The sequence below is a fragment of the Amborella trichopoda genome, chromosome 7 (assembly GCF_054954075.1).
Source record: "Amborella trichopoda isolate Santa Cruz 75 chromosome 7, AtrichopodaSantaCruz75HAP2 v2.0, whole genome shotgun sequence".
Lineage (NCBI taxonomy): Eukaryota > Viridiplantae > Streptophyta > Magnoliopsida > Amborellales > Amborellaceae > Amborella > Amborella trichopoda.
Window position 1 is genome coordinate 36,385,153 of NC_142342.1, and position 72,089 is coordinate 36,457,241.

Genomic DNA, 72,089 nt, shown 5'->3' on the forward strand with positions numbered 1-72,089 from the left:
TTATTTTTTATTTTATTTTCTACAAAACAAAATGATCTGAAATTTGGAATATGTGTACGTCTTAGTGAGTAGCACCTAATAAAAATATATAAAAAATAATTCTCAAATTATTTTGACCAAAATACCCCCAAAACTTTTTAAAGGTATTTTAGTCATCTTTTTTATGTAAAATATTTTTTTGATATTTTTCATAGATTTGGCTATTTTTTATAAACATAAATTCCAAATTTCAGGTCATTTCGATTTGTAAAAAAAATGAAAAATAAAAAACTACCTGACAATCATGACCATGCGATGAACTTTGGACAGTGATCAGAATAGGCGAAATCACTGTTCATTTGCGCCTATAGGCATTTTGTAGTATCCTCTTTTATTTATTTATATATATATATATATATATATATATATATATATATATATATATATATATATATATATATATATATATATATATATATATATATATATATATATATGTATGCTAAAATAAAAGCTAAACAAGAGTTCACTTTTTTTTTGTGGAGAGTATTTTTCGCAAATATTTATCTAAAAAAGAGTGTTCATTACAAAAACAATTCCGTTAAGCCCTTCCTATGAAGCCCAGAGGTCCAACGTGGCATCCAGTCGGATTCTCCACGTGTCAGATATTTGACAGATGATTACAAAGTCCTCTCCGGCCCTTTCATTTTCCGTCAATGTTTCAGAGTTCAGGCAAGGGTATGTGTCTCTGATTCCGTTTTTTTTTCTTTTTTGAAGAAGAAGAATTAGGGATTCTTTCTCTGGTTCCTTGTTTTTTTTTTTGAATAATTGTTTTTTTTGGAAGAACTAGGGTTTCAAGCCATGGCTTTGGGGTGTTGTTTTCCTCCTCTGTTATCTAGGCGCCCAATATGTCTCAGGGCCTCTTCAGATGATCGAGTACCTGATTTTCTCTCCGCTCAATGGTATTCAGTAACATTTTTTTCTTGATTGTTTATTCATTTTTGTTGTGGTCATGAATTATTGATTTTTACACTCCATTAAGCTGTAAATAGTAATTATTACATTCTATTTCGTGAAATTTTGCTCTTCCTTCGTTTTGCCATTCCCGGCTTGAATGTAATGAGATTCTCCTAAATGCCTTGATGCTTATATTTATTTTTCTGATTCAACGGAGGTTTTTGGGAACTTTTGTTTAGTTTGTTGGTGAACACCCACCAGGAAGCAGTGCAGTCCCAAAACCTTTGCTTTTCATGGCATTAATTATTTGGCCTTCTTTCTAATTCTTGGGGATGGTAAGCAAAAATGTATGTTTCAAGGTCCTTTTGATGTGGTTGTCTCTTAAGCTTCAGTTGAGTTGTAGACATATTGGTCTTGGTGAGGGAGATCGAAGGTTGAATCTTTGAACTTTGTCATCGAAGGCACATTAAAGTTTGCCCAAAAAGCTCAAACAAGCTGAAATAGCATTTCTTTAGTATTTTAGGCCTTTTGATGAGGTTCATGTTGAGGATCATCGCAGACATTCAGTGCATGCTGGTGGGGAGAGCCGATGGACCAGTTGTTCAAGCAACATTGCAATTAGCATTAGGTTTTGTTTTTTTAATTTTGTTTTTATGTTTTCACAGTGATGACATAGTTTTGATTAATGAGACGCGAACAGGTGTCAACACAAAGTTAGAACTTTGGAGGGATGCTCTAGAATATAAATGTTTTAAAATTAACTGGACTAAGTCAGAATATCTGGAATGCAATTTTAGTAACAATATGATTAGAGATGAGGAAGTAGTTAATATTGACGGCCATGAAATACCAAAAAGAGCAAATTTTCGATATCTTGGTAGGAAAATGGAGAGATTGAGGAAGATGTCGCACATAGAATTACAGCTGGGTGGGCAAAGTGGAGATGTGCAACTAGAATTCTATGTGATTGTCTCATGTCAATGAAGCTGAAAGGAAAGTTCTATAGGACAATTGTGAGATTAGCTTTTTATGGGGTGGAATTTTAGGCGGTCAAAAAATAATATACCCATAGAATGAGTGTAGCAGAGATGAGGATGTTGAAATGGTTGAGTGGCAAGATAAGAAGGGATAGAATTCGAAATGAGTATATTTGGAAAAATTTAGGTGTGGCACCAATAGGCGATAAGACCCAATACAATATCTGCTAGGAGGTATGACTTAGTTCAAGTGGAAAACTCTAAAAGGGCAGGTGTCATTGTTATAAATAGGGATTGGAAGAGAGTTGTAAGGAGATTGGCGTGATTTTAAAACAAAGAAAGCAGAGAGCTTTGCTCTGGAATCTGTAGTTTGGGTTTTGTGTAGGATAACCTTCAGGTTTCTTCAAGAGATCGCTTGTGTTGGTTCGAGACATTGCTGATTTTCTATTCGGCAAATTTTCTTCATCAGAAGACCAAGGCAACGAGACAAGGAACATTTCCACTTGTAACTTCCAAACACCATAACCTCATATGAGTTAGAGGTTGACCCGATATAGAATTTATTAGTGTTTTGAGATATTGCCGAGGCCAGTTGGCCGAGCCCTTAGGGCAAGGCGAGTTTCTACCGAGTGAAGTGTATGCCAAATTTTATACGATATATAAATTACTGTGTCAATTTCAACCAGAAGAAGCACGGATGGCTTTCTGAATGTTGCTTACACAAATTTACCTCACAGCTAGGGTTCGAATCCCCTAGATTTAATGTTGCCTTCATTATGTCTTTTTTTTTTTGAAGTGTTAAAAAAACAGTAAACAGGAGCTAAAAAAGAGTTTCATGGGAATCAAACCCAAAAGCCCTTGTAAGGGAAGCGCCCAAAGGCAGCTGACCTAGCCACTACGCCATTCGACAATAAACATCTAAAGTGGCAGGTTATACTATGTCTCTTGTCTTTTTTCTTCTTTTTTTTAAAAAAATAGGACTGAACTCCAGCGAGTTACTCAGACTTGCTGCTCGGCCAAGGTCTAAGTACCTTGGCCGAGTTGTGTTTTAGAACACTGGAATTTATGTGTGAAGGAATTACCTTCATGTGATCATGGTTTCATTCATTTTCTTATTGCGTGACCATGCTTTCCAATTGCTGATTGTGAAGGATGAGATCCTCTTAGAAAATGTTTCAAATAATTGTTGCCAGTTCCTTGATATATTAGGAGGGTGATGGTAAGTTGAAGCATTTTTTTATTCACAATAGATACTTATTGTGTATGTGGTAAACATGAGTTCGAAGTTGAAGCTCTAAGGATTAGTGCATATAGGTTGTATGATGTTGTTTTTGTTGTAAAAAAATCTCTCACCTCACCTAGGACAGAGCTCCTGTACCCAATGGTTTCCTCTTCACCATATTCAAAAGCCTTCCGGGATCTATTATCTCCTGATGTTGTAGACTTTTTCAATAAGTTCTTTTCCAAAGGTCGAATCCACAGAGGCCTGAATTCGACTTTCCTCACCTGATCCCCAAAATTGAAGGAGCAATAAAATTCAAAGACTTTAGGCCCATTAGCCTCCTTAACTCCACTTATAAGATCTTCACTAAGATCCTTGCCACTAGATTGAAGGCTCTCCTTGGCAAGATCATCTCTCTCTCTCTCTCTCTCTCTCTCTCTCTCTCTCTTTCTCTACACACACATAGACACCCCATCTCTAGCTCATAATCAGCCTTTGTGGATGAGACAAACCTTGGATGGTACCCTAATTGCCCACAAAGCTGTAAACAAGGTTTAGTGATTAAATTGTATTGGGAAAAAGGCTACGACCATGTCGATGGGACAATTCTAGACGAGGTTCAGGCTAAAATGGGCTTTGGTCTCAAATGGAGAAATTGGATTAGAGGGTGCATATCTAATATTATAAATGGGACATCTGAACAGTATTTCTAGTCTTCTAAAGGCTTTAAACAAGGTGACCCCTCTCACCTTTTTTGTCTGCGATTGTAGGAGAAGTTTTCTCCAAATCCATTTCCAAACTTTACGACTAGGGATCCTCCATGGTTTGGCACGTCTGGCCCAAACATTTCCCACCTGCTGTATGATGACATCACCATCATTTTCTGTGACTCCTGCCTAACACAGCTGGATAATCTCTAGCCATTCCTTAGATTCTTCGAGGTGTTCTCAGGGATGAAGGTCAACATGTCCAAAACCAGTATGTTGGGCATTAGAATGGAGGAGGAAGAGGTGTGGTCCTTGGGCCACCACTTGGTATGCGCCCTTGAATCCCTTCCATTAAAAAACCTAGGCCTACCCCTGTGTCTAGGTAAACCTAGGAAGCACTTGTGGGGCACACTATTATTGAAAATTTTACCAGAAATTGGCTAACTAGAAGGGAAGGTTTACTTCCCTGTGGGGCAGAATCAGCCTCATAAAACCTACCATAGCAAATGTCCCAACCTACTTCATGTCCCTATTCAAATCCATGTTCCTATGGCATCCAAACTTGAGATATCATGCGAAACTTCCTTTGGTCAGGTTTGAGGGACACAAATTCCACCTCATTGCTTAGGATGAAGTATGTGGACCCAAGAAAGCGGGGACCCTAGGCATCAATTCAACGAGATTTCAATTTAGCCCTCTTAGTAGAGTGGTGGGGGAAATGTGTAGCAAATGATGCACATCTTTGGAGGGAGTCTTTTTTGGTAAATGTGGCACAGAAGATGGTGGCTGGCTCCCCAAATTTCCATGCCACTGTGCTTCTGGGGGCTGGGCCAGTAGAGCAAAGAGTAGACCCCACTTCATCTCAGGGGTTAGGTTCAAAGGGGGTCATGGGGATAGGGTCAAATTCTGGAAAGATCTGTGGTTGGGAAATCAGAATTTAGTCGACAGATTTCCCACCATGTTCTCCATAGCTGCTAACAGGGATACCCTGGTATCAGGCTCTGCTGATTTCAAGGGCAATCATCTTGTTTGGGCCCCTGTCTTTACGAGAGCATTCAAAGAAGTTGAAGGTGCACACCTTGCTGTCCTTTTAGAGCTGCTACATGGTTTCTATCTTACCTAGAAGGTGACGGCCGCCTGATTTAGGCCCCAGCACCCAGTGGAATCTTCACGGTAGCTTCCTTCGACTCAGCCCTGTTGCCTAGCCCAACTTGAAACCCTATCTTGAAAAGGATATGATTTGCTCCCACTCCCTTTAGGGTTTAGGCCTTCGCTTGGATGTTGGCTCACAGTAGGGTTCTAACTGGTGACCAGCTTCAAAAGAGGGGCTTTCATTGGCCGAACCATTGTGTCATGTGCATGCAAGACGAAGAAACTCTTAACCATCTCTTCTTCCACTCCGGGGCCACCTCCTCTATGGTCCCTATTCCATGTCTTCATTCTGTTTTGGATAACTCCACAGACCATTCAGCAGCTTTTTTGAGGCTTTCATTTCTCTTTCCCTACCAAAAACTGGTCATATTCTTTGGTGGCTTCAGCCGTTGCTTTGTTATGCGTCGTCTGGAATGAAAGAAACTGTCGCATCTTCTGAGCGCTCAGACAGCCCTTGCACTCCATTTTGGATTACCATTAAAATCGTCATTTGTTTTTGGTCTAAGAAACTGCCGCTGTGTAGCAGTCTAGGCTCCTCTATCTCCCTCTCATATTGGGAAACATTTTGCACCTCTCACGAGGCCTTCACCCGCTTGAGCCGTTTGGGTACCTCCTTCCCAAGGAACTGTAAAGCTAAATGTCAAGAGGTGCTCCCTCGGATCCCAGGTCCTTTGGATTTTGGGGCAGCTTTGCAAACCACTACTCTGAAATCCTCTCTTTCTCAGGTTTCATCAGCCAGACTGATTCCACCATGGCAGAGACCATAGCTATCATATAAGGGACCTTCAACAACTTAGAAAGCCTAATTGCGGAAGGGAACTTGAGGAATATGATCTCTTGGGACGCAAATCAAGCCCAAGCTTTGACCATATATCTATACTTTGCAGGGGAATCCAGGTCACCTTCAACTACATTCCGAGGGAAGCAAACACCGTCGATGACAGGCTGGCCAAGGAAGGAGCAGCAGCAGGACCACTGCCCATGCTTCACAGCCTCGAAGTCTTATCTCTGCTCTCTTGTCCTCTCCTCTCCCTCGGTCTCTTATCTTGCTCTTCAGCCCACTGTCTCCTCCTCCCTGGATCTCTCCCATATGCATAGTTTTCGACAGAGCTCACTGCTTGTAGGCTGGTTTCCTTGTAGTTTCCATCTTTGCTTTCTTTTGCTCAACTTCTAGAACCCTTTTTTTTATAGGGAACCTGTATCTTATGGGTTGCCATATTGGGGATTTTGTATATAATCTTTGATTATACAAATACAATCATCCTTGTCTCAGGAGGAAAAAAAAAGGAAAGAAACTTATCTCGTTGTACAGAATCTATCATTAGGTAGAAATTGCTATTTCCTATTAGCAATTAGTCTTTGCTCTGTCTTTAGCTTCAACTTTTTACAAATTTGTATTTAAGCCACTGGTGTGTAGCTCTTATCCTCATACTTAGGTTGTGCATTTAAATCTCATGCTTGCAAAATCATATAAGGATATAGTATATACTATGCACAGGACGGTGCTTTGCAATGCTTAGGCTACCTTATCTTCTCTCTTTCCTTTTAGGCCTCCTCTCTTATCCTTCTTATTTCTCCCTTCTCTTCATTTTGTCATCTCCCTTTTCTCTATCACTACCCATTCACAGTTCAAAACCACTGCAGATGTATGGAGCTAGCCCAAGTTGGTTACTTCACAGGTCGGGTTTGAGAAAAGCATGGTCTTCCTTTGTTTGGTTAAAATGATTAACTTGCCTCGTCAAAGCAGGATGTGGTTGATTCATCTAGGTCAAATTGAGTCAAACAAATTCTATCCCCTTTTTGTGAGTCATTCTAGAAATGAATTTGCAATTTCATGATTGTATACACTAATGGTACCCTTGCCCATTGTCACAATGACACCACATTGTTAGCTTTGTAGGAAATTGCCATGAGGGACAAAAGTTTCTTTTGTCATTTGGTTTGTAGCTCGTTCGTCAACTTTGCAACTATTATCCAAAAGTATGATTGCTCGAGTAGTTTCGTGCTCATTGTAACCGGCGATGAAAACTATGATAGTGATGAGGAGTCATGTGATGATGAGTGTTACATAAACACATAATTGATTTTGTGAGAGCTATGTTGGGTGAGAAAAGTGTTGATTTTCCGCTGCTTGACAGCAATATTTTCAAATGGTTACTAGTTACAATGTCTCTCCATTAGTTATGTTGAGAAGAAGACACAACAATTGACCTTTGTTACTCGCCACCAGCTTGATTCTTGAAATTACCACATCTAGAAATCAGACTACTTCGAATGTTTAAAAGCCAGATCTTGGTTACTTAAAAGTTTTGTATTGGCATTGCTTCTAGGTATGGACGGTAAACTCAATCTAATTATGAAACATGGTTTTGTGTCGACTGGTTAGTTGTTTTGTGGTTTTATCATCTATTTCTTTGAACATTCTTGGGCTAGTTGGAGTCCCCATTGGTGGTGCAACTTGGAAGGCCTCATAAGTTTTTGTGCAAAGTCCAAGGCATGGAGGTTTCCAAGGTTTTAAAAAAATGCTTGGTCTTGCCACCTAAGAACCACGCGGGCACCTCATTTTCTAGGTGCCCCAAACATTCATAAGTCATTGTAGTATATTCTTATAATAATAGATACAATCAATTAGCTTGACTATAAGTCAAACATTTATATGGATTTATGGTTATTTGATTACATTTGCATGCAGAGATGTTTTACTAACCTTTGTTGTCTGATCTTCAACCTTAGATGTTTTGGATGAATATCAAGCTCTAAATCACCCAAACAGGCATAAATGCCCCTTGCCCAAGGGCCAACTGCGGCGGGGGCCTTGGCTTGGGTGTGAGGTGCCTGCCCACTGGCTTGGTGCCCTGGGAGGCCTGTCCAGGCCTAGGCAGAGCACCCTAGCCCTGTAGGCGGACTGGGCGTTTAAGTACTAGGCTGGCCGTTTGTTTGAGTGTTGAAGGTATGAAGGGAGGAACTACAGGGACAGGTGTGGAAGTGGCGGGCTATAATTGACAAGGGAGCAGAAGGGTCTGTGACTGGGTCTCCAAGCCAAGAGTGTTGTAGTGCATGAGTGTTGGGGGAAGAGGGGCATTATGAAATTTATTAGGGCAGAGGAAAGAAGTAGCAATTTGGCAATCAGTGTGAGAACATTACTAAATCTTCTGACAAGGTGATAATATTGCTAAATACAGTCTCAATGATTTAGGTTGGCTACCAAAGGGATCCCCTAACTTCTGAATGTTAGGAGGCATGGAAAGGTATCTTGTCTGCTTGCACCCCTTTCTCAAATAGGAAGCGGCTTGTATCTAAATCTGGTACCAGGGTGCGCTTTTGGAAGACATTTTTGTAGGGGAATGCACCCTGGAAAACCAGGTCCCTTCTTTACTTCAGGTGGCTTGGGATCAAAATTGTAGCATCTCAGCCTGCTTTGAATCATTGGATGATGATTTGATTTGGATCCCCTACTTTTAAGATGGATCTATCTAATAATGAAGCCTCTGTTCTTGTGCCAATGTATGCTCTCTCCATACCTTCTTTCTCCCTGGCCATTGACGTGATAGATTTCTTTGGGTCCCCCCATAACAGGATTATTCTCAGTCTCTTCTTTCTACTGAGAGCTTAGGAACGACAAAACGCAACTCTCTTTCTTGCAAAGCAAGGCTCCCCCATTGCTCCCCAAAGATCCAACTCTTTGATTGTCTGGCTATTCACAAAAGTATACACACAGTCGACCAACCCCAAACATGTGTCTTGCCATGCCAGATAGGTGCATCATGTACATGGCCAACGAAGAATCAGTTGATTATATTTTCCTCTGCCTCAACACAGATTTGGAATGGTTTTCTAAAGCTTTTTTGGCCTTCGAGGGGTAGTGCCAAAGTCCATCCACCAATAGTCCACTGCTTTTCTCTAAATTCCTTTCCCTTCTCGAGCCTAAGACTTTGGAGGATTTCAGTCCTGGATACCTTCTGGAATATCTGAATCAAATGCGATAAGAAAGCGTTCGAAGGAAACTTTGGACCCCAATTTTACATTAGCCCTAATCTCGCGTTATTCCCTTCAAGACCATTACTTACAATTTCTGGAGCTCCAATTTTTCAGCAAATTCAATCCTCACAGTACCCTTTAAAACCAACTCCAATTGTTTTCTTTATTATATGAAAAACTTTTCCATCACTTTGCCTCAATCATACCTTATTTAGATCTCCCACTCCCAAGTTCTATTCATATTAGAAGACTTTGATGTCCTCGAAATTCTAATGTCCTAAATTTTGTATTACTTATAAACCTTCTAGAACTCATTGTTTTTGCTAGAAATTCTAACTGAAGTAGGACTCTTAAATTTGTAGGATTTAATTCCAATTATAACCCAACCAGGACTCCTAACCATACCATGATTCACTTGTTTCATCTCCATACAAGCCCGCCGGAGGTTAATGCACTCGTGTAGGGTCCAATTACGTTGGTCTATATCAGTTTGGGTATCATAGCATGGGAATGGTTGACATTACACCAATGGGCAGTCGTACCAGAAGAGTCTATGGAGCAAGACTCACCCAAAATCTGTGAAGTGATATCCACAGACAAATGAAATTCTTCTTCTTCAGAGGGTTCATCGGCTCTTCACATTGCTCAACTACTTCATACGACTCTTCTAGCAGGTTGAGATTTTTGGAGGGGCACTTGACCTAGCCTACCACATTTGATTGTTTTCCTGGAGTGGTAAAACACCCTTACCATGAGACTTCATTATTTTGCAATGGGTTTGAATAGGGATGCTGCTGGGCAGTTCTTAACAGCAGTACCTGCGACTCGGGAAGAGTGTCGAAAAGCTTCAATCTCAAATTGTTCATTCCTCGAAGCTGTCTGTTAAGTCTCACCAACTGCCCATGAATTCCCAACGGTTATCTCTTGCTGAATCTCCAAAGATTGTCCGGCCCTATACCTCCCAACTTGCTGCTCATCTGTCATAGAAAATCTTTGAGAAGAGTGAGCTCATGAAACACTCACCAGAATACTCATGAACTGTCCTATTCCCTGCTTAATGGTGAGTGATTTCTGAAACATCTGTTCATGTTATGTGGGCACGTTATGAAATTTCATACTAGCTTTCATCTCCTCTCAAGATCGGATAGTGGGCTGAACCAATGCAAGAAGCTTGTCTTTCCACAAAACTCTGGTTGATGCCCTCTGTTTAGCTTTAAGAAATCTGATCTTCCTTAGCTTCCCATATGCTGTACCATTAAAGTAGTCTTTAGACTAGTAAACCAGTCAATTGAATTCGAGGATCTATTCTTCTATAACAATCAGCCACCTCAATGCGAATCTAAGTTGCTCTATTATCATAATCATCAGCATTGCTTCTTGCTCAATGTTGCCAAGCTCAAGCAGGGCCAACTAAGGAAGCTCTCTTGGAGGTGGCTTTTCCCCATTTATATTCTCGAGTTTGTCTCATTATCCTCTAGGTTAGCACCTCCATTTCCATTGTCTACTGCAGTGATTCTATCCTCACACATGGAGACTCCTTGGAGTTGGATACTCTCATAGAGTTCTTTTTCTCTTTTTTCCTTCTTTTGGAAATGTTGATGATGTTTCGTAGAGTCTTTATGAGTTTTTTTTCTATGCTTTCAAGAGTCCATTAATAGGGAAAATAGACTTTGGAGATTCTTAAACTCTTTTTATAGAGAAAGTGATTCTACGACTTCAGTTTGAGCTGGAAGGGTCTCCCTCACATGTTTGAGCATTTTTCTCTCTCCAGGCACTTCACCTTCCAAAATTCCACTAAACCAAATTAGTAAGCCTATTTCTAGCCCACAAAATTGACCCCTCCCAATCCCCTAATAGCAGAGGAAACCTCCTTCCTAGAGCCATTGTTATACCTCGAAGCTCAATTCAAGTTTGCCCTAATCTTGCTTTTTCCCTTCAAATGCATCATATACCCTTGCTGGACCTGCAATTTTACAGCAACCTCAACCCTATCACACACTCTAAAACCATCAGCAATTGTTTCCCTAATCATACAGAAACTTCCTCAATTACTTTAGCTTTAATCCTACCTAGTTAGATCTCCCATTCCCATATCTTTGATGTCCTCAAATGACCCTGCTCTCCTAAAATATATACCACTCCTAAGCCTCCTAGAACTCCTATTTCTACTAGGAACCCTAGACCAAGTAGGACTCCGAAACTAACTTGGAAAGCCCAACTCAACTATGACTCTGATTCCCATCATAATTGCTACTAACCTAACAAGGACTCCTAAGCCCTAATTCACTTCTTTCATCTTCATACATGCCCGTGAAAGGTTGATGCACTTCCTATAGGGTCCAATTGACTTTGTCCCACATCAGAAAGGGAATATAAATAATGTAAGAGTGAGTACAAGTTAGACAAAATTAGCAATGAAGATTGGATGTGGGAATATTAAAGTTCCAGCTGCTTTGGATTGTAGAATTCATTTGGTTGATTGTATCATGATTTACATGATATTACTCTATTAGTTTAGGACTCCGAGAAACTATCATATTCTGAAAATATGACAGTAATTGGCACCAAAGTTCAATGATGAATCATAGTCATGGTTAATGTTGCTTTTTGCGCATTTCAGTTTCGTTAAAATCTTAATGCATGCCTATTAAAAAAATGAAATATAAATTCAGAATGCTTACTTTGCTAAGGGAAACTTGATTTGTTTGGAAAAGAATCCACGTGTCATCCTAGCATCTAGATGAGCACACGGTATTCCTTGGTGTCCCTTTGCTGGTGCTTGACAGAACTTGGCAGAGTTTCCGCATGTTAATCTGCTTATTGTTACTTAATAAAGGTTTGCTTGATTCCAGGGTCAAGTCTCGTACAAAAAGACCAATTGGCCCCAGCCTCAATGTAAGTTTTACTTGTCGTTTCACCAATCTATTGATAATTATCCATTTGCTCACTGAACTGAAACAAATAATATTTCAAGTTGTGATTCTTGTTTGTTACTGTCTAGTCTTTTTATAAACCATGATCTCTTATTTTAGCTAAGTGCAGAAGGAGCAGTGAAATGCCAGCTTGATGCATTGAAACACAATGACCATCCTCAGATAGATCATGGGATTGAGGTTATGTACCGGGTAAGAGTCCATATCCTTGAACTTGTTTCACTCATAGGAGTGTCTCATCCTGCCGGGTAAGAGTCATATCCTTGAACTTGTTTCCCTCATAGTAGTATCTCATCCTGCCCCTCTCTCTATTTTGCATACAGTTCTAAATTTATGATTAATTGTTTAGCTCTAAGTTAAGTAATGCCTTGAGCAGTTTGCTGGTTTTGATCCTTTTGAGAGGTCTACCTACTTCGGGCCGTTTTTTGATTTGGGACAGGTTAGTAAATCTTAGTTACTTCTATGTTTTTTGAGAAAAATTATTAAATAAATGTTGGAAGTTGATAGCTGTGACCTCATATCTGCCTGATGATCCATTTATTTGTAGTTCGAGCGATTCAGGCGGATATTCCACCACTCGACTTACCGGGTCTTGCTCGGTCACAAGGCAAGGAAAATTTTGAGCAGTTTGTGGGTTAAAGAGGTAAGCTTCTTTTGACCGTAGAGCTGCTTGTGATCTAATAATGTAGGAAACTCTTGTAGCTGTAATCATCTACTACTCTTTTTTTTACTACTCTGGATCTAATAATCTAAGAAAAAGGAACACATTGTAAAAATAGTTTGTTTAATTCTCTATTCTTGTATGGTTGTGTCGCATCAGAGCCGCTTCAAGCAGCGGGTTTGGGTGCAAGGTGCCCGGCCTGAAGAGGAGGAAATATTCGAGTTCTCCATGGTCCAGGTTTGTTTGTTGTGCCAGTTGCATCGTATCTGTTTGTTGCTTACCAGAATTTCGTGGAATGTGAATGGTAGAATGGTTTCTGCTGCGGGATCATATCCAAGCTTTTGACTTGAACAACCACACAAATGAAAAGGAAAAAATTCTGAAAGTCTTTGCCTATTTTGAACTTGTTTGTTTCTCTTTTCATCAATTGTTCAATTTTGGTATGATTTCTATTCAACTTTGGCTGATATATATGGTATTGAACCAGCCAACACATGCACTTTGTAGTTGGCAAAAGCGGAAGTTCGTTGAAAATCTAAACCACTTTTGGCATCTACGACTCTTACTATCTTAACAATTTATGGGCATTTTTTGTCAAATCTCTAATAAAGAATGAAAAACAGGAGTTTCATGGAGAGATTATGTTCCATAAGATTGTGATTTCCCTGCACAAATGTAATTTCTTCGTAAAGTTCACTGACCAAAAGAAAATTGGAAAAAAAAAAAAAAAAATCAGTTTTTTTCCTTATTTCAAGTTTTGAATATCTTTTAGATTACCCCTTTTCATTTTATACATTTGCTGCATGGTTTGCCTATAATTCTCGCAAAATTCCAAGAATGAAATTTGTTGCTAATTTTGTCGATGGTTTCAATCACAAGGATGAAATTTGTTGCTTGATGCTTTCTATACAGAGGGTGGGTGGCCGTTGGGATGGTTACTGGTTGACCGAGAGCCTTCACCACGATGGAGACGGGTTTTCAGGTGGTGTGGCATATTGAATCAAAGGTGGAGCTCATCAACTGTAAATTGTGCGGGTTAGATCCCTCAACCTGTAAATTAATCTATACAATTGTATATAATTTTACATACTTTCAGGGGGAATAATAATAGCGAAAAGATATTGTACTCCCTCGAGAGTAGGTTGTCCATTTTACTCCCTCGGATAAAATCCCGCCTAGGATTAGTTTTAGGTACCTAAATTTTGGGTATATAACCTCTTTAAAACAGATTAACCTCAATAGAAATAAAAAATTATAATTGTACTTTCTAAGCACTTGGAAAAAATAATGAGTCGAGATCGTATAGAAACCATCTAAATTTTAGAGGGTGAGATCTAAGTTCAAGAATTTTCAATTTTCAATTTTATTTTTGGAGAATAACCATCTAGTGATTTAACGTAGTTTCCGAAAGTTCAGATTGAAATAATCTTTCCAAGTAGGTCAGCTGACCAAGGGAGTGGAAGTAAACTAAGCTGCTGAGGGGAGCCAATTATGCGTGCTGATACTAATATGATGTTTTTGTGCAGCAAATAGAAGGCGTCACCCGTTGTACTTAGGTGGTCTGATGTAAAAGGCAAAGAAATTGAAGACAAAACGGGGGAGTTCTCATATATTCATGCTTTCAAATCAAAAGCAAGTGTATATGTACGTGTGGATTTTTTTATGCTTAACCAACCTCCAACGAGTTCAAGTTAGAATCACTTGTGAACCATTTTTTTATATTCTTGTTGCCCTCGTATTATTAAAAAACAAAATCATCAATAAAAGCTTCGATTCATCCCTCTCTCTTTGGAGCATCGTTGTGCACTGCTATACCCTCTCTCTCTGCTATGCCCTCTCTCTCTCTCTCTCTCTCGAGAAATCTCTTGACCGCACATATGGTAAGAAATTAGCATCTGAAATGTATGAGGATACGTATCATCTTTGCTCTTCCGTCCAAGTGCCTTAGTGCCTTTCAAGGAAGGGGTGATGGTATTTTACACACTATGCTCCATGGGGTTCATTTTTTCTTTTACTTTCACTCTCTCCCTGCCTTCCCGTAATTTGATAGGCCTCATCAAAGTGAGCTCCTTTTTTTCACTAAATCACTTTTTTCTATCTCCCTATGCTTCTCTCGATGAATGCCCCATCTATTAAATCTACCTTCTTTTAATGCCTCTTGTTCTTCTGAATGATCCTCAACACTTTTTTGAGAGTTCGAATTTTCTTTTCTGTTGGAATAATTTTGAGAAAAGTTGGGTAAGTTGAACCCAACTTTTTCACCCAACAATTTCCAACAGAAATAAGCAAATATAAAAACTAAAGAGGGAAAGAAATAAAATAATCATAAAAAACACAAGATACGTCCGACACGATACGTCCGATTTACATAATTCACTATAAAAGGTCATGTTCATGACAATGATGAGTAGCAGTCCATTTACATAATTCACTATAAAAGGTCATGTTCATGACAATGATGAGTAGCAGTCCATTATCACAATGAAAGTTACAATTTTGCATTACAATATAATACGTCGTTCTAAACATACGTCGTTCTAAACATTGTAGAGCTAGATTTGCGCTTTTCTTGAAGAACTAACGTCTTGTCATTGCTATACTACTACCGATGGACTAACAGATAAAATCTCTCTCTAGAAATGAAATCTATCAATCCAAATTCCATGAGAAATTGCACGTGTCTAAAATATGGTCTTTCTCTTTGAGACGTATTTCCCTTATCCTTTCATGTAGCTCCCAATAGAGATCTCTATAATTTATTTCTTACCCGTAGTAAGTCCTATTTCATTTTCCCAAAAACACATACCTTCAATGGTAATTTTGGTTATCACCATTCCTAACATATATGTGATGCTAAATTTAACATTCACCGTAATAAATTGAAAACCATTGGGTTTTTAAAGCGAGAGAGATTGCACTATTTAGTCAATATTAGCGACAAATATTAATGTAAAAATAAAATTTAACATTCACCGTAAAAAATTGAAAACCAGTGGGTTTTTAAAGCAAGAGAGATTGCACTATTTGGTCAATATTTGCCACAAATATTAATGTAAAAATAATATACCCATGATCGCCTATACTTTTGTTATAATTTGTAGAGTCAGCTAGGCTGCTTACATAACAATCTCAGCCAACAGCTTAGATTGAATCTGGGTAGATCTGACGGTCACGACCATATTTTTTATTTGAATTTTCATTTTTTTTTTCTATAACTTCAAATTACTTGAAATTTTAGGAGTTTATTCTTCTCATTAAGTCTCACCTAATAAAAGTATTAAAAAATAATAATTCATAAAAAAATATAAATTAACCAAAATACCCCTAAAAAGTTTTGAGGGTATTATATATAGCAGCTTTTGATAATTTGTAGTTAATTATCATTCTACTTCCATTTGCGGTATTGAGGACCTTGGTTGTTTTGTCAAAGTATTTCGTGGGTATGAGTCATTCATTAATACAATTTAAATCAGCTCATGAATCAATAAGGGCTATAGTCTAAAAACTATAGTCTTTGCTTACTACCATAGTGATTAGAATATACCATTCTTGGGTTATTATCTTATCAACCATGTTTATGTATTTAAAATTTTTTAATTTTCTTTTGCTAGTGTGTTCACATCATTTTCTTATGGATTTAACGTAGGGATTTGATTCATATTTTTTATAGAGGCCTGAGGCTCATCTAAGGCATGAGGCGTAGGATATTCTTCAAGAAGATTGGTCGTGTATTTTTCCATTATTTCTTCAAACGATTTTTCACTTTCTTGGTATTCTGGTTTTTTCTTATAAAAGTTACTTGTTGATTCAAGATGTTAACCCTGTTTTTAAGAGCTATTCATTGCAAATTTCATTTAGCTCGTGTTTAAGTTCCTGAACATTGGCCTCCTTGTTAATGTTGCTTTTCATTTGAACCATCTCTATGATATTCGTAAAATTATAAGGTTCTTGTTGGGAGTAATTTATTGGTTTAGACTTCGGGTTTTCTTTAGCCATTTTGATATATTGTTGCAATGTTCAATCTTATCTATAAGGTCTATAATGAGGTTTTATTCTTTAGATAATACATTTAGCCCTAAACCATTGAATAGCCCTATAATAATTATATTTACTGTCATTGTCACTATTATTATCTTCTTCAGACAGGCTATCATCAGAACTACACATGATTAAATTCTTCATCTTCAACAGCACCAATAACCATTTCTTCTTCTTCAAAATCTGATAAGATCTCATTTTCAGCTATAATTTGAAAGATTTGTTGTTTAACTTCTTCATCTATTTCTAAAGAATTACTGTTCTTCTTAATTCTGCATTTATTTTTTTAATGTCCCAAATTTTCACAATTACAACAGATATGGATTTTTCTTTTATTTCCTATTTTAGGATATTTAAACATTTTCCTTTTGAAAGGTTTATTATCGGTTTTAAAAGACTTTTCTTTATATATTTTTTTATAAAATTTATCCTTATTCTTACTTTTAGAGGTATACCTTGTTCCTAAAGTCTTGTAGTATCCAAATTTTTCACAAAAATCACCTAATTCTTTTTTTCCTGTTATTCTATGTTTTTCCAGTTTCTTCTGAGTCTAATATAAGTGCATAGGGCTAGTCCTTCGACACAAACTTCATATGAGAGTTGCCCTAATGTATATCCCTCCCAGGGTATTATCTCATCATGCTTGTTTTTCAGTCTGATTTTACCTTTTCAGAAAATAGATTTGGGAGTCTTGAGACGAACTTTTTCTTCTAGTAATTTGCCTTTGTATCTTCTCTAGTTAGCAGTCTCGATCAGAAAACATCTTTATACCATTTTATAATGGGAAAGAGTGGGACATATAAGATTTGACAATAAATCATTGGATTTTTCCATCTGTAATGTATTATTGCCTACAAAATGTAGAGTTATTGTATAAAGCAAAGTGTTTACAACATCATCCTCATCCACTACGTTTCCTTGTTTATCTTCTGGGCTCATATAAATTATCCACTACTTTTTAGCAGTAAGTATCTGGTTTCTAGTTGCTTTGATATGCCTTTTATTATGGTAAAAAATCTGAGTCAACTTGTTATATTAAGAACCCCATTCCTTAACATGTTTTATCCTATAATAAATTTGGATGAAACAGGAATAAAATCAGAAATGCCACAAAATCAAATTCGAATTCATAGAAAAACCAAGACTTCAATAAATCAATCAAATAAAAGACAAGACACAAAACAAGGAAAATTCCCATTATCTCTTAAGGAATATATAAGGTATAAGACAATTAGTGAAAAACAAGAAAACCCTAGAATTCAAAAAGAGATAAAGGATTTCCAGCACAAGATTGAAAAAGAAGTTTGTGCAGAAATATCCAATGCTTTCTAAGACAGGAAGCAGCCTATGGTAGAATTATCTTATGATCATATAAATTGACCAAAATACCTTTGAAAAGTTTTTGGAGTATTTTGGTCAATTTATTTTTTCATATTAATTTTTTTTATATTTTTATTAGATTATCCTATTTTTAAAGAATAGACATTCAAATTTTCAAGTGATTTAGAGTTGTGAGAAAAATGAAAATTCAAATACAAAATGAGGTCTTGAACATTGGATCGGACCCAGATTCAATTTGAGCTATTTGGCTTAGATTATTATGTAAGCAGCTTGGCCAACTCTAACTTTTTCTTATATATATATATATAGAAAAATGCTACAAAAACGCCTATAAGCGAAAATGAACAGTGATTTTGCCTACCCTTATCACCATCCAAACTTCATCGCACGGTAACAGTTATTCTGTAGTATTTCATTTTTCATATTTTTTACCAATTAGAATGATCTAAAATTTAGAGTGTGTGTACTTCTTAGTGAGGCGCACTTAATAAAATATGAAAAAAATAATTCGTAAAATAGGAATTGATCAAAATACCTCCATAAATTTTTTAGAGTATTTTGGTCAATTTGTATTTTACGAATTATTTTTTTCTTATTTTTTTTAGGCGTGCCTCACGAGAATGTATACATGCTCCAAATTTCAAGTAATTTGGATTTGTAATAAAAAATAAAATAATGAAACACTACCGGACAACTGTTGTCGTGCGATGAAGTTTAGATGGTAATGAGGGTTGGCGAAATCACTGTTCATTAGTGTTTGAATTTTAATTGTTTTTATATAAATCCACATCACTTGAAATTTTAGGTGTGTGTTATCTCATCAAAGCGCGCCTAATAAAAATATAAAAAAAAAATATTCACACAAAAAAAATTACCAAAATACCTCCAAAACGTTTTAGAGGTATTTTGGTCAATTTATTTCATGTAAAATAATTTTTTAATATTTTTCGAAGATTCATCTATTTTTTATGAACACACTTTTAAAATTTCAAATGATTTTGATTTGTAGAAAAAAAATTTTAAATTTAAACACTGACATACATCTGTGACCGTCAGATCGACCTAAATCCAATCTGGACCATTAGGCTCATATGAACTCATATGTTCATATGAGTTAGTGGGCTAACCCATCTTTTTCCATATATATATATATATATATATATATATATATATATATATATATATAAATGTTTGGAGAGTCTATGCATCTTCTTATGTCATCAACATTTCGACTTGGTGGTGCAACTCATTTCATATGTCATCAACATTTCGACGTGGTGGTGCAACTCATTTCCACCTTTCTATTGCAAGCCCTCTTCTGTTGATTTTTGTACCCACATTTTGAGATAAATTCTTTGCAGATTATTAATATTTAGGAAAAAAATTTATATAAGGTTGCAAGCCTAAAATTTAGAATTAAAGATGTACTTCAAAAATCCATCATAAAAGATTGTTTGGATGTTAAAAATCCCTCTAATTAATGATCCTGACATTGAGATGTATAAATATGGAAAGAAAATTAGATTTCGAATCCTTGAAATAATGTATCTTTCAAGACATTATCTGAGTTGTCTATTTTCAAGATTTTCATGTGTTTATAGATCTACTTGATTTGAACCATTTTTAGAGTTTAAAATTTTATAATTAGAGATGAAAAAAATTATCAAGCCATCCTAATAATTTTTTATATCAAAATCATATTTATGATAAAATTTAAAGAAGAGCCTTAATTGGATTGTTTTAGGTTGCAACCTTATACAAACTACATATTGATATTTAATTTTCCAATATATATTGGAAAGAATTCACAACAAATGACTGGATTTTTTCTTCTACATGGTTGGATAAATTAAATAATCAGCATAAGGATGACAGAGATTAGTGAAACAAATTGCATTAGATCATTTGCCGGGTTAACTAATAAGCATAAGGATGGAAGAGATTAGCGGTGGCATTATTTCCCAAGTGGTAGAAATCCCATCTCTAATTTATAGGTACTTCGGCATTTTGCTGAAAAGAGAATAAAGCAAAAACAGTGGAACTTTGGGTAGTTGTGTTTTAAAATCTGACGATTTCCAAGTAGGCAATTCGGATGGAAATCGGTGGGGCATGAATAAGTTAGGGGATGGTATGGGTCTTGGGCTGGTTTCCAATGCAAACTTTTTTTTATGTATTTTTTTTTCAATATTATGTATTTTTTTTCTTAGGTTCTCTCCAAATCCCCGCTCCATTAACTATTGTTTTTATTTTTATTTTATTTAATTTGATTTTCAATATTGTTTAAATCACTATTTTGGACTGATCCAAATCACTGATTCAACAATCTAACCTAGATCTATGGGTGAATACCAATTCATGTTTTGAAACACTAAGTAGCGACAAATTCAAGGGTGTGGTTTATGCAAGGTTGCAGCCTGAAACAATCCAAGACGTACCTCCAAATTTTATTATAACATATAATTTTGATGTAAAAATTATTAATGTTATCTAAAAATCTATTTTCATTTCTAATTATAAAATTTTTAAATAAAAAATAGTTAAAATCAAGTAGATCTATAAACCTATAAAACTATTGAAAATACATGGTTTAGATAATGTGTTGCAAGATGCATGCGACTCAAAATCTTTTATTTTTATTTTTTATATTCATATATCTTGATATCGAGATGATCAATTAGAGGGTTTTTCAACATTAAAACAACATGTTCTATTTTTGAGGTACATCTTTAATTCTACATTTAAAAATTGCAATCCTATATAAACGTTTTTCCAAATTAAAACCAAATATCAATAGGTCAATCCAGTGTTTAAAAAAACGCCGAGTCGAACCGGACTCGCCCGGTTCGACTCGGGAATCGCCATGGACAGATCGAATCGGCGAAAAAAACGGGAATCGTCCGGTTCTAGAGAGAATCGGACGATTCTGCACAGCGACTCGCCGATTCACTGTACGGAATAAGCGAGTCCGTACGGTTTTTTTTTTTTTTGTTGTTGTTGTTGTTGTGATCCATGATAGATTTTTTTGTAATACTTGATCGATTTTTTTGTAATCCATGATCGAATTGTTTTTTTTTTTTTTGTAATCCATGATCGAATTTTTTGTTTTTTGTTATTTTTTTGTAACCCATGATAGAATTTTTTGTAATCCATGATCGAATTTTTTGTAATCCATGATTGAAATGTTTGTTTTTTTTTCTTGTAATCCATGATCAAATTTTTTTTTTTTTTTTTGTAACCCATGATAGAATTTTTTGTAATCCATGATCGAATGTTTTGTAATCCATGATCGAAATGTTTGTTTTTTTTTGTAATCCATGATCGAAATGTTTGTTTTTTTTTTTGTAATCCATGATCGAATTTTTTGTTTTTTGTTTTTTTTGTAACCCATGATAGAGTTTTTTGTAATCCATGATTGAATTTTTTGTAATCCATGATCGAATTGTTTTTTTCTTTTTTTGTAATCCACGATTGAATTTTTTGTTTTTTTTTGTTTATTTTTTTTGTAATCCATGATCGAATTTTATGTAATCCATGTATCGAATTTTATGTAATCCATGATCAAATTTTTTGTAATCCATGATTGAATTTTTTGAAAATTTGTGATTTTTTTTTTTTAATCCATGATCGAATTTTTTTTTGTAATCCATGATAGAATTTTTTGAAAATTTGTGATTTTTTTTTTTTAATCCATGATCGATTTTTTTGAAAATTTGTTATTTTTTTTTTTAATCCATATTATTCAAAGAGAAAATGAGAGAGATGATGATTCTGAGGCTACCCTATCCCAACCATATTATTCACATATCGAGTCCCAACAGCAACAGTGTAGGGATGAGCACGACAGTGCAGGTGAGCGTGAAGGATGGACAATCTTCGGGGATTTTAGATTGGGAACACAACAAAACAGTAACACTCAGGGATTTGGAAATAGTCAGACGCTTGCTAATATTGATGATTCGTTTTTAGATCGAATCAATGAATTGTTAAACGAATTCAATCAATGGCACCAGCGTGACCAAGAAAAACAATAACGTCGTCTATCATTTTATTTTTAGATCGTATGTTACTAATTTTATGCTTTATTGTAGTCCATGTATGTTGATATACTTATTCCATGATAATTCTATGTTTATCCTTTTGTGTGCTGTAAATTAAATGCTGAATGGTGGTTCATGAAGGGAAAGAACATATTAATATTCGCATATTCATTAAAAAACATGAAAATTCTTAATGGAGTACCCTCATTTCTTATTGAATTCCTAAAAAACAATATTTATAATGAATTTTAATAATTTTTTTGAATTTTTTTTAAACTTTATTCTGACCGATTCACCTGATTCTCGATCTGAATCGCCGATTCGCCGATCCTGATCGGTTTTTTGGGAACCCTATCTGGATCACCGATCTGTTTTTTAAACCATTGGGTCAATCCCCTTCTGCCACGACCCTAGGGCAAAATAGTCACAACCAGTATTACATAAAAGATGAGGGCATTATTGTCCTAAAAAGAGAACCAGGTTTTAGGGGGAAAAACCAAGCATTTAGAAATTCAATTTTTTAATTTCGTGGAAAAAGGCGGTTCAAAACTCAAAAGAAACAAAAGGGAACGTGGACTACCGGTTAAGCTCCTTTCCGTTACTTTAATCGTCAAACTAACGGCAAATCACCTACGCCGTTTTTCCCAAGCCCCGTTTTCTTCGCCGAGAAGATAACGGCGTCATGACGGCGGTCGCTTCCCGCCCTTGCGTGTCTCTTTGCGGACTCCAAATCCTGATTCTAATCTTCTTCTGAAAGGATTTTCAGGTCCGCAGCCAGGTGTGGTAAATGACAGGATTACCTTTAATTCGTTTGGAAATATCGAGGGAGCCATTGCTGTTTTAAAAAATTGGCAATTTTTGTGACCAACCCACCCTTGAAATTTATTAAATTTATGTAATAAGCGTTCACGACCTATTGTATTTCCGGTGACAAATTCTTTCAAATTATTTTAATTTTTTTTGTCAAATTTCAATTTGTGGAGTAACGAATGTATTAAAAAAAAAAAGAGATATTAAAAAAAGCAACAATTTTTATAAGGTATCCACCTTATATCTTAGAAATAAATCACACTAAAAAACTGAAGCGGGAGACCCAACAAGCATCCAGTTGATCATCTCAACGCCAAGGTGTAAGGATTAAAACAAAAAGGATTTCAAGTGTTAGAAACGGTGCATCCTGTAATGTATTATCTTGACTTTGTATTTCAAGATTTTCAAATGTCGTTGAGTTGCTTGATCTACACTAGATCTACTTGATTTTAACTATTTTTGAAATTTAAAATTTTTTAATTAGATATGAAATATTTTTTTAAAATAATCCTAAGAATTTTTTACAACAAAATTACATCTTATAATAAAATTTAGAGGTGTGCCGATATTGGATTCTTTAAAATTGCAACCTTATAAAAACAGCACCCTTGAGAAAAAGACATAATGATTCACGTAAAACCCTCCATTAAAATAACATCCACATAGCATGTGGTTCTAAGGTTGTTTTTCTCATCAACTAATCAAGGGCAGTATGGTCATATCTACAACTAGAGGGCCATTTGAGCATTTAAGCAAAGTAAGGGTGTTTTTGTCATTTTTCTCAAATGACTCGGGGCATTTATGGTCATTTTGGGAAAAGAAATCCACTTTCCTTTGCTACCTGTGGTTTTCCCGCATTTGCTTTTTTTTTAGTTTCGCACAAAACAAAGCGTACAAATTTTTCCTTTTTTCTCTTTTTATTTGATAGAGAAAGATTGTGTTTTCAGTCGCTGAAGTTGCAGAGGTAGGGTTTGCAAAGAAAGATTTCTTCCATTATTTTTTTCTCTCTATTCTTCTATTTGCTATCTTTCTTTTTCTGTCATTTTCCTTGTTTTACTGTATTTTTCTTATTTTCTCATTTTTGTTTTTGTTTTTGTTTTCTTTGTGTTATTTTGATATTGTGTTCTTTTCTCCCTTTTTGGCGATGTTTTTATTTCATGTTATGTGTTTTTAGCTGAAATGCCTGTTGATTGATCCGTATGTAATGTTTTATTGCAATTGATGTTTAGTTACAGTTGATGATAGCTCAAAGATCATGTTTTTCTTGTTGTATCTGTGATTTTGTTTGATTCTATGCATGGAATTTTGTTATGTTGGCTTGGATTATGTTTCTTTTGACATTTTCTTTTTGTGAATGTTGTTTAGTGATATTTTTGTTGGAAATCGATGATCCTCTCTGTATTCATGCCATATTTTCTGAATTTGTTCTTCAGGCTCCAAATGTTGCTTTTGTGTTGTGAAATGTGTGCAAGTTGTTAAATTTATTCACATTGTCCGTTGTATGCGAGCCATCTATGTCGGGGATCAGAACAGGCACATTGTTTTTAGACCCATTTCCATATTATTGTGGACTTTAGTTTGTTTTATGTTTGTTTTAGAAGTTAAGTAACATGACATGCTTAATAATCTTTAGATAATTCGTACTTGTGTATAGGCTAAATGGAATGTTTATATTGAGGACGTTGCACCAGGATAAGTTGCAGCTTTATTTTTTTTAAAATAGTTACTCTATTCATTATCCTCTTCCTTAACCGTTTTAGATTAGTTTTTCATATTTTATATTATGGGTTTTTGAGTAATGGTCGCTTCTTATGTACTGAGATGATTATGGATTTGATTTTTTAGTTGTGTAGTGTTTGGCTGGAATATCTTAGTCGCTTGAGTCATTCAAATCCACTTGGAATTGAGAAAGTGTGGTTTATTTGATCTTTGGGTTGAGATCTTAAATTCTAATACATATTTATCTTCATTATATTATCTTGAGAGGGTATGGCCTATTTGATTTCAGGTAAATACAATAAAATCTATTATGTTTCCACAATAGGGTATGGCCTATTTTGACATTTATTTTTTAGTATTTTCCACATTTTGCATCAGAAGAAAATGAAAGTTGGTTTGGAGTTTCTTGTTTTAAATAACCTTTCTTTTTCCTGATCCCCAATTTTGCTGCAGTTCCTCGTTTTTACCTGTTAATATGTATTGGGTTCACGTTCTTATTTTGGTTTACTGTTTTCTCTGTCTGTCTCCTATTATTTTTGTAATGTTTGTTTCCAAAAGGAAGAGAAAGTTATGTAATGCACTAATGGAAGTTTGTGGGTTCAACTTGCTTTGTTTGATAGGTTCTGTGCTGGTTCTTGTTTCTTGTTTTTCAGCTGTCAATGCTCGTGGGATCTATCATTGTGCATGGCAACATTTGAAGTTGGCCAAAGCAATGTCGGATTCAACTCTCTCGACAATGCAACAAAGGGAGTCCTTTCAAGTGAAAGTGTGAATCCTTTGGCATATAAACTTGTTCGGGTAAGGATGGCCATTTCGTTGGTTTATTATCTGAAATTTTACTTTGACGTTCTTTTGGTAATTCCTTTATATAATGTTGGCTGGACTTTTTATGTATGTCAATTTGGGTATGGACATTATACAGTTATACTAAATGATTATGGCCAGGTGATATTGAGGTAAATTTGATTATTTTTAACTTAGTGGTTTGTTGCTCCTTTCCTTGACCGATAAGTCTTCTGGTCAGGCGCTTCCACACTTTCCAAACCTACCAGGTAACATTCATAGAAGAAAAAATACTTGGTGTGGCAGAGCCATCAGCCAAAAAAGTGTGACGCCTTCTCATTTCTCCATATTTTGGATGATTGAGATCTCTAAATCTGCAAAGTCATCCTTGTGACCCTGATATCAAAATCCTAAAAAACTTGGATTTGGAGGCAAAAATATGCTCTATCTTGAATGCCATCTCAACATGCGATCTGTACTTTCTATTTCAATCATTCAATGGATCCTAGATAATTTAGATTTGCAACTGTTTTAGGAACTTCAAACCCTTTTCTCTAGGGTTGAAATGGATTTGCAGGGGTTTAGAATGGTTTTGGGGTCTCCAATACATCAAAAAAATGGATTTTGAAGGGGGGCCAAAAGGTGTTCACATGTGGCGAGGCTTAAGGGGGACACACTAATGCTACCCTCCTTAGAAATGGGAGGATAAAAATGAAGGGACTTTATATCTTGTCTTTTGTTGAGTCAACTGGACATTTCAATTGTTTTATTTGATTCCTGATCGTGGATTCAAGCATTCTTATTCTTGCTTAAAGTTCTGTTTAACTTGTTGATTTCATGGAATTGTAACATATGTTACTAAACTTAGAGTTACTAATCTTCTTTAAATTGATTTAGGACTCAATTTGAACATGCCATTGATTTATTAGATGTTCTAGCTGCACTTAGGACCTTAATGGCACAATCGAAAATTATCGGTTGTCAATATCCGGCAAATACAACTGCGTTTTAGAGAGAAACAAAAAATTGAGAAGAAATCAACAAGCGGAAAGTACAAACGTGGGAGTCCGAGTCCTCCACCATGCACCACTGGAGCACAAAAATGAAAAGCCCACAAAAGGGCTCTCTCACTCTCTCTACAAAAATCTTTTCTTATTCAACCAAAATCCATCCCCAACACATTGTACATGCTTCCTTTTTTATACACTTACAACTTGCTTTTGAGAACTCCCTACAAAAAAGGAAGTCCACCACTTCAACATTAATCCTAATAGGTGGTTTCCATCTCATGTGACCCATGTCCTTATCCAAAAGATAAGGAAAGAACTTATTTAGAAAAACAAAATACCATCTCAACCAATACTTGCTAAAAAGGAAATGGATATGCTTCATCTTCTTAAAACAACTCAACAAAAACGGACACAAAAAAAAAAAGGACGTATCAAACTACCCCAAAGAATCTTAGACTAATCATATTTCTAACAATTAAGCCCAATAAAAATAAAAAATAAAAGATACCATAAAAAAAAAAAGTTTTTCCAAAAAAATAAAATATAACCCAAACTCCTAAAATAAATACAATTCCTAAAAACTAACTAAAAAATCTACCCACATCTCGAAAAATAAAATCAACAAAAATAAAATTAAAATTTTTTAGCAACTAGATCTTGATTTGTGTCACTTAGGTATTTTGCATTTTGTTAGTGTTCATAATGAAGTACACCTTTTATGAGATACATGGAAATATTTATGCTATAAAATGCATATGTGACCTGAGAACAATTATATAAAAGCTTGTACTGTTATCGTTGGTTTAGTTATCATGTATTAGAATCAATTGAGTTGGGTTGTTGTGACAGTTTTAATTAACCCCTGTTGGGATGAATTGCATTGCAGCTTGTAATGTGTAACCTGCATTTCATGTTTTTATTATTGGGTGCTCATTGTTTTGCTTAAGAGGTGGTTAGCACATTGCATTTTATGAATAAACATATTCGTTTTCTATTTGATACTTTATTCCTTAATTCAATGTCCGTATAGTCTTGAGTCTCGACGACAAATCATTCCAGGCATCTTATAAACCTTAGTTAAAGCAAGCATTAACTTGTATTTCACCAACTTTTAAGATCAGCTACGTGTCTGTGATATAGGGTGTGGTTTGTAAAAGATGTCAACCTTAAACAATGCTGCTTGTTTAATTAGCCTCTTTTGGGATGAATTGCAATGCAGCTTGTAATGCAACGTAACTTGCACTTCATGTTTTTATGATTGGGTGCTCACCGCTTTGCTTAAGAGGTGGTAGCATTAACTTGTACTTCACCAACTTTAAGATCAGTTACGTGTGTGTATGTGTTATATAGGGTGTGGTTTGAAAAAGATGTCAACCTTAAACAATCCAAAAAAGGAAGGCGCACCTCCAAAGCTCGTTGAAAGATGTATTTGTGGTGTTGGAATTTCAATGATGAACTAAAGATCTACCTCACATCTAATTATGAAATTTAAAACTCAAGAAATGGTATGGATCAAGCATATCTACAAACAAATGAAAATTTTGAGATTGGACTGTCTAGATATGTATTACAAGATGTACCATTTTTGGTACTTTAAAGTCTCTCTCTCTCTCTCTTTCCCCCACATCCGTACATCTTATGGTCTAAATAATCGATTATAGGGTTCTTTAACATCGGAACAACCGTTTTGGATGGATTTTGAGGTGTGGCTTGTTTTATGTAGTACAAGGTTGTAACCTTATATATATATATATATATATATAGTATCCAGTTGGCAATAAGATGAGAAAAAGTAGACTTAGTTGGGCTATCTATGTGCAGTGCAGACCCGGTACAAAACCTGTTAGGATATGCGAGTTGATTCAAGTGGAAGGCTAAAAAAGGTAAGGGGTAGGCCCAAAATGACATAGTTAGAAGTAGTTAGAAAAGATATGGGGGCTTATGGCCTCACTAAGGGTGTGGCCCTTGATAGAGTAGAATGATGGATTGGGATTTGTATAGGTGACCCCATACAATTGGGAAAAAGCTATGATAATGATATATATATATATATATATATATATATATATATATATATACATATATATACATACATACATATATACACACGTATGTATGTATATATTGATTGATTGTAAGTTTAGTGGGTATTACAGCTGAGATTTTCAAGTAGATAAGATAATAGTTTAGCTATTGGTTTGGGTGGTTGGGCAGTAAGTGAAGTATTTTTTTGTTGGTTTTTGCATTGTGGGGACAAGTAATGATTGTTAACAAAAGTATTTGGTTTGCAGTGTTTGGTTAGGGGTGCAAGGATAGATTGAGCAATTAAGAACAATGCTAAAGGTATTTTGAGAGTTTTTGGTCGGTGTTCTTCTGTGAAGCATTCAAAGAAAATGGAACTAAGCCAAGACAACCATTTCAATCTCGTTAGTTACATGTTGACTTTTATTTGTTTATGGGAGGATAGTTAGGATATGATTTTGCTTCATGTAATAGGTAGATAATCATTCTACCTAGAGTTTTATGCATGTTTGGTGCATTACTGATCCGATTTGGTGGTTCTGGAGATGCAATTTCTGCCCTTATAAAAGACTACTCTGTTCCTGTATCGTATTGCTTTATTGTTAGGAGCTTGATTCACTTATTTTTCAACTTAGCTTATTATGTTATTTTTTATGTTCAATTTAGTCAAATGGTAATGTTCGAGAGTATTTTATGCATGAATACTTATTGTCAGCCGTTTGACTTGTGGAAGAATTATTTTTTTCTAGTTTGGGAAAAGGTTCCTGAATATATTTATGTTTTATATTGTATAGCATATCGAAGAAGCATCTGTCTATGATTGGGACACTGTAACATGCTAGTTGTAAAATATATAAATTTAAAAGGGAAGTTTATCAGATTACCCATAAGAGATGACATATGTGACATTTATTCTCAATGTTCAAGAAGACAGAAATGGCCCAAGTTGGCCACTCTGTAGGGGATTGTGTTGTTTTGGGGGGGAGGGTGTGTGTTAAAGGTGGGGTGACAAAAGTAGGGTGTGGGATTGTCAATTAGGAATCTAATTTCTTATAAACTAAGATTTACATGTTTAAAAATATAAAACTGTAAAATTGCCAAATTTTGACATTCATTGGCCATTTAAGCGAAAATACAAACTCACATAACTTTAAACCGTAAAATTGCCCGAAACTTTGACATAGATGTACATCCATAAGCATTTCAAACATTACTTCAAACTTGAAAATTTAAAAGCTCAAGTGTTTAACTTCAACGCATTCCACCACCCAAAAAAAAATTCAGCACGTTGTAGAGTTCCATAATCCGAAGTTCCAACATTCAAACAAGAGTACATGACTTTAGAAAGGATTAAATGATCATGAACTCAAAAGGGGCCCAATTGGGTTTCATCGCTTCCAACAATGTCATCTGTTGTCTCTCCTACCAACAATCTATCAGATGATGATGATGATGCCATGCCATCATCATCAGAATCATCTCCCTCTGAATACACATCGGTCTTCTTCATCAGTTTCTTCTGAGTCTTGTAGCACTGGCTCCTCTTCCTCCTCCCTCACTCTTTCAACTGGTCTCTTTCCCTTGCTCTTGGACCCCTTTCTTTGAGATTGGGACCCCTTCCTTTGAGACTGGGACCCCTCCTTTGAGATTGAAAGCGTGTGGTCCTCATGGGGTCCAACTGGGGTCCCATTGCTGGCCTCACTTGACTCCATGTCAAGTCCTCTCTAGTAGTTATGAAATCCTCATCTTCAGACTCGATCAACCACACATAAATCATCCACCTCTTTAATTTCAATATTTAATTTCAATAGGATCAATGGAATCTCGATCCATGTAGTGGTCCCTCAAGTTCTGATTGTACTGAATGTACACAAGATTGTTCAGTCTTTTTTTCTTTAGTCTGTTTCTCTTTTTGGTGTGTATCTGTTTCATAAATCATAACGCATATTGCATAAATAACATAGAATCTAAAAATAAAATTACATTATAAAAAACTTAAAAAATAGGTAAGTATAAGTCATTTTCACATTACCATCTTAAAGGTACTAAAATTGCGTTCACATCCCAACGAGCTACATGTCAAATTGAGAATTCGTATAGCCATTTGTTGCAAGTGCTTAACACTTGATCCATGCTTGGTCCACCATGTACCTATATCACAATATTAGATCTAACAAAAAAAATCAAGTAATAAAGAATAGAATAAAATTGTCTTAAACCCTCAACAAAGAAAATAAATTTAGCTTACCGGCCTTCACAGTTTTTCTTTGCCCTATTGCAAGTTCAGTGCCAAGTGGCCCCATTGCCATTCTATGCTTCTCTAGGTCTATTGACACTTGGTATTGCTCTTGTATAGTGGGGACGAGTCTAATCACACATGCATTGATGGCATCCATAAAATAACATTGACTTTCAATATGTGGATTGTCATAAAAATAAGCAGGGTTCAGATAGTAGCTTGCCAAATGGAGGATCCTCTCAAGCTGAGTCCCACCTACTTTGCCGATAGAACTTATCTTTGTGATCAAAATTTTGTGTAACCTCCTCGTTGGCAACTTCCACAATCTTGTAAATATGGCCGATAGTTGGCTCCTTCTTGCTATCTGCTAAGAGCAAAACTTTAACAAGTCGCTCGAAGGTTTTAATGGACCAATCGACTTTCTTCTAAAATGTTATTGTTTTGACAATATCAACTACCTACCTTCCCCATGAGTAGACCACTTCAATTGGTTTCACTCATCAGAAACAAACATTTTTCTTAAATTATCTTTTTATCTCTGAAGTCTGAAGCAACTTTAAGTACAAATAAGAGGTGGCAAATCTAGTAACCCCTGGTCTCACCAACTCATTCTTACAAATTTCCTCATCAAAGCCAAGACAGATGTGTGGTTGCGAATGAAACTGTGACTTTCTTAGCATTCTCCATAGCTGTTGTCACCACTCCTTTCTTATCAATGGTCTCGAGCATGCGGTCAATGCAATGTGCTGCGCCTGGGGTCCAAAAAATGTGAGGCTTCTTTTTCTCAAGCTCCCTGCCAGCTGCCATATTATGGGCAGCCATGTCAGTTACCACTTGGACTACATGATGCTCCCTCACCTCCACTATGCATTTCTCAACAGACTCCAAAATGAATGAAGCATCATTTTCTTCATTAGATGCATCAATTGAGTGCAAAAACATTGTCCCCAGTGGACAATTTACCATCACATTCATTACACTCCCACGCTTCTGGTCAAACCATCCATCAATTAGTATGGTTACTCCAAACCGGCCCCATGCATCCCTATGAGTCTTAAGATACTCATTGGTCAGTTCTACCTCTTTTTTAAGCTGAGGCTTCTTGAGCTCTCGTGGGGTAGGAATTGTATATCCAGACCTAAATTGGCCCATTGCTTCTACCATGGCTTGTAAGCTCCTCAAAGTAGTGGCATTGAAAGAAATGCCTGCTTGGTAAATCCATCTGGCCACATAATGATTTACTCGTTTTTTTTAGATGGATACCAATTGTAATTTGGCCCTTTCCTTGAGCCGCAACAGCAGGATCAGGGAGGACAAAGAAAGAATCTATAGGCCCTATCTCCACATCTATCATTGGCCTAGCCCTAATTTCATACTCCTTCCTCATCTCTTTGTTTCCAAATTTCAACTGATCTCCTAGTATCATCTACTCTTTTTTTTTAATGTATTCTTTCTTCTTCTTGGCCCAAATGCTTCTTGAATCCATTAATTCTGCATGAGTAGATTCTCTTATAGTAATTGGCTATTGCATTGGATCTTTTGTTTGTCCGGTAGATTTGGGCATGACCCATGCTTCTGCCTGGATCAATTTGTTTCCCAGTAGAACTAGAAGAGGACATTGTGATTCTGTGGATATGAGTATGTGACAACTGATAACTCAAGAGTCTGCACTCAAGGCAATGAGAAAGCTAGAAAAGCTCAATTTAGTAGAACTTTGCCAACTTAATTTATTATGAAATATAAATTTTCAGTTTACAAACTGAAAAGATAGCCAAACATATTACTCAATATTGAGTAATATTGTCAAAATTCGTATTACAAATTGAAAACATAGCAAAAACTATGCAAACATATAGTAATATTTTCAATTTTGGTATTATAAATTATAAACAAATGAAAAAAATACATAAAATATATTATGAATACTCGAGTTTGCATTATAAATTATAAGCATAGGCAAACATAATAAAAATAAATATAGACAAAAATGTAGTATAAATAAATTTGCAGTATACAATAGAAATAAATCCAAATATAGACAAATGATACTATAAATTTCCAATCTTATATTAAAAGCTAGAACCGGAGCCAAACATATCCATACAATATATTATAAACTTTTGATGTTGCATTATGAAGTAGAAATATAGCCAACCATACCTAAACACATGTTATAATCACTAAAGTATCCCTAACTGTGATGCTAAAATTCAAATATAAACACAAAAACATTACCTAAAAAAATAACATAATAAAATACTCATAGAAAAGATGAAACTAAACATAAACATAAACATTTAGGGCCAGTTTGGATGTACCTATAATTGGAATATTTTTCGATTGCAATCCAAAAATCTTTTGAAATGGATTTTGATTGTTTGGACAACTGCACATTTTTGCCATATTTTTAGATTGGAAGAAAAAAAATCTCATATCAAGGCAAAAAATGCCATCCAAAAAAATTCAACTTTTACTTGAATTTTTTTGGCTTGAGTCGCATTTCACGCGCCTCCCACTCTCTAACCCTCACGCTCTTCCCTCTCCTCCATGCGAAACCCTTCTCTCTGCACCCAATGGCCATGGCCCCAAACTTCCGCTCTTCCATAGCCCCAAACTTCCTCTGCGAAACCCTTTGCTCTCTACACCCAATGGCCCCAAACTTCCTCTCTCCCATCACCCCAAACTTCCTCTGCAAAACCCTTCTCTCTCTACACCCAATGGCCATGACCCAAACTTCCTCTGCGAAACCCATGGCCCAAACTTCCTCTGCGAAACCCTGCTGTCTCTACACCCAATGGCCGTGGCTATGGCCCTCAATCTCTTCATTCTCGCTTACCTATAACTTCATCAAGAAGAAGAAGAGTATGAAGAAGAAGAGGAATTAGGGTTTCTGCCTTGTGGGTGTGCAGAACTTTGAGGATATATCAACACTTTGAGCAAGAGCATCTTGGTTCCCTAAAAGCATCTCCTTCTTGGTAGTGGCTCGCTGCCTCTGAGCATGAGCTTTTGAGCAAGATCTCAATCATCTGGGCATTGGTGGCCTGGCTTATAATTCATGAGAGAGAAGATCAATGGAGTTTACACAGGCATACCCAACTGCTGAAACCATCTCTGTGATGCATTCTCGAGTCCTTACCTAAAGGTAAAGGCTGAGCTTCCATGTAAAGCTTGAGCTCAGAGGGCAAACCAAGAGCGGAGAGATCTAGGGTTTCGAACCCAATACTTGCGCTGAGAGGAGTTGATTTCAGAGAGGATGAGAGACACTTGATGAGAGATGAGAGAGAAATTCTTTTGGTGGTGGGCGGCAGAGAGAGAAGGGGTTTGATTAGCAGGGAAGGAGAAGGTGTAGAGAGCTAAGAGATCGGTAAGGAGGAGAGAAAAGAGCATTATGGCCTTGAGGATGGTGGAGTAGATAGTGGTGGACCTGAATCTAGCAATGCCATCCCCTATCTTAAGGGAAACATAGCCCATTGTTAGCGAGAGTGAGAGCTAAGTTACAGGAGGGTTTAGAGAGAGAAAGATTGGAAGGGTAGAATGCAGATTTTTGACTGATGGGAGGGATCCCTCTATAAAACCTTTTGGAATGGCAACATAGTGACAGTGTTGGAAGGGTAGAATGCAAAACTCCATATAGATATCGAGCAAATGAAATCTTGTATTTTCACACACCATCCAAATAATCCAACAGAATAATAAAAAAAGATCATTATATTTCTCAATTAAGGTTGAAAAACTTATAATTTTTTCAATGTGAAGGTTTTTTTATTTGACATCCAAACTGGCTCTTAAATCTATTAACATTTCAAAACCTAATCAAAGTAGGCTTCAATCGCTTAATATAGGATGCCGAAACCCCTCTTTTGCAACTTTTTGGCCTCCAAAAAGACCTATGTCAAATGCCTTTGATTTCAAAAGCAATTGAATACTTTGGGTTTGCAATCAGTTTTCAAAAAAATTTCGATTCAAGGTAAAAAAAGGTATTTTTGGGAGGAAAATCTCTCACTAGGGTTTTGGGGAGCTAAAATACACCCATAGCCTATTTCCCCCCTCTTGAAGGGGGGGAATGACTAAAAAGCCCTTTTGGGCTTGGCTCATTTTCGGCTCGCCGAAAGGGCCCCGGGCGAGCTTCTTGGCAGTTGGAGCTGGGCACCCGCCTAGGCGGCTGGGTGGGCGATTTTTTGAACATTGTTTACTCATTTGCAACTATTCCAACACACGATCAAGTGTCTTTTGATGTGTATTTGGAAATTAAATCAGAAGATATGGATTGAATATTAAATAGTTAATCTTTTTGGTTATTTGGATAAATTTCCCATTAAAAATTGAGAATATCTTATTACCCATGTGTTTCTGTTATATTTAGAAAATATGAATCTTCATTTTCTGTGTTCCAGTTTTAATTACTTGATGTAAAACCTTATTTTGGAATCATTTGGGGACAGTTTGCGCAGAATACACTTTCCCATACTTCATGTCATGTTATGCTGGTAAGGGGACCTTCCACCTTACCTACTCAAAAGTTGTGAAGCATTTTATGAGTTGTTTTTAGGCATTCCAAACTTGCAATGCCTAATCTGTTTGGAAGGCTTGAATGGTTTTGAAATACTTGGGGTATGCAATATGATGTAACTATTACAATAGAACCCTGAAAAGAAAAATATTTCACTATGACTGTATTTTTTAAATAGTACCTCATGACAGAATTTGATCACTGACCTTTTTAAATGACCATATTTTTCATCAGGTTGAAGGGGATGGGTCTTATATTCCTGCTTCAGAAGATGAGTTGATGAAATTTGAGCCTTACTCAGAAGATCCTGAAGATGAGAAGTTTTTGAGAAATGCTCTCTTTGATATGGATGCTGAAAATGCTGAGAGGAGCTTAGCTATTGAAGATTTTCCTTGCTCCATTGACGATTCTGTATTAAAGAACAATGGAGGTACTCACAACTATGATTTGTCCTTTTTTTCTAATGAGTGCATGCTACTGTACTGTGTGTCTTATGATTTTCTTGTGCTTTCTTTGTCGATGCATCACATTTGCATCAGTTAGTGGTCTCTAACCTAAGATGATGATAGGGATTTGCTAAAAATTGGTAAAAAAGTTAGTTCTTCTATGGAAGTTAGTTCTTGGTAAAAAATTTTTGTTCTTCTATGAAAGTTAGTTCTTGGTAAAAAAATTTAGTTCTTCTATGAAAATTAATGATAGAGATTTGATGAAGAAAACAGAAGATTAAACAAGTTCCAAGCAAACATAGGCACCAATTGAAGGGAATTAGGGTTCTCCCCAAGAGGAGCCCTATATGCCTCTTTTTATTCATATTCAATTACAAAAGTCAATAGTGCCCCTATCCAAAAATAAGATCCACTAAGTAGTCCTAACTTAAAAAAAAAAAAGTCACATTTTACCCCTGATAAAACAATGAATTCTATATGCACTCTTAACTAATTTTGTAGACAACTTCTAAAATACAAAAAACATGAAAGAAGCCCTAGAATCCAAAAAAAAAAAACTTAAAAACCCTAACATGAAAATTAAATTTAAATAGTAATTAAAAATAAGAATAATTTTGTCATGCATCAGTTAGCTAATTTGTAAAAACAAATTCTGAGAGATAATGGAGGAGAAGCTAAATTTCCTTTTCAATAGTTAGAAATGACGAATAGACATCTTCTTCAAGCATATGCATGATCGCCGACATGTTAGCCATCAAACCAAAGAAGTTGAATCCAACTATTCTATAGAGATGTCATGCTGTTCAGGTCTTTTTCTAGAAAATGGGTATGTAATTTTTTAATTCCAAGTCAAACAGTTGCAGTTCATTTAGCTTAACTAAAGTGATTTTGATGACATTGGGCAGACTATTTTGGTCATGCCCTGGAGGCGTGGAACTTGGTGTCGGATTTTGTTTCCTCGGTTCACATTGGAAGCTTTGCTCAATTCTTGTTACCTATGTGATTTTGTTTGATGTCTTTGGAAAGATTTTTTGGCCCCTTAGAGATGATATTCTTTTTATGTTATTTCTGTTTTATGTTGTTTTATTTTCTGTATTCTCTTCATTATGGACTTTGGGAGTCTGGTGCCATAGATGTGCATACTTGTGTTAATGTAGTGGTTTCCATTGTCTACTGTATCTTGGTGCCTTTCTTTGGTACTTCTATGTTCCTTGTGATGTTGTTTTAACTTGAATGTTGGTAAACTTGATCTTAATTATATCTACATGGAGGAGTATTGTCAAATGGACACTTGTTTAGTGGGGTCCACTCATCAGGTCAGTGCAAATGATTTTAAGGTTACCTTTGGTCATTTAAGCCTTATTATTTGCCGAAGGGCTAGTTTGGTTTCTTAACACATGCACACACACACACGCACTTGATGTCCTCTCATTTTGAGTTTGATATCCTTCATCAGGATAGTCCATTTAGCTTGTCCAAAGGCTCCCTATTGGGTTGCTCTCCTTTGTTGTTTCTTATTCATTTGTGTACTTCTCTAATTGTCTGTATTTTTAGGTACAACTATACAAGCTGATGCATGTTATGTAGCAAAGTAAGACTGATTAATTAATTTACAAAAAATAAATTTTGCAATAAATGACTTGATGATGGCTGCATTGACTATTGCAGTCATTTTGATCAATGAAAAGGAACTTTATATGATACTCTAGAAAATTATTTGCTTGACTCTTTCTGTATGTAAGTAAATAGGTGATTATCTAATATTGGGTGCTTCTATACAATTTTTTATCATTTTATTTCAGTTCAATTTTCTGGCACTTTGCATATTTTTTTTTCTCAATATTTGGATCTGTATTATTATCACTATTGCTTTCTGATGCATTTCAGGTGCTTTGGGATGTGATATCAGACAAGGGTTGAACCAGAAAATTGTTGATGTAAGTGTGATTGCCGAGTCGTTCTCAAATTATCTGTCATTATTCTGAAAGCAATAATCAGATTGGAAATTGTGGTAATATCAAAATTTTTAAAATGATTGCTTCTGTTTGTTAATTTAGAAATTTGTTTCTAATTTAATTATTTGAGAAACATGTGATAACTGGAGAGTGTCTGCAAGTTGAGATATTCGTTGTGTAGTCACAAGTTTTGAATTTACTCAAACTGGTTATGATGTAGAGATGGCATGTGGATCTTTTTCATCTCTGGGTTTAAAACCTCTTGGCAGCTTGTTTTTCTTTTCTTGTTCTGATGGGTGATTGTATAGAACTGGAGAATGATAAAATGGACAGCCAGAAAATTGTGGACCCTGATCTTGCTGCCTTTGCTAGCGAGATCAGCCCATATCGACCTATCTATCAGCCACCATGTTTGCTGCACTCAGAGGGTATTTGATCGTAAATCCATGATTTACACAAAAATGATTGGGGTATTGGGAATCTCCCATCAAATGGATAATGTTCTGATAAGTACTTTGATAATTACTTATCCATAAGAATTTCTGGTCAAATTCTCACTCCAATCAAGGCAGTATCACATATTGTATTGAGAATATTGAGACAACGCAATTTATTATTTTTTTTATTTTACAATTTTTCTAATTTTCTGTTAATTTATTTGAGACTTAAATATCAAAATTTACAAATGTCTATTTTTTGAACCCACGTTTTTACTTTTTGGGTGGAAATTCTAGGTAGCATATGCTTTTGTTATTCTCATTATGTTCTTGTGTGGAACTTCTAGGCAGCTGTTCCTATAATATTCTCAACAAGCAAAAAAAAGAAAATCAGAAAAAAAGAAAAGAAAAAATACATGCAGATAACATGTATCCAAGTGCAAATTGCAATCCCCTTTTGAAAATATCCTGAGTTATGGTTTCTACAAAATGTGCAATACATTTGTCACTATGCTTTACAGCTTCTTATGTACTTACAGCATAGAATGTATAAATTATTTGGGTATATTTCAGATTGTGATGGAATTTATGCTTTGTTTCATTTGAGAATACTGAAGTACATGATATATAACAGGAATGTTTATTTTGTTGAAGTCTAAACCTAAATGTTATTATTAATGTGCCAATTCCATCTTCTACTTGCAATTTTCATGTGATTCTTTATTGACAAATAATCTTCTTATTCATAAAACTTACCAGTAGGATGGTTGTGTCCCCCCAGTTTATTGATGTACTAGATGAAGATGGGGGCGAGCATGTACGTGTGACAAGTAGCATCTCCCCGGAATTTCTTCTGGGGAAATCTTCCTGGGACCAGAGTGAAGTTGTCAACTATAGTGTTGATTCTTTCGATTCTGCATCAGGGATTTTGTGTCCAGGTAGCAGTTTTGCAGAACCAGCCACAAATTTGGTATTTGATCCACGCAAAGAATGTTATTTTGAAACTGCAACTGCAGCATATCCACATCAAAGCACCTTCAGTAAAAGTGAAAGGGATACTGCCAAGGTATCTAAGCTACCAGGTACAATAATTCCGTTGCCTGAAGCTAAATATGATCAGAGTTCTATTTGCCTGGAGAATCTTACCATTCGGGAACTTCATGAGGCTTTTCGGACCACATTTGGGCGGGAGACTTCTGTCAAAGACAAGCGCTGGCTTAAGCGTCACATTTCCCTTGGTTTGCATAACTTCCTTGTATCTGAGAATGCTTCTAGTTTCTTAGATGGTAAAGTTTCTTCAAATGAAAGTGATGAGGTGAAACCTTATGCATTTGACAATGATTCATCAGAAGAAATCTGTGATTCCTTTGCAAAGGTAGCTTGTAAAAGAGATTCAGCAGATGGGAGTGGTGTGAGCAGGAAAAGACAGGGAAGGAAAGATTCTGTTACTACTCATTTACAAGGAGTTGCTAAAGAAGGATTTGGTGTTTCACATGTTGAAGAAACGGAACGCGCACTTGTAGGTAGAAAGAGATTGCGTAAGCCTACACGGAGGTACATTGAGGAGTCGTCAGAGATGAAATCAAGATTCAGGAGCGGAAGAACAGTGACATCTTTAAAGGACACACGGGATGACTTTTTACGCATTCGGTCTCGAGAGAAGCGTTACTGGAAGGGTTTCGAAGGAATGACTGTAGTTTCAAGACAGGATTCTCTTGGGGGATCTGGCATTCAAGTTCCTTTTGTCCTTCGCGTGCGGAGAGGACGCCCAAGGAAAAATTGCACCTCACTTTTGGTAAGGAAGCTTTTTTCTATCATGAATAAACTAGAAAATTTTCCCCTGTATTTTGATAGGTAGGCTAACATACAAATTGAATGCTGGACAAGTGTTTCCCTTTTATTGCTAATTATTGTTTGATCATCCAAAAGGATGTTGGAGTTTGATGAAATCAGGGAAGTGTGGCTTTGACCTGAGTGTTACTACTAAAATGTATCCAAGTATTTTCCTTTGTTAGGCATGTGTAATGTATCTTCAAGAATTTTTTTTAATATAGTTTGCCTTCAATATGTAAGTACTCAATTATGATTGGGCCAAGAGTGTCAGTGTTAAATAGTGTCAGTGTTAAATATTTGAATGCATCCTTTTGATCATGTGTGTGGTTTGCTAGTTAGGACAATTGATTCTTCTGTTTGCTTAATTAGTTGCCTGACTAATCTTGATCGTCAGTAGTGTTGTTGCCTGGTTTTCCACCTTAGCTGTTGCAGAACTGTTTTAGTTTCTAAGTGTTTAGAATGTCAGTCCTTGTTATTCAATAGGTTATCAGAAGGAACCTTTGAGAGATTTAAATAGCAATGTCTTTGTATTGATTATATTGTGTCATGGACTTGCCAAGGTGATTGCCTAGGTCACTCAAGCAATTGCATTGAAAGTAACCCGATCACATTTTGCCTTGGTTGGATTGTATTAAGCAATATGGGCACTTACCTAGAACTGCGCCATGATTGCCTCCAATATTTATACCTTGGGTTCTACCCTGGGTATTGTTGGTTTTGGGGGTAGTTGGTCCTTTTTTGAATCCAAAATCGATGGAGAAGTTTCTAGGAAGGGTTCTTTTCATGAGCTCTAAGAGGAAAATGCATCTCCTTATCTATTTTTGATGTCATTGATGTCACAAAACCTTTCCCAAGGATTTTAAAGAATCCAAACTTCTATAGGTAACACAGTGTGTTGAAAAGAATCAATCGTCCTATGATTAATTTTACTTTTGATTTTGGGATGGATCATCATTTTTTTTTTGTATTAGAGTAGTAGTTAGTTATAACTATACTTTGTTTTAGATGAGTAATTTTTTTTTCCATCACTTTTTTGTTTAACTTTATGTTTTTAGAGGATGTTAATTCATTTGGTGGTTGTTTGATGGTGTTTTTGTCTATGCAATTGTATTATGTTGTATAGATACGTATTATAAAAAATGTTTATACATATTGTGAAAATTCTTTAATAATTACATTTTTCATATACATTACGCCACTTGTATTTATAGAGTCTGTCCCTATGGTAGGCATTGCAGTCCGTACACCTTAAAATCTAGGGACCTCAATCCCATACGAGGGTGAGCTTGATCCAACTCCAAACTTATTTGGGATTGAATTGTAAATTTTACAGGACTGAGATCCATATTGTTAAAAATCAAGGCTCCATGTCAGCACATAGCTGGTATAGTAGTATAGTATGTACTACAATAATATGCTACACTTGTTATAGAAATCCACTATACTATGCTATATGCTACTATACTTAAATCTACTATACGCAACTGTATGACATACTATTCCATACAAGGATTGGGATTGAAGCAGATCTGCGATTGGGTTTGGGATCGTGACAAGTGGAAAGGTCCTATGGTAATGATTGTGGTCCGTCGACCCTAAAATCTGGGAATGGAGATCCCAATATGCGGGGGAGCTCGATTGAAACTTAATTGGGATATAATGATAAATTATACAGGACTGATCTGCACCTGATTAAAGTTGATTGCCCCGAGAGAAATTAACTGGTATAGTAGTATACTATATGCTATTAGAATATATCACATTTTTATGCTGTACTATACTCTGATATTATGCTATATAATATATCCTGCTGCTAATATATTTAAATCTAGGATTTTCTAATAGTAACACCTCGTGAATAAGGGTGTTTTTGTGATTAGAAAGGGTAATGATGATATTTTGCAATTAATTTCAAACAGTACGTTTGTGATATCGAGAAGGGCATAATTGAAATATTCACTAAAAGACAAGGCATTTGTATAATAGAGTACCTAAAACTTCACTCAATAATTTCCCTTGTCTTTTAGTGAAAATGTCAACAATACCGTCTCTAATGATAAAACTGCTCTTATTCATTTTAAAAACATTGTATAATTAAAAGGATAACTATGGTAATTTTAACAATTAAATCCCTTTTTAAACGTAACCTGTAAGATTCTATACGCTGTTACTGTTAGAAAAACCCTTAAATCTATTATATACAACTATATAAATATACCATGCTACAGAGGATATACTGCTACACTATACCACACTGCTGGACTATACTATGTTGCAATACTACATTGCTATACTATAATGCCGGGGAAATTGTATCTGGTGTAATTCAGGACCTTGATCCCTAATAGGAAGGATTAGGATTCCTAAATATATGAGTCATTGAGCAAGTTCCAATCCTTGGAGCAGAGAATTCGGATTCCAGAGCAGAAATGACCCCTTGCTAAGTATATCCTGGTAACTATGTACTTTACTGTATGATATATGCTATTTACTATACCACACCACTAGAGAATGCTATAATACTCTACTATAGTGTTGTGCTATACCCTATACCAAACTAGATTGCTACTATGCTACGAAGCTTGGCAATCTGGATCCTGTGTAACTCATGACCTGATAGGAAGAATCAAGATTCCAAAATTTAAGAATTGTGGAGGAGCGAGATCCCCTTCCTTGAAGCGCAGGATGAGATTCTGGCGTGGAATCAACCCATTGGTAGGTGGATCCTGGCGACCATGGTGTGGTAATTGTGTCATCAGTATTATTACTTTTTCTGAGATTATTATATATTGTGTAGTATTACGTGATGGCTGTTTAGCATGTACTTATTGAGATTTAGCATGTACTTATTGAGGTTTAGAGAGAGAATGAAGAGACTGTTGTTTTCTCATAAATGTGAGTAAGAAACTACTGATCATTTGAGGCAAAATAAATAACTCTAGATAGAGAAGATAGTTAAATAGAAGCCATAGTTACTCCTCTCAAGGCTCAATATGAAAGCCTTATGTGAATCAGCGAGAACCAGCAAAAGGATAAATTGACCCCAATCTTTCTTCTGCGAGAAAAATGGCAATTTTCTGACCAAGAAACTAGAAACATCAGCCACTACACCTTCCCAAAGAAAGTCAAAAAGGTTCCATTATAACCCAGATAGATCAAAACTTGGAAATTTAGAGTGTTTATTGTAGCCAAGAGGCATTGGAGACCCACTGATTCTACTGCCATCTGTAACTACACTGGGAAAAAAGTGGAGGCTCAGGAAAGTGCCTATTGACGGCTTATTTGACTATCCGTTCTTCTCAGGGAGGGTTCTTCAACGGCTATAGAAAAACTGTCAAGGACTCAATTTGCTTGAATGAGGAAAGAGCTAAAAAACCAGATGACTTGGGAGGGTTCCTTGACCAAGAAAGACCTGAATGCACAATCAAAATTGGAGTTTTTAAAGAGATTAAGTGGCCAGTGGTGTGGATAAAATCAAACTCATAGTGTGAGATAACAACTTTGATGTCCTCTGCTGCGTGGGCACAGTTGTGTGACCCAATGACTGACATGGGTACAGGGTATCGGATTTCTCACGTCAGAAGAAGAGGATTCACTGACATGGCTATATTATGAATGGACGAGCAAATCCAACAGTGTTTTACTAGTATTCCCTACCATGATGAGGAGAAAGAAATAATCATTTTGCCTTAATTGGCTGAATTTTACTAATTTTCTAGACATTTTCAAGGTTGAAATGTGTACTGAAAACAAAAAGAAGATCAAATTTCTAAAATGGTGTAATCAATGGTAGAAGGAGAGTCCTAAGAATCTGTCAGTGTGTGTCTTGAAACTTGTTCGACATGGGTGCAACACCAAACCGAAGAATCCATGTAACATAGTTGATATTGATAGAATTGAATCTGTCGAGAAACAATTTGCTTGAACTAGGGAATGTTAGTAGTGCAGAAAAATGTCAAAGATCCAATTTGCTTGAACTAGGGAAAAGTACTTGTGGAGAAAATCTCAATGATTCAATTGGCTTTAATGAGGAAAGAGCCCAGAAAATAGAGGAATTGTACAGAGAGAGACTGCTGTATCTATGATCAAGTCCATAGGAAAACCAGAAGTTGGGTCATCATTTCAATGGAAACTAATAATGGAGAAATTGGGAGATGGCAATTTGAACTAGGGTTTCGTACCCAAAAAACTGAGACCATTTGTTGAAGAAGCCATGGAAAATATACCAGAGCCAGAGTTTGGTACGAAAATGAATCTGGCTAAGGCTTTTAAGAGTTTGCTCTTGATTCCTAGAGAAAAATAGGAGAAAATAATGAATTTGAAGGGGGAAGAAAGGTCTAGAACTGGACAACAATTTGAGGCTTGGAACTTGTGAGATTTCTGCATACCACCAGTCACAGAGCTGATTTGCAAGCTGCTTTGTGGTGAGCAGTGAGCTGCTTCCCGGAGTCTTTCCTCCAATTGTTTTGTGAGTGGTTTGCTTGCTGCAAGTCATGGAGATGGATTAGGCTTGGGGAAAGATCAGGTATAGAGAAAGGCAAAGGGATCCCTATGTGCTGGCTCCATGGATTCTAACTGGTCCACTATCAGTGGCGCATAGTTTGTGTTTTCAGGTTTTAGAGTGGCCTAGCTCCATGAATGGCAACTTGTCCACTATCAAGGGAGCATCACTCAATGTGAGGTGCCAGGATATGCTAGATGCTGCTCATGCAAAGAATACCCCTTTCAAGTAGGGGTAGTTTGGCCATTCCCCTCCCCTTTGCCCCCCTCTTCCCCCAAAAAAAGGGTATGCTCCCATAAAATTTTCTTAAAAAAAAAAGGGATGGAAGAAATGAAGAAATAAAAATTTTCTTCAATTTCAAAGATTTTTGTGAAATTTTGTGGACTCTTTAGGCAGAAATTTGATTTGGATTTGCGTTATATTTTGAATGAGGTAGTTATTCATTATGTGATAGTGTACTCAGTAGCTAAATTCTATTTTATTTTTTAAGTGCTGGGTTGGAATAAGATTGATCAATTTATTTTACATGTTAATTGCATTAGAAAATAGAAGCAGAAAATGCCCATGTTACTTATTATTAGGCTATCAGCAACTCAAAACAGTGGATATATTAGAGATAGATACTAAATTAAAATATCTATTGTGGCATGAATCACATAATTATGTTGTTCTTTGTAGTCTTGTATTTTTTATCTTTTTGAACTTTATAAATTTATTTCTTCAACTTTATTGACCGCATTGGAAGTTAAGCGTCTGCATTGAGGCGCATAACACATCAGACACACCTAGCACATCGAGTCCACATCTCACATTTGCTAGCCTTTTATTTGGGGACACATCTGGTGTTCCTTTTTTTTTTGATCTTTCCATGTCGAATCAGAAGCTCTTCATCGAGCATTAGTTCTTGACCAAAAGCTTGATATTTGAAATTTAGATATGCTGCCATGCATAATTATACCATCTTTGTGGTCTAGTGTTCATTATACACTTGCTTTAGATCTTGTGTATTGGCCATTTATATGGGAGTTGATTTTTGATGGAGGTGGGAATATGGAAGTGAAAAAAGTATGAGATTAGGCCTTCTTTACAACAGAAAACATGGATTCATTAGACAAAAGTCCTAAAACCAGACATATCATGCAAGTAAACCCAAACCTCAACTTACGAAATAGAACTTCCTATCATGCTCCTAAATTCGTTACATAAAGATTAGACCAAAATAATCTGATGTACAACCCTGCAGAAAGGAGAGAAAATTAGACCCTAAGCTCATGATCATGCCAAGTTCCAGGTGCTTCTTTGTCCTCTTATTTTTGGGGTTCTATAGATTGTTGGTTGAACTGTGCAGCAATCTGTTTTGGTTTCATGTCTGTCTTGTTGCCCTCGGGATCGATGATGTTACTCTCTTCATTTCTCTCATGGCGTCATTATAAATGATTTTGCATTCAAATTTTGAGTTTCAGATCTTATACTTTCTGTGAGAGTTGAGTTCTTGCCATGTTACCTTCTATTGTTTTCTCTTTAAATTGTAACTATATTTGATTCATGAAAAGAAGCACAAATAGATATTTCATTTCGCTTCCCAATTGGGAAATTTCTCCCATTATTCTGCAGGTTACTTCCATATTTACAATTTCCTTCTTATATAATTTCCTAGTACCTCACATCTGTCCTCTATATACTTGACCAATATATTCCGGAGTTATGCAATTGCTTCCTGTTAGCTGATTACCCAATTCCTTGCATCTCAAAGGTTAATAGAATAAGTTAGTTTTCTATCTTGCTTTTCTACATATAGTGCCATTACTTTCTGCCATTACTCTTCCTTCTTAGTCAATCGGCTAAAGTTGAAATCTTCCTTTCTATTTATTTGTGTTTTTCTTTTCTCATCCATCTGGTTCACCTATGTTTAACCTCCCTACAATAATCGCCAAATAGATATTTGGATATGCTTATATAACGTCCTTCCATATCTTAAGTGTCTTTTATGAAAATTTCCTGAAAGACTGAAAGGGAGCTCATCCCATATCCAACCATTTGGTGCCCATCAGAGGAGCTCAAGGGCATTGTGTTTCTTGTGGTCGCATTTGAACCTTTTACAGAGTTTTCTACCTTTGATGAAGCTTAAATTGAATATCACTTGTAAATGGCAGATCACTGTGTTGGCTTTTGAGTGATCAATTTTAAGGTGCAACATAGAGCCTTTGTGGCTTCATGCATATTTCCAATCGATTGTTCTCCTGGTTTTATCTTCTTCTGATTTTTTCCATGTGATTGAGCCTTATGATACCAGCTCTGGACTACGTTATTCTCCCAATTTCTTTTATGCTAGTCGGCAAGCTTCCACCTTTTGGGCATTTTGTATGTTAAGCCTGCATATTGTTATTGGGATTTATGACTCAGGACTTTCATGCCTGCAAATTATTTTCAAATGAAAGAACCTTTCGGGAGAGGCAGTATATCATATTGACTGGTACATGGTATATGAATACTACAAGGGAATCCACTTTCCATTCCTGATGATAGACGGATGCAGAGTAATTGTATCGCCAAATCCGATTGGCATTCTGGTTTGATTAAGCTCTGCTGCCCATCATTGATAAGGCATGGGGGGTGCTCTTATTGTGTACTATATAGTATAAACTAGGTTTCAGTGGAGCAAAAACTTTTTAGTTGTGCTAAACACTATGAGCTCTACACTGGAGATTTATTTTTCTGTGCTGGTCCCTTGCATTATGTTTCAATTTGACATACGCTTTTGTTTTTCAGGTGCATGATGCCCAGGATGACAAGGATCGAATGCTACTTTCAGTTGTGCAAGATAAAATATACTCTGAGACACATTATGATGCATCAGATGACTGTGTTGCGACCATTAGAACAGCAAAGGGTGGTATTCGGAGGAAGCATCACCGGTCATGGACACTCCATGAAGTTGTGAAATTGGTGGAAGGAGTTCAAAGGCATGGAGTTGGAAAATGGTCAGACATAAAGAGGCTTGAATTTGCGTCATCTGTTTATCGAACTTCTGTCGACCTTAAGGTTAGTTCATCGCCCTGAGTTGAACATTTTTGGAATATTGGTCCTTGTCTTAATGAATAATTCGTGTTACTGTTGGTTTTCTTTGCCCTTGGTAATTTCTTTTAATGTTGGGTTGATTTAAAATCTTTGTAACAGGATAAGTGGCGAAATCTTCTGAGGGCTAGCTATGCGCAGTTACAGACAAAGAAAGAGGTTAGCTTTGTGAAACTTGCCTCGTTGAGAGTTTATAAGCACTCATGTATTATGGTCTTCATGAGTTCTCACCATGTTTATTCAAATGCAGTAGTTTTAGTGGAAAGTAAAATAATAAAAGGATTGGAAAAGAAAAGTACGAAAGGAATGGATTTTGATGTGTACATATTTCCGCCGATAAATGCTCATTGGCTATTGTATCATGACCCATTTTAGAACCATTTTGTGGAAATGAGTTCCTTTGTACCTCCATTGCTTTATAAAATGTAGAAAAGTAATTACTGGGAGGAACAAAATAATAACGTCACTATGTAATGAATAGCAGGCCTCTCTAAAAAGAAACAACAAAAGCCCCAAAAGCCCTTTTTAATTGAGGGGTTGTATATTATGAGACCATTTACTTTTGTTAAGGTTATAATTGCTCTTACGCATTTAGATGTCAAATTGGATGACAATAGGGTATGTTACAAGATTGAGAAATTATTTTTGAGCTTTGAGTTTAATCAGTGACATTCTTGCAATTATCCCATTTGAAATTTGTTTGATAGATAAGTGATTATGATATCATTGTTTTGTAAGTAAATAGTCTTGATAAAAAAAAAAACTTATGATGAAACGGTTGATTAAAAAAAAGACCTATGATCAAGCGTGCCACTAATAAAGCTTTCGCTATAAGACCGCCATCCCATATTTAGGAGAAAACAGATTTGATGTTTTGGTTCGTAATCTAACTCCAAGGGTGTCCTAGCCCTTCTTCCTCGTTCTTGTGACCGTTGCAAGGTCAGTCACATAAGATGTTACTGTTGCATATCTGATAATTATACATGGGTTTGCAGGTTGAGAATAAGAGGAAGCATGCGTCTTCAGTGTCCATACCAGCATCCATTCTGAAGCGTGTGAGGGAATTGTCCGTCATGTATCCAAAGGATCATCAACATCGACCACTTACTGAACAAGTCAACAATAGGAATGCTTTCATGATGGGCCGAAGTGGAGGGAATGTACATAAGAGGCTTCAATGTAATTAATCAATTGTCGTTTTTGGGAATTATTTTCCATCTGTTGTATTTTTCAACTAGGACGCTTCACCTGCCCCCTCCCATTCTCTCACATTTGTGCTGTACAGGCATTATGCAGTATGCATGTCTTTTGCTTGTCTTGAGAGCATGCATTTCTCGACCTGGAAGAGGATCATGATGATTGAGATGGGAGTTCCAACCTTAAGTCTATTGCTCTATGATACGAGTTCCCTATGGACCTTCTATTGTGGTTTTAGAAAACCAGAGGGTTTTTCAAAAAAAAAATTAATTTTTTCTTGTTACTTTTGTTAGTTGCACGACAATCTGACCCTAGGAATCAGATTCATCAACATGGAATTACTTTCCAAGCTATTTAGGGTCCCAATGACCTTGACAATAAAAGCTCTCTTTTATATTTTCAGAAATGGAAGTATAAACAGCTTTCTATATGAAGAAGCAAGGCCGCATGCCAGCACCTTGAAGAGAACATAACATATCAATATGCACTTGAATATTAGCAAATGCTGAAACGCAATCAACCAAGGGTAACAACGCAAGAACTACTTTTGCTCCACTTATATCAGCTAGTATCTTCTAAAATCGCCAACGAAAATGTCCTTCCTGATCACATGACTTAGTTTAAAGCACAACTATTGGAAGGGAAATGTGTTGAAAAAACCAAGCCTCAAGAAGTTCGCCAGAGTTGTACCAAAGCCAATCAAAGAAAAACGAACGCGATCTGGCTTATAGCTTTGTGGGCAGGGCATGAGCATCAACTATCAAATGTAAGACGAGCATCTATTTAATGTCATATAGATCTTTTTCTCTCTCTATATATATATATAGAGCAGATTTCATTCAATAGTTGTATCATAATATAATGCAACAACTTTCAAAACTCATGCTGTGGCTATTTGTTTGATCCAAATTTTGAAATATATACTTTTTCCATTTTAATAAACAATAAAAAAAAATAAAAATTTAAAAACACAACTTAGAAAGTAATTTTTTAATCCAATTAATGGAAACCGTTCATTTTGGTGAGATGCTTAGATCTAAGCTTAAGAGATTTTTTCATTTCAAAAAAATTTAGAAAGATTTTTTCATTTCTAATTTTTTTTGGATGACTTTATAATCATTAGATGAACAATGTTAAAATAAAAATTAATTATTTGAGTTTATAAAGGCTAAGATCTTGAAATTTACCAAATGAATGATCTAAATTCATTTTTGGAGGGGATTTATTTTGACCATAGGGTTCAAATTGAACTTTTTTTTGGGATTGATTGTTGAGATGAAGAGTGTGCAAAATTTTGGGTCATACAAGTACCACAAACATGATTTCAAGAAGTGTTGCATGAAATCATTGCATATATATATATATATATATATATATATATATATATATATATGGTGCGTAACCTAGTGTAGATAAGCTAAATGTACCAACGGCCTAGATTGAATCTGAGTCGATCATAGATGCTCGGTAGTGTCCAATAGTGTTTGAATTTTAATTTTTTTTTCTATAAATCCAAATCACTTGCAATTTTAGACGTTTGTTCTTCAAAAATAAGTGAATCTACAAAAAATATTTTAAAAAATATTTTACATGAAAAAAGTAACCAAAATACCCCTGTAAAGTTTCAAGGGTATTTGATCAATTTTTTTCATGTAAAATAATTTTTTAATGTTTTTCGTAGATTAGCCTATTTTTGAAAAACACTACCGGACATCTGTGATCGTAAGATCGGCCTATATTCAATTTGAGCCGTTGGCTTATCTACACTAGGTTGTGCACTTTGTCTTTTTTTTTTCTCTCTATATATATATATACACACACACATGAAGATAAATAGAAAAAGGAGAAATATGAAAAAGATCCAGGTCTCACCAAGCTTTTAAGTGCCCAAAGAAAGCTAGCTACACATGAGTTTGCTTGAAATGGATGAGATTCATGTAGATGAAGACCTTAGTCCTGCCAAGTCTTCCAATGTTAAGCTCATGGCTTCAGGTGATCCTTTTTTCACTTCCTCTCCTCGAGTTGCAAGGAGGTCCTCGATGCTTCCCGGCTCTCCAAACCAGCCTAGACGGTCGGCAATTAGATGCAAGTTGTTGCACCCATCGCACTTCACAACTACCACCCCTTTCTCATAAGATTCTCGACATACAGTCTTAACTGACCTGGTCTCACAAACCCTACATGTATAAATCATCGCCAAATTGTGCCTTGTTGAGACCTTCAAGCTTGATGAAGCTGCATATGAAATGTTTGGTGTCTCAGGTGATGAATCAGATGGTTCTGAAATTATGTTTTGAGACGCCATGTTTTCTTTGGCACCTTCAAAACGTTCATTGACAGAGCCAAGGTTTTCATCAGTTGATGGGTTTATATGAGCCCCTCTTATTGTTAGAATTTGTAGATGATAGGGATGAAGTTTGGCTGGAACTTCTGCAATGAAGAAAGTTGGTGTCAGCATTAGATTCCCTCTCTCTTTCTCTCACACACACACACCCCAACCATTCATAGGACTGACGTGGCTGAACATAGATCCTCAGACCCATGTTGATACTATGAACACCAAAGACAAGTAGACGTGTACTAGAAATAGAAGTTTCAACCGTTTCTGGCCTAAGTGCCGAAGATGAAACTTTGCAAATCGATTTCTTTCAACCATCATATCCACCACCGATGATAAGGCCTAATGGTCGTCTCAATCCCACTTGTTGAGTTCAGAGCCTCCATCCATGACCTGCAGCTCACAGCCAAACCCATAAACTCCGTTCCTACATTACACCTCATCTCACATGATATAGGTCGTCTTAAGAAATCCCAGGAGAACCAAAATTGTTAGTTTCACCTCGGGCTTCCTTATGTGCTCTGTCAACAAAAATATTTCATAGATCACATAATACCTATATATACCACTTCCCATAAAAAAAAAAAGCCCTATATAAATCAATTCGCAAGACAGTAATTTAAAAATTCAGTGAGCAGGGAAGTACAAGCCATCTAGGCCTCTGATGCATCCATTTCTGTTCAATCTCCATCAAGGTTACTATTATGGTTCCCTTCCAAAAGGAGGATGATGGCTATAAAGGTGAAGTAGATCTCCCTCAGATTTCTTTACATAAATAAAACTCTCCTATTGGTAAAGCATCTGAAGGAATCTATACTGAAGGCAGCCGATCTATTTCTTTATAGGGAGTGGAAGGAAGCTGTCAGATCATGTAAGTGCACCTCCATTTTCAGAAAGGCCTCACCCAATGTTTCAAAAGGCATCCGCCTCAAGGGGGATAGGGTTATAGGCACCTTGTCTAGCCCAATCCAGTGAACTTAGGCAGCCTATGGAGCAAGCCTTGACTCCCGAGGCAGCAGCTGGCACCTGCCTTGACCCAATGGCAGGATGCCCTTGGGCTATCGGCATATTCCATATTAATGTGGGAGGGGGGGGAAGATATTGGGGTAGTATTCCAACCCCACCATGTTGCTCCGTAAACCTAATTTGCATTTAAATGACAAACTCCTCATTTTTTTTTTAAAATTAACAGTTTTTTTGAAATTTTATTGATAAAAGAAAAAGATATCAAATCAAATCCAATTTTTTTGCATTTGATTATTTGTGCAATTATCATAATAATCATTATCATCAGAGCCTTTTTCTAACTAATTGGGGTCATCTATAAGAATCCTAGTCCGATATTCTGCTCTATCAAGGACCATACCCTCAGTTAGGCCCTAAGTGGCCATATCTTTTCTCAATACTTCCAACCATGTATTTTGGGCCTACCTTTGCCTTTTTTGAACCTTCTACTTGAACCACCTCGAACCTCCTAACATATGTTGTACTGGGTCTGTACTACACATGCCCAACCCACTTAAGTCTACTTTCTCTCATTTTATCAAAGATACTTAAAGTGCGCTCTTTTTGGTATTTATGGGCAGTCAATCTTAACTACTTCCTCGTATCTGCTCCTATTACTAAACTTGCATTCCATATACTCTGTCTTAATCTGGCTAATTTAAAAACCTTTAGATTCAAGATAATCCCTCCAAAGTTCTAACTTTGTGTTGATGCCGCTTCGGGTCTCATCGATTAAAACCATATCGTCCGACAACATACAACACGTGCCTCATCTTGTAGGTGCCTAGTTAAATCGTCCATAATTAAGACAAAGAGGTATGAGCTCAAGATTGACCCCTGATGTAGCCCTACTATTACTGAAAACTAACTTGTCTTTCCAATAGTTGTTCGCACACTAAATAGCGCTCCCTCGCACATTCTCTCACCAAGTTGATTTTACATCATAGTGAAATAAGAGAGGACAAGATAAAAAAGAGGAGATTTTAGATCATTATCTTAGTTTTGCAAACTCATGGTGAGAAAAGATATTGTGACTTATGGTGAGAAGAGATATGGTGTCTCATGGTGAGAAGAGATATGATGACTTATGGTGAGAAGAGATATGGTGAGTAGTGAGAAGAGATATATAGACTGATGGTCTGATTGAGGGTATTATGGTTTTGGACATGGAACCATAGCCATATGGCATTTGGAACACGATTATGTTTGTAGTTGTGTTACGTGTAGTATGTGATTGAAGATTTAACTAGTTATTTTCAAACTTCGAATTTTTCTTATCATTCAAAATTTTAATGTTCAATTGATTAACAGTACTCCATAATAAAACTATAACAACTTACATGCATTATATGCCCAATTTACTCATCTATACAATATATACATAAAAAGGTTTTTGTACAATTCAACATTCTAATGGTATTAGAGAACTTCTGCTCTCAAAATTTTGACCATAAAATACCCATCATTTGCATGGCTCTTATTTTGAAGTATTAAAGTATTAGAGCTAATTTTAAAATCTGTCTTAGATAGTAGGAGAATTACGTGTGCGAGAGTCTCAAATTTCATTTGCAGGCAATGTGAGAATTACTTCTACTGCCCCTCCCCTAAAATTAGGATTAATACAACTTCTGGGCATTTATGTTAGAACTTTTGATAGTAGGGTTTTCTGACATCGCCATCAGGAAGGTGAATTGTAGAAGAACCCTTGCATGCAATGTATATAACAAATATGTTTATATGGGTAAGGCTGGGGCACCTCAGTCTGTATAACATAAACAAATTGATATAATGTCTCGTATATGTATATATGCATGACTGTATCTATCTAGGAAAAAAACAAAAAAATGCTATAACATTTTTTCTATAGTAAGTGCTCAGACACTCTAAATTGTTTGATCTTAATTGGAAGGTTGAGACTATCAGATTTTTTTTTTAACTTCATTTTGTATAAATCGGATTAGAGTGAAATTTGGGGCATCTATCCTCCATACAAGGGTATACTTCTAACCAAAAGATTCTAATATTTTAAAAATGATCAAAACACCCAGAAAATTTTAGAGGTATGCCCAGAAACTTTGTATTTTGGTCATTTTAAAGTATTGGTTTAAAAAAATAAAACAGGTGTGACCTTGTTAGAAGAGTGGATGCCCCAAATTTCAATTCCATTGGATTTAATAAAGAAAATAAATTTAATTAAAACAGTGGACGCACTATCAATTAGTGTTTTAAAATGTGGGATGCAGACCCAATGAGGTTGGGGGACCGATGAGGCGATGTGGCTTCATGCATTCCAGATGCGGACGCATCACCTCAATGCGGTCAATAAATATAAAAAAAATTCCAAAAAGTCTAAAAAAATAGGTTAATGCATGGAAAAAAATATCGAGGTGTATGTAATTGTAGGTATTTAATTTATTCATTAACTCCCAGTTAACTATTTCAAATTTTTTTTTTTTTCATAAACTTCAATATTATCAGCTGTAGGATATTCCAAATCCCTTGATAGAAGATGTTAGAAGTAGAAACTAGAAACTTGAAGTAACTTTATAGAAGACATTAGAAAACATCAAATGTATGTGGGCACATAGCGCTATGAGCCGGGATGTACTGCATATGTGGGCGCATCTCCAAAAAGCGCATATGCGGCTTGAGGTGATATGGCTCAGGCCGCATAAAGCGCTATGCAGCCACATTTTTAAACACTAATCTCAACCGTCCAATGGAGATTGGACCACTGAGATTTAAATCACACTACTATGGGAAAAATGCTAATAGTGCATTGTAGTTTATATTTAGGAGAAGTGTATCGCGTGTCAGGGGATGCATGTTCACATGTGTGTCCCCTAATGCGGCTAGCATCCATCTTAGAGATGGATATTAAAACCTAAATATCCCACCAAAATTTATAAATCAAAAGTCTAAAATAATACATCAAAAACTCTTTTTATTTTTTAAATTATTATTATTATTTTGTATTCAGGTTCACCATGGTATAAATTATTAAAGCCTAAAATTTTTGGATCCAATATCTATCTCTAAGATGGATTTCAGAGGGAGGACTCACACGAATAGATGCGTCATCCGTCTCATAGAGACCTTGTTCTTATATATAGGGAAATTTATCTAAATACCCAACAAGACATGAACTATTTAACGTTCTAACCATATCTTTTGATTTAATTTCAAATACCCACATAAAGACACACGAGTATGAGTTGGAAAATTTGCAAATGAGTACCATGTTAAGTCGTTAATCTCTTATGGATATTTTGATAAATTTCCCATATATACACGCATAGACATACAAATATGCATGGGTGCCTGAAGACTAAGGCGCTCGCCTAGGGTGCCAGCCCCCCAGGCTGCCTCAGTGATGCCTACCACTTATTTATACATTAGCCTCACTGCCCATCAACAAATGGACCCTAGGCACCTGTCTCCAATTCATCTCATTCTCCTTGACCAACTTTCCAATTTAATGCGTGGATCGGCCTCTATCCTAGCTCTTGTCCCTCTCTCCCTCAAAAACCAAGTTGCACCTTATGCTATGTTTCTGCTTTTCCTTGAAGGTCAATTGGGAGAGCAAGAAGAGAAAGGTTTTGTAGGAGAAGTTGAGGCCATTGCAGCTGTAGCCAAGGTCGTAGGAGAGTTAGGCAAAATGGCTGTGGTTGAGGTAGGTTTCCTGGGCCCTGATGAGTTGTAGAGAGTGGAGAGGATGACATGAGAGAAGGAAGATGACATGGCTCGGAATTGAAGGAGATGGTGACTGGTTTCTAGGAAGAGGAGAGGATGACGAGAGAAGAGCGAGAAGGACGACAACATATGCTTGAGTTGGAGCTGCTGGTGACAGGGGGGGAGGGAGGGATAAGGCAGGGAGAGACATGAAATGGGTTAAAAGCATTTCACCAATTTCTCCTTCTCCTTTCTGCTCTTCTTATCTCTCAACCCTCTTTCTCCTTCTCCCACTTCCCATTATGATCGGTTACAACCATGAATAATCAAACAGTTCAACACTGTAATTTATGGAGGGGTTTGCAAAACAAAGGATATGTTTTGGGATGGTTTTTTTGTTTTTGTTGTGGGGGGGAGGGGGGAGGAAAATTTCAGTGAATTTTGGTGAGTTGCTATTAATGGTTCAATGTTGAGCTTAAAAGACAGCCAAACGATTCTCAACCACATAGTGGAAACCTATCACACTATCTACAAATTTAAAAAAAAACGTAATGATCGTCTTCATTTACAGCCACACATGGCCTAAGATTTATTTATCTAACATGCTTATTGTACTGAAGGTTCTGCCTAAGTACCAAGCATCTAAATCAGTGTTACCTTGACATGTGGCCCATGGTCTGGTGTCAGTGTCAACACAACACGACACTGTATGCTCCATACAAAGCCAAAGGATGCTGGGGAGATTCAAAGTTGGATCTACCACTTAAACCAGAATTGAATAAGCAACCAAATATGCCAAAATGACTAGGTGGGCCACCTAGACACCCACCTGGGTGCTCACCCTATGACTAGCAGCACCCCGAGACGACGAGGCTGAGGGAAGATAAATGCCCTCAGTAGGGGGCATTTTTGTCATTTCCCTCCTAAAAAGGGGTAAAAGGGTTTGGGGGACATTCTTGTCCCCCTAAACCCATCTTCTGCATCCTAGAGAGAATAAAACTCTCAAAAAACTTGGGATTTGAGATTTTTGCAAGATCGAAAAAATTTCGAAATTTGATTTCTTCTGAAAACAAAAGAACTACTTCGAGATAGTGTTTGGAGCGCATAATAGGACTTTTGGCGACCAAAGATCATCGGTTTGGGCTGATATCGGTTTCATTTTGAAAAGGCTAGTGCATTACAATATTTGAATTAGGGATTGGTATTTTTTTGGTAGAATGAATGATTTGATAGTCTTTTGCTTTTTTTTTCCTTTTATGATATTTTACATGTTTACAGTATATCGAATTTATTTTGTGAAAAGCTTAGTACAATACAAAATTTGAATTAGGGTTTGATATTTACCGGTTTAGGCTTATGTTTTGTGAATAGTTTGAAACTTTGAATTAAATTGATATTTTTGTAAATATATAGACTGCAAAATCAAATCTTATGCAAATTACGTTATGTGGTTATGTGATTATTCTTTTTAGATTGACATCATATTATGTGCTTTTTGATTGGTTTCTAGTTTCCATATATTTTTATTGGTCTTTTCTAGGTTGTTTTGTTTATTTCATAACCTTCATTTAAACCGATTTTTTTTCAAATTCTTTTTATTAATACTTTCATCTTTGTGTACTTTTCAGGTTTGTTTATTAGGTGATGCTCTGTGAATTATTGTGACTTTGTGAGTTGTGTTATAAGTTGTGAGTCACGACAATGTCTTCTATTGGATCAAGTAAGCAAGGTGATCTAGGTTGGAAGTACGATCTTGTCCAATTCCCGTCGACAAGAATAGGGTGGAGTATAAGTTCTGCAAGAAATCATATAGTGCAGGTATTAACATATTAAAGAAACATTTAGCCAGCATTAGAGGGGATGTTGCCCCATGCACTCAAGTGCCAGCTAAGGCTAGGAGAGAGATGTTAGAGCACTTGGAGAGGGTTATAAACAAGAATCAGGAGGTGGGGAAAAGACATGACCAAATTGTTAGCAACTATAGAATTTTTTGGAGTTTGGGAAGAGGAAGAGGATATATATGGCGAGGTTGGATCTTCTAGAACGTTAATAGGGTCCATGCATAAGAGGCATCAAAGAAGAGAGCCTATGGATTCTTACTCCCCCCCTCCCCCCTTCTTTCATCCTAAGATTTTACCACGCCAAAGGGGTAAAACAAGTTTTGCGAACCACTTTAAAAAAGAGGATAGATATAAGGTAGCAGAATAGGAGGCCAAATGGTTCCACCAAGCAGGTATCTATTTTAATGCTGCTAACTTGAAAATCTTTTAGATAATGTTGGAAGCAATGGGTCAATTTGGACCAGGGTTTAGGGCTACAACTGCTTATGAGCTTAAGGAACCATTGCTTAGAAAAGAAGTTGAGCTTACTAAATAACTATTTGACGACCCACAGGGACACATGGGGGATATACGGTTGCACTACTAGGATTGATGGGTGGGGTGATAAGAGAAATAAAAGCATTATGAGCTTGATGGTGACCGTCCATTAGGGACAATGTTATTAAAATCTATTGAAGCTTCTGACAAGTCCAATGATGTGGAATTTATTTGTGATTTGGTGGACAAGTGCATAGAGGTGGTGGGGGAGGGGTCTACAAGTAGTGACCGATATGTAGTCAGCCAATATGGCAGCCACTAGGTTATTGATGGAGAAGAGGCCACACATTTTTTGGTCGCCTTGTGCAACTCATTGCATAGACCAAATGATTGAGGCGATACCAAGAGGAAGTCGATGAAGACAAACATCAAAAAAGCGAAGAACAACACAGTCTATATATACAGTCACACTCAGGTAAGAACATGAGTTTTATACTGTGTATGCTTTGTTGTTACCTTTTTTTATTCTTTTGAATACATACATGTAATGTCATTATGTGATGTCACTGTAAGTACGTAACTTAGGGGATTTATGTTGACGAGGTCTTAGCCATGATGAAGAAGTTCACAAAGGGTAGAGACTTGTTGAGAGTTTGGGTGACTAGATTTGCCACCTCCCACTTGTCCTTGCAATCTTTGCATGAGCAAAAGGAAAATCTTAGGTTAATGTATGTATCTGAGGATTTGGACCAAGTCCCAGTGGGCGAAGAAATCAGATGGGAAATTTGTTATGGAGATTTTTATGAACGCATGATTTTGGAATAGGGTTCAATATATGCCTCATATGTTTTTCAGCCATTAATAAAGGTACTCAAGATGGTTGATGTCAATGTTTCAAAAGCACTAGGCGGCACCAAGGTGGTCAGGGGGGTCTTGGCCGCGCCCAGCGCCTAGGCGGGCGCTCAGAACCTGAGTGACCCAGTAAATTTTTTTTTTTGGGGTTTTTCTCTCTCTAAAATAGTATCTAATGAGTTTTAGGTTCATTTGAAACCTAAAACCCACAATTTTGCACCTTTAGGATTAAAACAAATGACCCAAAATGACCCAAAAATGGCCTCAATGAGTGGCATTTCCGCCCCTGGGCGGCCGCCTAGGCAGGTTCAGGCGGCCGCCTAGGCGGGCGACCGAGGATACCCGCCTAATTTGGCCGCCTAGGCCTAGGCGATACGCCCCGGCCTTCTGGACCCCATAGGAAGCCGTCCAGGCGCTGGGCGGTCCGCTTTTTGAAACACTGGTTGATGTTGAGAAGGAACCCGTGATGGGTTACATTTATAAAGCTATGGAGGATGCTAAGGAAGAAATCAAGAAATATTTGGGAATGATGAAGCTAGGTATGGAGAATACTTGAAGATTATAAAAGATAAATGGAACTACCAGCTTAAGGAACTCCTACATTTAGCAGGTTTCTCCTTAACCCTTCTCACTCTTATATTAATCATGAGGTACATAGCAAGACTTATTTCATGAAAGCTTTCAACCAATGCAATATCAAACCCAACCCAAATCCTGAAGTCCAAGATACGGTCACAATGGAGTTAGACAAGTACATGCTCTCTACTGGGTCTCTTGGAAAGGAGTTGGCAATAAGGCAAAGAATCAAGATCTCTCCTAGTGAGTTTAGAACTTACTTCATTTTGATTTCATGATTTGAGTATTAATTTTAATTATACAGATACCTTATGTACTACATTTACATTTATGTGAATATTGAATTTGACTTGTAGCTCGTCTGGATGTGGGTGCAACTTTAGCACATTTGAAATGGTATTGTTACTTCCATAGTACTATGGTAATTAGTTGCTTAGTTTATTAGCCTAACCTATGCAATGTTTTTCTAAATTTTAACTGTTCATTCAAACTTTATCTAATAGGTCCATACAAAGAAGAGGAACATACTTGAGCAAAAGCGGCTGGATAACCTAGCCTTTATTCACTATAACCAAAAGTTGCAGGAGCGCCATCAACAACTAGAGCACAATAAAAGGGAGGCTATTGAAGTTGATGATATGGATAATACTTGTGAGTGGATAGTTGATGCTGGGGAAGATGAGGAATTCCTTGGAGAGAGCTTGACCTGGGTCCAGGTTTGTGAGGCTGTTGAGACACCATTGAGCTCTGTGTGGACCACTCAATCTCAATCTCAAAGCCAAAGGGGAGGGGGAAAGGCAAAGGAGAAGGGGAAGAGGTTGGTGGGATTGAGAGATAAGGATGAAGAGGATGAAGCATGTTCAGATGAGACAAAGGATGATGCTCACTATGCTGAGGAGGGGGATGACTCTAATGATGATGCCATTAACTTTAGTACAAGGAGTCCATGACCATGAGTAATACAAATAGTTCACAACCTTTACATAAATAGTCCATGACTAACACAACATGGGAATCCAGTCACACCATGAGAACACTGACAGTGGAGGGTACTGAAATCAAGAAAAAGAAACAGCAGGGCCTAGGAATTGTCATTTTAAGTTATTCGGGGTGTCAATGAGTGATGACATAGATTTGACTATGACTTTTGATGCTTATGTAAATGTAATTTACTAATATAAATTTGGGTTTTGCTGCAATTTCTGCAATTTGATGATATATGTTTCTTTGTATTATCTATTTTTTATTTTTAAGGAACTCCTTTCTTTCTTTCTTTTTTCTTTTTGTCTTTTCTTTTTTATTTGGGGGGGGGGGTGTATCTGTCCTTGTTTCCCAGGCTCCCACATCCAACTTTTTGAACATTTGACTTCTAGTATGTGTTTGACACTCATGTCAGTGTCCATGTTACACTGCATGCAATCGATCTTCGATATTTGTCTAGCTCCAACAAAAGCCCCACTCTCCATAGAGTTCTTCATGGTTACCTCTGGTATTATCAAGGTCTTGACCCTGAAGTACTGCATGACGACAATAACCTTGACATTCTACTTAACAGCTTTTTTTTTTTTTTTTGGCATTCTACTTAACAACCTTCATGAAAGAATTTTGGTTTGGGAGCTGAACCACATGTTTTCTTGACTTGTAACCCCCCAAGATTCCCATGCATAAATATCTGGAAGGTTGAGCTATCTCATGATCCAAGGCAACCTTGCCTCCACAATCCAAAGAGATTTCCGGAAGGAAACCAAATATGAATACCTAAAACAAAGTATTTCTACAGTTATCTCTACATGAACACAAACATATACAAAAGCAAAGGAAGTAGTCAACAAAGAACATTTGATAATATAATGCATAAAAAGTTAGTAGGGAAGTTACCCTCAATAACAAGCAATCTAAGGAAGTTAAATCCTCCATCCAATAACATTAAGGGAGTTTCCCTCCACAGCAAGCAACTAGAGGATGTTCTTACCGCATTTTCAATCCTATATGTAAAACACAGGCTATGACCTTAGTAGAGTCCACTACACTCCTGGGTCCTATTCAAAGCCTCGGATCTTCCAGACTTACCTTGACCCACTCTTCAGACATTGAATTTCCTCTATTGCACCAATCAAACTTAGCTTCAAAGAACAAGCAGAGTGCAAACGTTTACATCTCTTAAATCGTCAACAAAGGAGCATAACCTCGAAGCAATACAGTCCAATTCCCATTGATGGCCTAAACGAATAGCATAATTTCAGATTCAATGGTTTGTCTGCACTATGATGCTCATGAGTTAATATGCTTATACTAAATCGCAAAAGGACATTCACCATCTTGTTTCGGTATCCCATACTCCATGAGAAGAGCACCGACGATGTTTCGATCTTCAAAACCCAAAACATGAGCACCATCCTCATGAAGTAAACTCATTTCATAAACCCATAATGTAAAAAAGATACTCTACAGTCTACATCCTCTTTATCATAAAGAAGATAGAGCACCTAAAAACTAATTGAAAATCCTAGGCTTCAAATGCAAGGGAATTCATCATCCTCCTAAGCGAACACATTATGGAAACAACAGTTGGGGTAAAGCTGTTCAATAGTCAACAAATCCCATAACATGATAAAACAAAACATTAACGAGATGGAACCGGCATTGAAACTTACCTATATTACACACTATTTCAAGAACAAGAAATGACTTGACTCCACCCTACTAAACATCTGGAAAACCTCACCTACATCTCAGTTTGATCACCCTTTCTGGAAATTAGTGATAATCATTTGAGAGTCTACTCTTCACCTTGACCCCCACCTAACATGAGTCCATGAAATTACTAAGGCATAAATTGGCCAAAGTCAATCTATGCATTATGTTTATCCTTCTAAAACCCACTTATCCAATTCCTTAATCGTAAATCTAAGAACCCTGCTACAATCACACTCCTCTAAATTGACCCCTCCAGCCAAAATAAACCAAAACCGTTTCGCAAAAAACACTAATTTACTTATTCAATTTCCATACGGGAAGCTTGGGCCCATAGAAAAAGACATCTGAACCAGTAATGTGAAGGTAAGTTAACAAGAAAACCCATTAAGGCTTGCCTATTCCTCTATTCTCTTCCACATGAATTCCATAGTATTCTCTATAGCATCCGCCCTCCAATAGATGATCTTAGCCTACAAATTTTCAAGGTTCAACAAAGGTTTCGTGCTTTTCTAGTATTGAGTCAACAGTTCGATAATCACAAAGAAAAAAAGAATAAGAACCCTTTGCACAATTGATCAGCTGAGCTAAGGCCAATGGGCATCTTGAATTCGCAAAGCATGGCTTTAAAGCATATCAGAAGAAGGTAATTTCCACCGAAAGTTCACATAAAAACAGGAAAAAAAGATTATTGAGACCTAGAACCTACGTAAAACCCATTACACAGAATAAGAAACCTCAATGAATGCAATGAATGTCACTTAAATCTGCAAAATCCTCTTATTTATTCACAAATTTTCTGCATTTCCTACCTATTATATTTTCTTCTTCTAATCATTTCTCACTTACTGATTTTCTAATGCAATGTTTTAAATGGAGCTCCAATTCCGAATTGTCTTTGGCTATGAGAACGATTTAAGAAAATACATATATCAAATCAAAGAAGAATAAGTTACAGAGAGGGTACCTGTTAGGGAAGAGACATGGGGTTTGGAGTGAATTCTGAGAAAATTTGCAACCCTGGATATCATTTTGAGCTTCAATTCACACAGCAACAAAACAAAAAGAAGCTTCAAAAACCCTAACAAACCTTCTTGTCTTCCGCATCAAATATATACATACATTGAAGCGTAAGCCCGGAAGTTCACACGGAAGTTTGCTAGTTTGGTAAAAGTAAACGTTGTGGTTTGTATAGTGTATAGAGCCTAGGCTCTAAACAATCAAAGTAGACCCTACCTTTAAATAGTGTTGAGAAATATGGTTTCAACACTGAAAATCTTTATAATAGTCTTAAAATATAATTTCATCTTTATTTATAAAGTTTAAAACTTTAAAAATGGTGTAGATCGATAGATCTATAAAAATTTGAAAATCTTGAAAATTGAAGGTAAAAAACAATGCATTACAAAGTACACTATTTCCAAAACTTGAAATCAATTTTTTTCTCATGTCCATGCATCTTGATATTGAGATGATTGATTTAAGGATATTTCGGCATCAAAACAACTAGTGTATCAAAAAGTGTTCGGCGGGCCCTAGAATGAGGAATGAGAGAGGCGTTTCAATCATTCGACAAATGAGCTTTTCTCGAATGACAAAAACACCCCTAATTATTCTGCATTAAAAATAAAAAAACATTATTTTGTATTAATAAGGAAAAGCAATTAGTGGTATTTTTGTCATATTACTAATGCAAAGCATTTAAGTACAGAATGACAAAAATAGCTCTAGGCTTTTTGTATTACAAATAATAAATAAAGCATTATTTATTTATAGGGAAATGTTTCTATACTTCCCCTACAACATAGAAGATCTATGCTTCCCCTACCATCCAGCCGTCCAATTTTGATCAAGAGAGCCACTCATCTTTTGATATTAGATCCGGCATCTCAAAGTATTTTATTTTTAGTTTTTTATAAAAATTGTATGAATACTAAATTGGTACGTGCCATCTTTTCATTGGGGGTGCACCTATAAAAATATATTAAAAATAGTTTTTCGATAAAATATAATGATCAAAATACCCCTTGAAACTTTCAGGGGTATTTTGATCATTTTATTTTATTAGAAATATATTCTTTTATATTTTTCGCTTGTGCGAGTTTAATAGAGGATTGGAAATCCAAAATTTGGTGTAAAAAATGTTTATAGAAAAAAATTAAAAATAAAATAGTGTAGAGACATAACATTGGGTTTGGAACAATCTTTGTCCTCCATTCAGAATGGATGGTTGGATAAGGGGAAGTATATAAGTTTTATGTTGTAGGAAAAGTATAGAAAGCTTGTCCTTATTTATAATACAAAGCAACTAGAGATATTTTTGTTATTTGGGTGAGGCATTTTTGGGTGAGTTTATTGAGATGCGCATTATAGTTTCTCATTATTGAACAAGAGTAATTTGGGTATTTTTAAAAGAATTTTTTTGAGAAAGTATCTTAGTGAAATAAAAAAAAAAAAGAAAAAAAAAAAAAGTATGCTCTTCAATGCTAATGGGGATAATTTGACCGCTTTAACAAAATTTTAAAGGGTTTCACGCCCTGTAATCATATTTTCCCTTCAGTAAACTACATGGCTATGTTTGTTTAATCACTAAACTTCTTTTATCATAATTTTTAGTTATGTTGTTTTATAACGCATGGCTGGAAAGTACTCTGGGTGAGGTTTGTACAAGCTGTCTACCCTATACTGCACAAGTAAGTCTCTAAATTTTGCTAGAAGTTGTAGCATCAGTATCGAAAACCTTATAATAGCTTAAAAGTCTATGTTCAATCTTATTTATAAAATTTAAAATTTTAAAAGTAATGCAAATCGAATAGATTTATAAACACTAGAAAATTTATAAAGTAGACTGTCCAGAAAACTTGTTATAAGATGCACTATGCTTGAAGTTCATTGTTTCTATACATCTCGAAGTCGAGACGATCAATTGGAAGGTTTTTGAACTTCTATACACTCTTTTCTACTACATTTCATACTTCTACGGTTTAATATTTCAACCTTATATAAACGTTTTCCCCTCTCGTTTGAGACATGCAAGCTCCAAAATCTGTTAACATCGTTTAAGGACTAATTAGTATACCCAAACAAGCGGTTATTTGCTGACGAGCTAAAAACCTAGCAAATACCCTTAGGCGGAATTTGGACTCTGAGGAATTATTGCATCTTGCAGGGTCTTTTGGAAGCTTTTATTTCTATAAATTATTTAATTTGGAATTAGAAAATTATGAAGTTTGGAGGGTGGAAAAGTCGAGCCGGACCACCATGCCGATGGCAGTTTCAAGCTAGGCTTGAGCTAAGGCCGCAGTCAGCCAGCCCGACCCCTTAATCCCAGACTATGACAAGCCTGGCTAAGGCTACTTTTATAGGGACCCGGACTGGGTTGGGCCAGGGCTGGTTAAGCCCATTGCCGGTTCCATTCATTTGTAATACTTTCTTTGCTATCGGCAATGGAGTGGTGTAGGAGGGAATATGGATTGGGAAGTATTAGTTACAGGTTCAAAACATCGACTCGGCCAAAGTATTCGGGCCCTGGCCGATGTGATGTACTCGGTCGAGTCCAAGTTTCTTGGCCGAGCCAATCTCCTCTTTTCTATTAAACAAAAAATCACGTAAAATAATAAGACATATATAATGAGGAGCAGCGTTCAAAGCGTGCCAGTGGTGTTGAAGTTGCATGCCCATGCTTGTCGCACACCTCTCAAACAGGACGTGGGATCCAATCCCCACATATTTTTGTTGATCTTTTACCTCCAAATGGGTTGTGAGTTCCATGGATTTATTTTGGAGTTTTTTGTATTTTCCCATAACTCTTTTAAAAATATATATTTTTTACTGTATATTGCTTAATGGCGTGGATTTATGTTTTAACTCTATTTTTATTAATGGCTTGGCTTTATTTTAGAGTTGTTCGTTCCATAATTCTCTTAAAAAATATATTTTCTAACTCTATATTTATCAATGGCTTGGATTTAGTTTAGAGCTCTTTTTTCCATAACTCTCTTTAGAAAAAATCTTTTAGAGAAAAATATTGGATTTTATACAGTTCATCGATATTATATCTAGGATGCAATAAATCAATCGATATTGAAGCAAACAAACATAAAGCAATATATGGGTTTTTCAAGTTATTTCAATATCTTATAATAATAATAACAATAATAATGATAATGATAATGATAATGATAATGATAATGATAATGATAATGATAATCATAATAATAATAATAATAATAATAATAATAATAATAATAATAATAATAATAATAATAATAATAATAATAATAATAATAATAACAATAATAATAACAATAACAATAATAATAACAATAATAATAATAATAATAATAATAATAATAATAATAATAATAATAATAATAATAATAATAATAATAATAATAATAATAATAATAATAATAATAATAATAATAATAATAACAATATTATTGTTGATAAATTAGAAAAAAATATTAGATTTTATACAGTTCATCAATATTACCTCTATGATGCAATAAATCAAGGGCGTGGTTTCTATAAGGTTGCAACCTTAAGCAATTAAGATGCACCTCCAAATTTTATCATAACATATAATATTGGTGTAAAAATTTTTTAGGATTATCTGAAAATTTATTTTTATATCTAATTAAAAAATTTAAACTCCAAAAATAGTTAAAATCAAGAAGATATGTAAACATATGAAAATCTTGAAAATGGAAGGTCTAGATATTATGTTGCAAGATACACTATTTTTGGCACTCAAAATATATTTTTCCTTCAGATTCGTGCATCTTAATGTCGAGATGATCAATTAGAGAGTTTTTCAATATCAAAACAACTTTTTCCATTACATTTTTGAGGTGCATCTGTAATTCTACATTTTAGGGTTGCAACCTTATATAAACTTTTTCCATAAATCAATCAATATTGAAGCAAAAAAAACACAAAGCAATATAGGAGGTTTTCAAGTTATTTCAATATATTACAATAATAATAATAATAATCATAACATTATTATTGATAAATTAGAGAAAAATATTAGATTTTACAATATTTTGATTGTTCATCTATATTAGCTCTATGTTGCATGAAATCAATTAATATTGGAGCAAAAAAACCACGAATTTGTATAGGGCTGTTGAAGATGATTTCAAAAGCTTCAAAATAAACTAAAAATCATAAAAATTTATAGAGTACTTAGAGAGAAATAATAGAATTGGTGATTTTTTCAGACTAACGACGTTACCTCTTTGATGCACAAAATCAGTCAATAATGGAAAACGAAAACCATTGATCTGTATAGGGCTCTTGAAGCTGATTTTAAAAGCTTCAAAACAAGCAAAAAATCTTTTGATTTGGTGTAGAAATAAGCAAGAACAATGAAGTTTGGTGGGAAAAAGAAAAATAGCGGATTGAACCCTAAAACAGAAACTTTAAGGTGATTAAATATGATAAACACGAGAATCAACGGAGGGCTTTTGTAGATGACTTCAATATATTGAAAAATAAGCCTTAATCAATCAATTTCGTAGATAAATAAGAAAGAAAGGAAGAGATTGGTGGATTTTTTTTGGATGAGTGAAGAACCCTAAAACCCGATAATTTTATGATAAATTGTTGTTCAATTTAGGTTTTGATGAACCTAAATCTTATCATAAAGATAATATTTCAGTTAAAAACATCGAAAGGTTCCAAAACTCGATCAAAATCACTCCAAATTTCAGATTTTCAGTTTACCAAAGTTTCCTATTATGAAAAACGAGTTTTATCCGCCAATAGCACAAAATCAGGCAAGTTTCATGTTTTTTTGACTGAATCTTCCTTTTTTTCAACGATTCTTGTTCACCCAATGGACTAGCAGCTACTGTACCATGGACTCAGGGCCCCTCGGCCTCGGTAGTGGGTTGAGGCCGAGGCTGAGTCGAGTCGCTCGAGTTTGAAAACTATGGTCAGAAGCCCCAATATAAGTATGCAAAAAATTTATATAAGGTTGCAACCTTAAAATATAGAAATAATGGTGCACCTCAAAAATCTATCGGAAAAAGTTGTTTTAATGTTGAAAAGCCCTCTAATTGATCATCTTGATATTGAGATGTATGAATATGAAATAAATAAATAAATTTAGTCCCAAAAATAGTGCATTGAGATATATGAATATGAAAAAAATAAATAAATTTGGTCCAAAAAATAGTGCATTGAGACATATGAATATGAAAAAAATAAATAAATTTCGTCTAAAAAATAGTGCATCTTGTAACACATTATCTACAAATATTGAAGGTTGTTTTTGGAGGCATTTCTCCGAGCCCAAGATCTTCAACATCCTATTTCTGGGACTGAGGAGATACCAAAGGATGCATCATAAAATATTGAAGCTAGATGGAAGTGGAAAGTTTAGTGTAGTGCACCCTATTTGCAATGCGACTTTGGATACACCAGCATTTGATGAATCATGTTCATAAGATCACTTTATCTAAAGAATTATAGGAAGCACCTGAGTCTTTATACTCAAGAAAAACACAAGTTTGCAGCTACTTAGAAAACTTTGCTCATCAATAGAGTGTAAAGCAATGTCTAATGTATTTAAATTTGAAAAAAGGGGATGATGCGTATTTTCTAAGGGTCAAACAACAACTCCAGCATTGGTTTGAAAAATAATCATCTACATGCCTCAGAGTGAAATCTAAAAGTTCATCAACAAGTTCAAACCGAGAAATGAACTTTTTTAGTGATAGATCAAGACTTGTCTCTAGTTATAACTTTGGTAAGCTTGGTCACATCAAGAAGAGCTGCCATGTAAACATGCTAGATGGCAACATTGGCACGATTTGTGAAGATGGAAGCAAAACGAGAAGTGTTTGGTGTTTCTCGTGTTGGTGTAGACATTTCTATTTTATTTGTAAAAATATAGAAAATACTCCAAATACTGGAGAAAATGCTAATAAAAAAGCAACAATTTCAACAGGGATTGAATATAATGGGACTATTTACCTTTAGTATAAAGAGGTCACAATTACTTGCAACCATCAGATGTGAAATATAATAGCTTGAGTGTGTCACAAAGTTCAAAAATTTTCTATTAATCTTTGAGTTTTGTAAATAGAATAAATACAGCCGCCCAACTTCACATTCAATAGTCAAGATTAATTGTGACAACCTTATACCAAAAGTAAATGGTCTCATTGTACACTTTTCCATTTTAATAGTATAAATATTTGTATATGGGGTGTGAAGTTCTTAGGGCTTGTATTTGTCAATGAGGTCGATGTACCTCTTGAATGGGTTTGATTTAAAAAGTAGAAGAGGGCGGCTAGTATTGAGTTGATTTACTTTATGGCTTAATTTCAGTCTAATTTGGTATGAGTAGTGGGTTGGATGGGTTAGGGTTTCAGTTTTTCTCTCTAGGGTTTTCTCTCACTAGAGATCTTAAGCTCCAATCCTTCTAACAAGGATCACAATGAATTATCAACTCCCAACCCCATAAGGGGTCAAGCCTTGGATACTAGCGTGACAAGCTAACTTTTGCCCCCCATTTTGATTAGAAGGGTAAGTTGTTATGGTTTTGGGGGTGAATATTAGTGGTTCACTTTTGGGGGCCTTGGAACACCTTAGATTATCATTTTCCCAATTATTTTGGCTATATTTTGATGGTTTTATGATTATTTTCTCTCCATAAACTCGTGAAAAAATGAGTTGTTGTCACTTTGCCTCAAGATGCATCCAAAACCTCCTCATATCCATGGAGTTATGGATATTCGATTGACCAAAGGTTGTTCTGCACCAGAATTTTTTTTTGGAGCCTCAACATGCCCTTTGATCTTGCAAATAACTGTGTAATTGGTTACATTGATGTTGAAGGAATTGAGCAAGGCGTTTATCTGCAAAGTTTTAGCTCCGCATATCATGTGGTTTAGAAGGAATTGAGCAAGGCGTTTATCTGCAAAGTTTTAGCTCCGCATATCATGTGGTTTAGGAGAAATTGAGAGAGAGAGCCGGAGGTCATGTTGCCTGCAACTAACAATGATCATTTTTTTTTATTCCCTTATTCGGTGTTCGATATGGTATTGTTTTATGAAAATAACACTATTGTTATATGTATGGATGGAAAGAGAAATTGGGTAAGGAACAATCTCCAAATTTCAGCTCATTTTACTATGGAGTTAAGGAGATATGCATCTTAGCAATATGCTTTGAATATTTTTTTTGGGAAATGACATCAAATGGTATCATATTGCCTTAGAACACAAGTTTTTTAGGGTCTAATCCATCATGTTACCAATTCTCAGCCTCATTGGACACTATTTGTAAGGGGCCACTTTGTAAATCCATCAATATTTTGGGTGGCCAATGGTATGAATAGTGGCTTGGTGGTGGGCAATACCTTGACTATTGCAGGAACAAGGTTTAGACAACCACCTCAACTCATTTGGTTAGGATATAACTCATCTCCCTTTTCAATCATTTGTGTAAGATTTAGTGTCAGGATGATATCCTAAACTCTTGATTTTTGCTTGAGAGGTATGATATCACACATTAGGAGGATCCTCTTGATTTGATCTCTATTTTAGACTGCTTTCATCGCCTTAGGTAAGGGTGGGAAAGGGTCAAGTTGACCCCATGGACCTAATTGGTTGATCTTGCTGGGTTTGGTTTAGACTCATACAATGGACCCTACAAGTTGGGTCTGGATCCACTTGACCTTAGCCCAATCTGAATCAGTTTCAGGTTCGGCTTGGATCCTATTGGGTTGGGTCGGGGTCAATTACACCCAACCCAATATATATTAGTATAAAATACATATAAACCATATTAACTATATAATATGAACTACATAAACTAATAGATCCAAACCTAGACTTGAACCAAACCGGACCTGACCTAATGTGTTGGGTCTGGGACTAATTTATTTGGATCTGGGTTGGGTTCAGGTCTAACTTAGACCTAGTTGGTTTGGGTCTAACTTAGACCATTCCCACCTCAAATCTTCAGTAGGTTCTAGTGTTTTAGAGACAAATCCAAGAAGATCTTAGATGTAATCCTCGTTGATTTATTCTTTAAACTTGATAAAATGTATAAAAAGATGAGTTTCCAAAAGCAAAAACTTCTCCTCACACACCACCGGTAAGGACTGGCTTGAGATCGACTAAAAATAATAAAGATTGAGGAAAAACTAAAAAGAACACATAAATAAAGTAAATTGAAAATTAAAAGAAGAGAGAGAAGAATTATGTACTTAAAAGCCAGTCCTCTACTGGAGTTGGTGACCCAGATTGGACTTGCGGTTGAAGTATCTTCATCCTCAACCCTAGAGAGATTTGTTTGAACAAAGAAGCTTTTTTATGCTTAAAGAATTTGGACCTAAGGTATGTTCTTCCTAGGGTTTTGATCGCTTAGGGCATGTTCTTCCTAAAGCTTTCTAGATTTAAGGCTATTGTAGTTGGAGGGAATTGAAGGTTTAATGCCTCGTTTCTAGGGTTTATGGGGAGCTGAACTTTAGGATTTCTCCCAAGCCCAAGGGTTTTAGTCAAGTTCTAAAAGGCATCAGAAGGGGTTTATGTATTCCTAGCTATTGAATTTGGAATGAGAGTCTTAGGAGTTGCAGGTCACATAAGGTATCTGGAGATGAACTTTTGACCAAAGAATTCAGAATTTGAGGGTTATTAGAACTCTCAAAATCTCTTGATAGTCTTTGAGTCCATCCTTTAAACCGCCCCTGAATGACGTCAGGAACCCTTGAGGAGTTTGACTGGGCTCGAACAGGGGCAATAATGCGATGTGAGACGCTGGGCCCACTGAGGCTAGCAATGTGCCATCTTCAGCCCAAATTGTTCTAGGTGGTGCTAAACATCTTTCCTAGCCCATTGGTCATAGTCCAGTGCACTTCTAACCCATTTTGGGGCTTCCAATATGAGGTTTTTTGTCATTTTGAGCTCTATCCTACTGTTCTAAATAAGTCTGAATGGATCAAGATAACTTCAGAAAGATTTGGATAAATTCTAGATGGATTTGGACATTGTTGAGGATCTATTTGACAACACCCTAATATTTTAGTATAATATATAATATATTGTAATTTGAATTCTACAAGTTAATGTGCACCGTTTGGTAGGACCAAATTACAT

General features: G+C 35.9%; 3 protein-coding genes and 1 pseudogene across 12 annotated transcripts; 3 read left to right on the top strand and 1 right to left on the bottom strand.

Moving 5' to 3' along the window:
- Positions 1-495: 495 nt before the first annotated feature.
- Positions 496-14,351, top strand: LOC18422771 (DNA-directed RNA polymerase subunit beta). Of its 8 annotated transcripts, none has more exons than XM_011626238.3 (9): positions 496-717; positions 830-941; positions 11,825-11,867; positions 12,005-12,097; positions 12,282-12,344; positions 12,453-12,548; positions 12,726-12,803; positions 13,479-13,601; positions 14,093-14,351. In XM_011626238.3, the coding sequence occupies exons 1-8, from the start codon at positions 696-698 to the stop codon at positions 13,563-13,565; spliced, it is 594 nt and encodes a 197-aa protein (XP_011624540.1). In that variant the 5' UTR covers positions 496-695; the 3' UTR covers positions 13,566-13,601; positions 14,093-14,351. The 8 variants fall into 8 exon arrangements, with proteins under 8 accessions (XP_011624540.1, XP_088728934.1, XP_088728936.1 ...); XM_088872808.1 differs by having other exon boundaries at positions 13,479-13,595; XM_088872810.1 differs by having other exon boundaries at positions 12,015-12,097.
- A 9,314-nt stretch (positions 14,352-23,665) lies between these two features.
- On the top strand, positions 23,666-49,480 carry LOC18422773 (uncharacterized). Its single transcript, XM_088872812.1, has 9 exons — positions 23,666-23,756; positions 25,165-25,309; positions 35,008-35,052; positions 35,310-35,505; positions 37,409-37,458; positions 38,695-39,708; positions 47,017-47,289; positions 47,425-47,481; positions 48,318-49,480. The coding sequence occupies exons 2-9, from the start codon at positions 25,196-25,198 to the stop codon at positions 48,507-48,509; spliced, it is 1,941 nt and encodes a 646-aa protein (XP_088728938.1). The 5' UTR covers positions 23,666-23,756; positions 25,165-25,195; the 3' UTR covers positions 48,510-49,480.
- On the bottom strand, positions 33,521-35,319 carry LOC148781385 (uncharacterized; annotated as a pseudogene). Its single transcript, XR_016059936.1, has one exon. The product of XR_016059936.1 is annotated as an uncharacterized LOC148781385 (transcript).
- Positions 49,481-56,774: 7,294 nt separating the features above from the next.
- LOC148781386 (uncharacterized) lies at positions 56,775-60,262 on the top strand. Of its 2 annotated transcripts, none has more exons than XM_088872814.1 (2): positions 56,775-58,327; positions 59,784-60,262. In XM_088872814.1, the coding sequence occupies exons 1-2, from the start codon at positions 58,268-58,270 to the stop codon at positions 60,228-60,230; spliced, it is 507 nt and encodes a 168-aa protein (XP_088728940.1). In that variant the 5' UTR covers positions 56,775-58,267; the 3' UTR covers positions 60,231-60,262. The 2 variants fall into 2 exon arrangements, 1 of the variants encoding a protein (XP_088728940.1); XR_016059937.1 differs by lacking the exon at positions 56,775-58,327 and adding an exon at positions 59,439-59,523 and having other exon boundaries at positions 59,784-59,872.
- The last annotated feature ends 11,827 nt before the right edge of the window (positions 60,263-72,089 follow it).

What these genes read in the sequence shown, in the direction of transcription:
- LOC148781386 (XM_088872814.1), top strand. Translation starts at nt 58,268, where the DNA reads ATGAAGACAAACATCAAAAAAGCGAAGAACAACACAGTCTATATATAC. An exon ending in ATATATACAGTCACACTCAG is followed by an intron (nt 58,328 to 59,783) that starts GTAAGAACATGA and finishes TTTATCTAATAG; the next exon opens with GTCCATACAAAGAAGAGGAA.
- LOC18422773 (XM_088872812.1), top strand. Translation starts at nt 25,196, where the DNA reads ATGGCAACATTTGAAGTTGGCCAAAGCAATGTCGGATTCAACTCTCTC. An exon ending in TGTATTAAAGAACAATGGAG is followed by an intron (nt 35,506 to 37,408) that starts GTACTCACAACT and finishes GATGCATTTCAG; the next exon opens with GTGCTTTGGGATGTGATATC. An exon ending in TGAACCAGAAAATTGTTGAT is followed by an intron (nt 37,459 to 38,694) that starts GTAAGTGTGATT and finishes GTGTCCCCCCAG; the next exon opens with TTTATTGATGTACTAGATGA.
- LOC18422771 (XM_020670532.2), top strand. Translation starts at nt 696, where the DNA reads ATGTTTCAGAGTTCAGGCAAGG. An exon ending in GATTTTCTCTCCGCTCAATG is followed by an intron (nt 942 to 11,824) that starts GTATTCAGTAAC and finishes GCTTGATTCCAG; the next exon opens with GGTCAAGTCTCGTACAAAAA. An exon ending in CGTTTTTTGATTTGGGACAG is followed by an intron (nt 12,345 to 12,452) that starts GTTAGTAAATCT and finishes ATTTATTTGTAG; the next exon opens with TTCGAGCGATTCAGGCGGAT.